General features: G+C 37.9%; 1 protein-coding gene and 1 pseudogene across 1 annotated transcript; one reads left to right on the top strand and one right to left on the bottom strand.

The window, feature by feature from the left end:
• Positions 1 to 11,427: 11,427 nt before the first annotated feature.
• Positions 11,428 to 15,033, bottom strand: LOC124775709 (annotated as a pseudogene).
• A 22,614-nt stretch (positions 15,034 to 37,647) lies between these two features.
• LOC124777217 (tubulin beta-1 chain-like) lies at positions 37,648 to 56,485 on the top strand. The gene is made up of 3 exons (XM_047252536.1): positions 37,648 to 37,817; positions 38,046 to 38,510; positions 55,436 to 56,485. Exons 1-3 carry the CDS (start codon positions 37,761 to 37,763, stop codon positions 56,258 to 56,260), a joined length of 1,347 nt encoding a protein of 448 aa, XP_047108492.1. The 5' UTR covers positions 37,648 to 37,760; the 3' UTR covers positions 56,261 to 56,485.
• Positions 56,486 to 58,645: the final 2,160 nt, after the last annotated feature.

Genomic DNA, 58,645 nt, shown 5'->3' on the forward strand with positions numbered 1-58,645 from the left:
TATTATAGTAGTTGTATTACATGTTTATTAACTTATAAATAAATAATAAAACCTTTTATTGTACATTCATTTCATTAGTATTTGTAAAATGACTCTTTCATATAGTGTTCATTAAAAAATGACGATCATTCCACTTGGGTCCTGTGGAATGGTTCATTAGCTTATTTGTTTTAGTTGTAAATATTTGTCATGTATTGTTGTTTTCTGACATGTTCTACATCCTGGAGGACCTCCTCACTACGGATCAGTTGGAATGAAAGTAAATCTAATCTAATCTAATCTCTAAACATCACAGAGTCACGTGTGACAATCACAAAAGAAATTTTTTGTTACAGTTTCCAAATTAAACAAGAGGCAGGTCTGGCCACCATGGCCACATGCCACTGTAGAATCAGATTTACATTGGCAAATTAAGTACCAGCAAGTTAATTCCAGAACACATGCCGCTCAACACCTAGTTGACAGATTTCTCGTTGGTCATCACCACAGTAGACTTGATGTAGCAACATCAGATCAGACAGTAATTAAAACTGGGCACAGATGTAAATTCCAACATAGGGTAAGGCGTAGGGTAAAGTACTAGTGGTTAAATATGAATGGATTAATATTAGGTGTAAACTAGTTACTTCAGCCACTCTAAAGTTACGATATATATATATATATATATATATATATATATATATATATATATATATATATATATATAAAATTCCAGAGTGAGATTTTCACTCTGCAGTGGAGTGTGCGCTGATATGAAACTTCCTGGCAGATTAAAACTGTGTGCCAGACCGAGACTCAAACTCGGGACCTTTGCCTTTCACGGGCAAGTGCTCTACCAACTGAGCTACCCAAGCACGACTTACGCCCTGTCCTCACAGCTTCACTTCTCCCAGTAACTCGACTCCTACCTTCCAAACTTTACAGAAGGTCCCGAGTTCGAGTCTCAGTCCGGCACACAGTTTTAATCTGCCAGGAAGTTTCATATATATATATATATATATATATATATATATATATATATATATCATCAGTTACATATTAATGAATCAACTAGTCTTCAATTGAAAGTAGATGTCTTTAAGAACCATAACTATATAATGAATACAAATCCTTAATCTTTATCTTTTCCTTTGCTACTAATTACACATGAGTTATTAGTGGTCAACAGAGTATGTTCAATAAGACATTGGAGAAAATTAACCAGTTTTCATCAGTTGCGTAGCGTGGTTGTATATGTTGGGGAGATTCTACAGTTATTATAGGGAGACTAAATAGTACAATAAACAATACTTTAAACAAACGAAACAAAATATATCAAATAAAACAACAACAACTACTACTACTACTACTAACACTACCACTACCAGTATCACCGCTACTAATAATTATAATATTAATAATAATAATAATAATAATAACTAACTTGTTCAAGAAACGATGACAAATTTGTAGAAATCCAGCAGCAACAGAAGAAGCACTTATATTTGCTTGTACACAACTGCAATGCACCTGTCTTTTCTTTACACGAATAGGTCCATAACTCGGTCTACAAAGATCTGATCATTGGTTAGCTCTCCAAGTAGTGTCTTTTCTATTGCTAACGTTCTCAAACACGACAGCTGGGTGTTGGACATTGAATTCCTTAAATAATTCTTCACTTGTTTAAGAGTACTCATGCTTCATTCTATGCTTGCTATAATTGTGTGTAGGTTCAAAACCAAGCACAGCATCTTCTTTTATTTCTTCATAAACAGAGTTTAAATCATTGTTGACAATGTACTTTAAGATGATTCTTGGAGATAAGTGTCTTTTCCCATCAGTGTATATGTTACACAGTTTATTCTCAAGTTGTTCTTATTTGTAAAAAGGTTACTGTTCTAATAACTGAAGCAGTTTCAACTTTGGGAATTCTTTTTGATAGTTTGGGAAACACTTTTCGTTCAGAAGTTCAACAAACTGAATTTGGGATAAAGTCTTTAAATCTTCTTTCCATCTGAATATTTTGCAAATCCAGTATCTCGTAAGTTAGTGCCCTGAGAGATGCCTTTTGACTGTCAGAGAATGATAAGTTGCCATTCAAACACAAGCTGCATTTAATGCATTCATTAACGAATGTTTCTGTACTTAATTGTCATAAGTTTCTCAAAACAGTTCTCATTTCGTCGTGGCAAGCAGTTATACCGACCGATTTTGACTGAAGTACATTAAAGAGATGATTAAAATAAACAAAGCACCTTCGGTAGTAGACAAACGCAGGATCATCCATTCGTCATTTCATTCCCACAGGACAGCTCAAAGATTCTGGGTCCCATTGAGAGTCCATATCATCAATTATATAATTAAAAACACTATATAACTCTGAGAAACGGCTAGATATTGTTGAAACTGCCCTGGAGTGAACGTTTCAGCGAGTGTTGCTTGCATGTGGCAGCTTAAATCCTTTCTCAGTTAGAAATACAGTGCGTTTTGATGGTTTGCTGAAAAACGAATGGAATGTAGTACGATCACTTACAAACATGCGTACTTGTCATATGATTTTGGAGGCATGTAACAGTTCCAAATGAACAATGAATAAACAGCGCATAGAGACAGAACTGCTTCACCAATTGTTGTAGTCCTCTTTCTCTGCCCGCCATTACTGAAGCGCCATCATATGTTTGACTAACCCCTTTTCCTTCCACATTCCATTCTTTCAATACTGCACAAATAATGTTTGACAAACCTTCAGCAGTTTTGTCTCCAGAAAGATCGTAAAATCCAACGAAGCTTTCCTCAATTTTGTCTGCAGTACAGAATCTTAATATTATAATCATTTGACTCTTGCACGACACGTCTAATGTTTCATCAACCTGAATCGAAATGAAATTTCAGCTCTGAATTTCAGAGTTTATGTACTCATTAACTGCCAGAGTTACCATTTCTATTACATCATTCTGTATATCTGGAGAAGTTCCTTTAAAGGTTGCAGATGATGACAGATGGTCTCTTATTAACTGCTCTCCTTGAACTAGTAAATCCAACAATTCCAGATAGTTACCGTTGTTGCTAGAGGATTCATCTTCTCGATGGTTGCAAAAGGCTAGTTCTTGTTTACAAATAAATACAACTGCCTGAATAAGACGAGCCAATACTCTTCTGTTGGATGCGACTTATTCTTTGTATTTTTTTGTTGTTAGACAAGCGGCTTCAGAAAGGGCGCGCTCAGTTCTACTTTTGCCCAATAACTGAAATGATTCTTTGTTCTGCAGGTGACGTTTTGATATCTGATGCTTTTGTGCTTTGCTGTCAAAGTTCTTTATTGTACAAATGCCCTCATTGCACTACTCCTTTTCACGACCAAACAGACGACATACATAACATTATAATCTGTTATTAACTGCATTTGCAGTCAGCCAAGTATACTTTTCGTACCACATTGTCTGAAAAGTTTGGCTTCACTTAAAACTAAACTGTGTATAGGAATAGCTCGTTTGTCCTTCTATTCACACTTTTTTCGTTCATTAATGAAAAAAAGGCGTTTTCAATAAAAATTCTGTAAGATGTTCAGTTGCTGGCTCACCTTTAGATTAGATTAGATTAGTTTACGTTGCATAGATCCGTGCTGAGGAGATCCTCGTGGATGTGGAACATGTCAATTTTTTTTAGCTGAAATAACAATACTAATAGCATGAATATATACAATAAATCATTTGTTTCTATTAAAAAATTAATCAATGGAGTAGAAGGAGTTGGCCACTGGTAAGTCTTTCAGGCTCCTTTTAAACTGATCTTTATTTGTAACTAAATTTTTTATGTTTACTGGCAAATTATTGAAGATGAGTGTTCCTGCGTAGTGGACCCCTTTTTGAACTAAAGTAAGTGCTTTTAAGTCCTTGTGCAGATCATTTTTGTTCCTGGTATTGTATGTATGAACTGAGCTGTTTGTTGGAAAAAGAGACATATTATTTAGGACAAATTTCATTAATGAGTAAATATACTGAGAGGAAGTGGTTAGTATACCCAGTTCTTTGAAGAGGTTTCTAGAGGACGTCTGTGAATTTACTCCACAAATAATACGTATTACACGCTTATGGACTCTGAAAACTTTTGTTTGACTTGAAGAGTTACCCCAAAATATTATACCATATGACATTATGGAATGAAAGTAGGCAAAGTATGCAAGCTTTTTCATTTTTATGTCGCCTATGTCTGCTAACACTCGAATTTGTTAAGGCGTTTCTGCAGTTCTGTGGTGTGCTCTTCCCAACTGAATTTATTATCAAGTTGTAATCCCAGGAATTTAAGACTGTCAACCTCTTCTATCAGCTCTTCTTCGTATTTTATGCATATGCTGGGTGGGAACCTCTTACAGGTTCTAAATTGCATATAGTGAGTCTTTTCAAAGTTTAATGTCAGTGAGTTGGCTTTAAACCATTTATTAATACCATTAGCAGATCTTTTTAGAACTACACTTGACATACTATTTATTGCAATACTTGTGTCATCTGCAAACAAAACGAACTCTGCTTCTGGCAGTGTAACTGATGAGAGATCATTAATGTATACAAGAAAAAGCAATGGCCCTAAGATGGATCCTTGTGGGACACCACATGTAATTTCTTCCCATTCTGATGATGACTGATGACTTAATTCACTAGTCCCTTGCACTGACACCCTTTGTTTCCTGTTAGTGAGGTATGACTTGAACCATTTTGCAGCACTGCCCGTGACACCATAGAATTCTAATTTACTTAAAAGGATGGTGTGGTTCACACAATCAAATGCCTTTGACAAATCACTGAAAATACCTGCTGCTTGTAATTTGTTATTTAATGAATTAAGTACATTTTCACTGTAGGTGTAAATAGCCTTCTCGATATCAGAACCCTTCAGAAATCCAAACTGTGTTCTTGATAATATGTTATTTGTGGTCAGATGGTTGAGCAGCTGCCTGTACATTACTCTTTCTAAAATTTTTGAGAATGCTGGCAAAAGTGAAATCGGTCTGTAGTTTGATGGTATCTCTTTATCCCCTTTCTTGAATAGAGGCTTAACATCTGCATATTTTAGCCAGTCAGGAAATGTCCCAGTTATAATTGACTGGTTTCACAAGTAACTTAGAATTGTACTAAACTCACAAGAACATGCCTCAATTAACTCTGATGATATTTCATTGTACCCACTAGAATGCTTTGTTTTTAACGATTTTATTATGGACGTTATTTCTTTTGGTGAAGTTAGTGATATATTCATGTACTTGAAGCTATTTGTGAAGGCTAGTTTCAGATATTCAAGGGCATTATTTACTCATCCTGAAAGTCCCATTCTATCAGTAGCGGATTAAAGTACTTGTTAAATAGATTTGCCACACTATGCCCATCAGTTACTAATGTGTCATCTACACTTAGTGCTATTTGCTCCTGTTCCTTTCTGGTTCTACCAGTCTGCTCTTTCACTATATCCCATATTGTTTTTATATTGTTCCCTGACATTGCTATCTTCTTCTCATAGTGCATTTTGTTTAGACGTCTGAATTACTTTTTTTAATGTCTTACAGTATTCCTTGTATTTAGCTAAATCATCAGCATTGGAGCTATTCTTGGTCAACAGATACATTTTCCTTTTTGTCTTACAGGAAATCTTTATTCCTTGTGTAATCCATGGTTTTATTATAGACTTCTGTTTAATTTGAGTAACTTTTAGAGGAAAACAGTTTTCAAACATGGTACTGACATTGTTCATGAATGTGTTATATTTTTCATTCATGTTATGAGCACTATAAACATCTTTCCAGTTCATATCTTTGAGCAGTTTTCTAAAACACTCAATTTTTGGTTGACTGACTACTCTCCTGTACTCAAATTTAGCAGTCTTGATAATCTGCTTAGAATTTACATCTAAGACAAGGAGCTGCATGTCATGATCTGATAGTCCATTTATAACAGGTTTTATGATATGATTTTGTTCCTTTGACTTGTCTATCAAAATGTTATCAAAGGCTGTCCTTAAGGATTTAGTGATCCTAGTTGGAAAGTTTACAGTGTGAGTTAGATTGAAAGACATTACTAACTGCAGTGAATGTTTACTGGAAGACTGCATTAGAAAATCTGTATTAAAGTCACCAGCAATCAAAATTTCTTTGTTTCTTCCTGTTCAATAATCCAAAAGAGCTTCTAGATGATCTAAGAATAGATTATAAGTTCCTGCAGGTGCTTGGTAAATAGTTATTATTATATAAGATCTGTTATGGAACTCTACTTCAGTTGCACATGCTTCTAGATGCTGCTCTAAACAGAATTTATTAATGTCAATGTTCTTGAATTTATGGCAGTTTTTGATAAATGTGGCAACTCCTCCTCCATCCATATCTACTCTGCAGAAGTAGGAAGCTAGCTCAAATCCTGAAATGTCTAACATATCTATATCAGTGGTCACTTGATGTTCAGAGAGGCAGATTATGTCAATTTGGTTAGATGAATTCAATTCATCGATACAAATGAGTAGTTCATCAACTTTATTTCTGAGTCCCGGAATGTTCTGGTGTAATAAAGATAACTGATACTGCATACTAATGGGATTGTAACTGCTTTGGCGAAGATGAACTGGCAGTTTCTGATTACTTTCTGTTAAACACTGTTTAAATGGAGGCTGTATGATAAAATCTGACTCCTGTTCATCTGTTTTCTCAAACTGAGTGTGTCTGCCAATCTCTCTTAAAACTCGTTTTCTTTCCCCCTTCCCTATCCTAAAAAGGGCATCCCTCTGACACCTGTGACCACTGGTATTTTACCACTTTTGCCAGTGTCCCCCCTTAAGTTTTCTGCAATCAACCCGGACAGTTTTCCCTTCCCTTTCCTATTGAGGTGAAGGCCATGCCTAGTGTAGTCCCACCTATCGATAGCATCCACAGGAGTCAAACCAATATGGGACCCTATATCCGTCCTAAGCAGCCACTCCAACTCCAAGTTCACCCTCCCTATGGAAGAGTTCAAATGAGGCCGATCATGGCATCTCAACACAGACACAAATCCCACACTCGTATGCTTCGTTGCTGATGCTATCTTCACCAGGTCACTCTCTATGGAATATTCAGAGTCTCTGCCAATGCTATTTCCCGGACCACCCACTATAACCACGGCATCCTCCTTTGTGAAATCCTTGCATAAAGCACCTACATCCTCTGTTACCTGACTCAGATCTGCACTAGGGTTGAAAAAGTTTGTGACCTGGTACTCTGGACCTAGATTTTCCTGCAGTAGTTGGCCAACACCTCTACCATGGGAACTACCTAACAACAGAACTTTCTTTCTCTTTACAAATTTCCCTACCTTTTTCAAGTCCTTGAAAGCTTGTTGTGCCCTTTCTACAGCTTCTGCTACATGAGGCTCATCCGATTCTGACTGAGGTAACAGGTCAAATCTATTTTCAAGATTTATGACAAAGCTGTCTGATGCTCTCTTTTGCCTGTTCCCCCTATTACCTGTTGCCACTTCCCACCTCTGTTCACCATTCTCCCTCTTTAACCTGTACAGATCCTCCCTTGCCTTTTCTAGGTCAGCTTGAAGAGCTGCAGTTTTCCCTTCCTGTTCCAGTATTTTCCTATCTCTACTGCAGATCCTACAATACCACTGGTGAGCCTCATTTATGTCCCCATTTCCCACGCCACTACATTCGCCTCAATGAAAGAAACTACAGCACCCATCACACCATACCCCGGAACTAACGATCCTACGGCATGTCAGACACTTCTCACTCATGGTAAAAACAGAAATCGTATAAGCTGATTTAAGTAGTAACTAAAACGTAAACAAAGGACCCTAGAAACTATTCAGGCAGATATAAATAAACTGAAAGAGTACTGAATAAAAAAAATGGTGATTACATATAACTCACTGTTACTTACGATACGCGCGCGTGAAATTAAGCCTAAAATCCGTGCTATAGGCGCGAGAAGGAAAATAAACTTCTTACCCCGTTTAATCTTCTGTAACACTTCACTAACACTTCCACTAATGTAACAACACTTATATTATATTTATACCAACTGGAAATGTTTATCTATAAGTTTAATTCACTGCCTAGGATTCGTGCTTGATGTTGGCGACACAAATATGCACTAAAATCACTCTAGAATGACTATGAACACAAATCGCACGACTGTTAAAAGCCAGCATAGAAGTGGCAGAGACTAGTCTCGATACCTGCTAGCAGGCGCAGCTCACCAGCCTTCGCGGAAGAGGGGAGGTGGAGGGGAGCCGAGAATGCCACTTAAGTGCAGATGCACACAGCCAGGTAAGGGAAGGGAGGCAGAGACTGAGAGCAGTCGAGTGTCAAATAAGCAAATACACGAATACTCAGGGTGCGGCATGGGCTACAAAACTGATATCTTCGTACATTTAGAGCTCTTAGTAGAAAGTTGTTTATATTTTTGTTATGAATTACCATTGCATCATTTTTAAGCATGAATACAGAGCAGACTAAGACTCTAACATATTTTTGAACATCATCTGTCACATATTTAATATCCATACCACATAAGTAGTCAGTCACATCATCTGCTTTTACATTAAAAGTTTCATGTAATAAATCCTGGTTTTCATTAATAATCAGATAATAAGCTAACATTTGTATATATTGAAAAGCATGGACTCAAACCAGATGAGAACACATATATAAGGCCACAAACATCTAACCTAATTGTAATCACATCTCAGCTGTAAAGTAATAGTACAGATATCTTAAGTAAACTTCACACCAGTTCTAAACATTTTCTCAACTTTTCACAAAATCAAATGAGGTTATAACTTTATCAGCATAATGAGAATAACTGTACAGGCATCATGAGTAAATATTACACCAACTCTCCTCAAAATTCATACTCTGGTTATATTATTAAACTACAAATTATTAAATCTGCCCAAAGTTTGTACTTGTATCCAGATAATCAGAAAAAAACAGCTTGTCCAGTATAAAATACATGCACCAGTTCCTTTTGGCATCCAGTCTCTAACTACTTGTCCAAATAAGAAAGTGGAAGAGGATGAGTTTATACAGATAAGTAAGATAGGATGTGACTTAGAAAAGGAAAGAGTCACACCAGCTCTGAGCCTTGTGTTCGCCACCCCAAAATTGCAAAAAGAGCTTGCAACCTCCTGAGGAATTTTTTGTTAGAATGGTTCAAATGGTTCAAATGGTTCTGAGCACTATGGGACTTAACATCTGTGGTCACCAGTCCCCTAAAACTTAGAACTACTTATACCTAACTAACCTAAGGACATCACACACATCCATGCCCGAGGCAGGATTCGAACCTGCGACCATAGCATTCACGCAGTCCCGGACTGCACGCCTAGAACAGCTAGACCACCGCGGCCGGCTTTGTTAGAATGATTTAAGGTTGTCATCATTTGAAATAGTATCTGTTCTTACTGTCCTCACACAGTTGTTACGCTTGTCACTACATGTTTCATCAGAGTTCATAGCTTTAATAGAGTCACACGATATTTTTGAACGTCATCTGTCACATATTTAATATCCATACCACACAAGCAGTCAGTCACATCATCTGCTTTTACATTAGAAGCTTCATGTAATAAATCCTGTTCCTTCACATTGAATGACCATGTACTAAATTACTCTGTTCATAATTTACTGGTATACAGTAGCAAGTCACTACACAATGAATCTTAATAAGGAAAACGAATATCATTCATTTTTCAAAATATTGGTTTCTAAAAAAATTGAAATTGGTGTTGTTTTGTTCTTCCACACTCTAAGTCAGGTGCCTGGTCAAGTTATAGACTTGTGTCTTACAAATTGCACACTGTATACTCTAGGATAGTAGAAGGATTCTAACTACTCTAACTAGATAGGATAGTGAAAAGGGGAGTGATTCCAGAAAATAAATATGGAGTCAATGGCTGGGACAAAGCACTACTTGCCACATGTTGTATCCATGACAGTACCACAGATCCCCTACCTGTTAAATTTCACCACAAAACTACTGAAAAAATGAATCTCAGAGGATGTTCACCCCCATATTTTGCCTTGACTATACAGTGCACAGGATGTATTCTCAACTATTTCAATTCCTCAAATCACTATTTAATTAATAATTTATGATGGACATAAGGATTTTTTAAAGAAATGTTCAAATGTTCAGTAATGACAAAAATAAAAATATAAATTTCCTCTTATTGGTTATTTCACTTTCACTGGGTTAAGGTACTCACTGTAGAGTTTGCTAAAGTATACAATATGACCTTGACTGTGTAAAGTAAGAAGCATATCAAATAAATTTCCAATGGTGTGTCAAATATCAAAGAACAAATATCATGATGCTAAACAGGTGATTTAAGGTCATCTGCACAATATCAACTGTGTCACACTCCTCCAAATAACAACAAATTCAAATGGTCCTACATAAAATCAAACAAACCCCAATCTATGCCAGGTAAAAGCATACACTAGTGTTCAAATATACCCTTTTCAACCCCGAATCTATGAATAGACAAAATATAGGTAAAATAAGCAAATATTCACACATAAAAGAAATATGAATAAAAAAACTACAGAAAAATATTTTACAGTATTAGGTTCAAATGTGTTAAGTTATCCGATTTCTCACTTGTCAGTGTTTACATTTGCAATAAGCAGTGGACATTAATTGAGCTTTTTATTAGTTGTAATTTTCTTTCAATTAGTATCTTTTTTATTATTGAGTCAGAATATTCAGAACGTGTCTTAACAAGTTGTACATCATGGGTTTGTCTGTGTGGCATAGAGTATACATTCTTCAACACAAGTTTACTGTTTGCTGGTTTTTTATTCACTTTTGTGGTACTTTCATCAACTAGGTAATTCTTTTTGCAAAGCTCACTCAAATCTGTCTGCAAGCTACTGATTTCAGCACACAAACTCCCTTCACTACTTGTACACATTCACTAATTGAGTTACTATTAGATGCCTGTTCCAAATTGACGAAACATTTTCCTTTCCTTAATGCACATTTTGACAAATTTCATTTATGGTTTCGCACTTTTGGCCACTATTGTTACGTCTGTCACCATAGTCACTAACTATTTTCACCACTTTATCACAATCACTACCTTTTACTACAATACTACACATTTACTAATCATACTACCACCAGGAGTCTGTTCCACATTTTTCATGGCAATTTTATCATCTGAGTGCACACTTTGACAAATTTCAGTTAAGACCTTACACTGTTGATCACCATACTGACATTTGGTACCATAGTCATTGACTATATTTAGTACTCTATCACTAATTAGGTCTTCCTTTCCATTTTAACAAACAGATTCAGACACATCACTGAAATCAACTGCTAACAGTAATCTATCAGGCACTGCTCTACTGGTTTCTAACTCAGTACTCAAACACTCACCAGAAATTCCAGAATCATTCAGCATCAAACCATCAACTTTAACTTCTACATTTACTATCATCTAATTCTGTAAGTAACATATCATCACCAACATCATCATCATCATCATCATCTGAAATATTCTTATTATAAATATCACCATCATACTTGATATTATTTTCAATGACAAACTCATTTCTCTCTCCACACACTTCAACAACCTCAACACTGTGAGTACTCTGTTCTACAACATCCCCATTTTCCTGTTTATTATCTACTGTAAATTCTTTGGAATTACACTGCCACTCTCAGTTCCATTGCCTAGCACATGAACATCAGCTTCCACACATACAGCATCAGTGTCAGCATTTTCACCCATTTCACAGCCACTCAACGTTCTCACTAAACCATACTCATCAGATGAGTTCTCATCACTATCAACAGCTACTACCGAATTACAACTGTTAAAGAAATTTGTCAAAGTGCTTTCTCCTAATTCCAATTCAGATTTTTACTTTTTTGTTCATCTTTGTTTTCAGATAAAAAAATATCACAAAATTCCCTATCAAACTTCTTTCTCCTCACTTCAGGTTGTATTCTGGGTACAAAATTTTGGTGTGTTCTATTTGTTCTGCCCCTTCCCCTTCTGCAATTACTCCAATGTGCCGGACTGTAATTCTGTTGCCTATCTGCCCCATTTCACTAGGCTCCAAAAGAGGCAGGTCTTAGTTTAACGGACCATTTCTTCTGTTTTCAAAATTGTTAGTATTATTTCACTCATTTTGCCCCCACGGCCAATTTCTTGTTTCAAAATTCCTATTCTCATGTCTCTGCCTATATTTCCTCTCCCCATTTCTTCTCTCATCATTACTAAATCTACTATTGAAATGATCATTGAAAGCTCTGTTATTGTTATTCGTGCTATCATCAGGTCTGTCATAACATCTGTCATTTCTCTCCCATGATAAATCCAATTTACCTATATATCTAAGGAATTGTTCAACTGTATCATCAGGTCCGTTGACGAGACTACACTGAACCCTATTCGGTAACCTACGTTTCAAGGCGTCTATTTGGATCATTTGATCAAGTAGTTTATCAGGATGTACAAAAATTCTTAACTTTTGTTCACAAACAGTTTTCATATGTCCACTACCCATTTGAAATTTGGCCCATTCAAAAATTTTGACTTAATTCTAGCTTGTTTAGTTTCTGACCAGAATTTGTTCATGAAAGCTCTTTCTACCTCATTAAACGACATTTCAGGTTTGATTGCTTGGTTCGCCCATGACAAATCCTCCCCATCTAAGAACTTATTATAAAACTTAATTTTCAAATTATCACGCATTTTGTCATTCAAATTGTCTTTAATCTGGAACATGAAATCAACTGGCTGTATAATGCCCTCCCCTGAAAATGTTTTGATGTTTACATTACTCCACAATGGACTGTAACTACAGTAAGATTTCACAGCAACAGAATCTTCGATTTCTTGAAATTTAGATCTGAAGTTCGAAATTTCGCCTAAGCAAGTGCCTGCATCATCTTTTAACTCCGCAAAATTATCAATTTTGGTGAAATTGTGTATATTTTGGTCCGTTGCTTCGAATTTCTTTATGAAATCTTTGTTGAGCTTTATTAATTGTAATACTTCAACAGTAGCAACTTTTTCGAAATTTTCCACGGAATCAAGCCTCTCTTCGAATTTTTTGTTTTCCTGTTTTAATGTCACTATTTCCCCTTCTATAGTCGAAACGTTTTTGGTAATCTCGTCTACCTTTTCCCAACACCTCTCTAAACTGTCTTTTGTCTCGCAAATTTGGGTTCCATGGGTGTATAATTTTTTATCGATTGAATCAAGAAAAATTTTCTGGTCATCAATTGATCTTTTTTGTTCATCCATTGATCTTTTTTGCTCTTCCACTAACTGTACTAACCTATCTAAGGCAGATACATTTGATTCAAATCCACAAAAGGGTGTACATACACTACTGTGATAACTATCCTGTCCAATTTCATTGTCACAATTAACTACATTATTAGCAGTAATATCTACGCTTTTTTCCAAGTTTCCATTAACGTCCCCATTATCATCAACTTGCCTATTGTTGTTAACCTCTCTATTATCCTCCTTAATGACAAAACAGACAAAAACAGTTTCCAAAAGTAAAATTCAAATAAATTTTGTACTTACAAACAGTAGGTTTTCCGAGATGAATTTTCACATAAGTATACTTTGTAGTGTTACTCACTTTCTTCTTTGTCCAGTTCTCATAAATATGGAATATTATTTCATCAGGCAGGTTATCTCTGAAACAAAATACAAGATTAGTTTACAGATTTACACTGTATCCCAGCTCCATACACCAATTATAACGTTCTTAGGGGTTAGTTTTACTCATTGTATCTGGTAATCTGTCGCAGCATAACTCCTGGAGACAGTTATGGTAAAAAAATAACTACAAAGTTAGTTTTTAAATAATTAGTCCTGTTTTTTGTTTCCACTGAAGATTGATTGTAATCTCAAATTATTTAAAAACATCTTTACAGATCTGAAATAAGTTGTAACATACTTGCAATAAATTATCACAATAAGCTACATGCTTTTTGTCTAAAAACACACAATGTACTGACTCCTCTATAACAATATGGCTACTCCTATATATATGTTCTAAACCATCCCGAACAATCCTCGGCATTGTTTAAAATGAATATATGATTAATTAACAATTAAAATTTATACAAAAACTGAAAATACATATATAAACGCATGTCTGCTCAGTACAGTAACAACACTATGATATTAGTACATGTCTGTTATTTCTTTCGAGAATAAACTCTCAAATAATAAATTACAATAATACATTTACATTTTTTAATTAATTACTAGAGACTCTCTTTGTGGGAATTATTTCCCTTCATTTACAGAGCTTCTACACTTTGAACTGAAATAGATTAAACAGTTAATCTTTACAGTTATAAGTTTTTCTAGGCGAGTTACATATTTTGTTTACATGTGCGATCGTGAATTAGACTGGGAAATGTTCGTTTTAAATGGTCTTAATGGGCTGTTACGTTTCAGGCACCAAGTAATTCATATTTGACCCAGCCTCAGTAAACTTCATTTCATCCATCCCCACTCCAGTGAACCAATGAAGGAAATCTTTATGGCGGAACATAGCAGTAACCTGCTCAGATATGCGCTTGAAGAGCTTCTGAATAGCTGTAGAATTTCCAGTGAATGCAACAGCCATTTTCAGCCCACGGGGTGGAATGTCACACCTAGCAGTTTTAACATTATTTGGGATCCATTCTACAAAGTAGCTGGTTTTCTTATTTTGAATGTTGAGCATCTGCTCATCCACTCCCTACATGGACATTTTACCTCTGAAGATAGCAGCAAGAGACAAGTATCGACCATGGCGAGGATCACAAGCTACCATCATGTTTTTAGCATCAAGCATCTGTTGCATAAGCTCTGGAACAGTGAGGGCTCTATAGTGCTGATTGCCATGAGCCATCAGTGGGGCAAACCCAGGCATGAAAAAATGCAGGTGTGGGAAAGGAACCATATTAACTGCTAATTTGCGCAAGTCTGCAGTCAACTGTCCTGGAAACCTGAGACACGTCGTTACACCATACATCGTTAGGAAGACAAGGTGATTCAGATCAGATCGTCTGCTTTTCACACTACTTTCTACATTCGTGACGTCTCTAGTTGGCTTTCGACTATCGAGTTTTGCAAGTGCATGTGAACTGTGGGGACTTCAATTATGTTTTTCGTGTGTAGCGCTAGCCGGCTAAATAATAAATAGTGTGGGACAATGTGTGCCGAACTAGTAGATGATTATAAAATGCTATTTCAGACAATTCTTAGGGGATTGTAATGTTACTAGAGAGGACTAGCTGACCAGCTGATTCAGCTAGTGGGCTAGATAGACTTTTCGAAAAACTGAAGTGTCTTGGCTACTAATATATGGTGAAAACGTTTTCAGATGCAACCAAAAGTAAGTGAATAACTAAGTTTGTATCAGTATTTTATCTGTTTGCTGCTAGGACGGTCTTTGTTTCGTAGCATTACGTCACTTATGTTGAATAATCAGTGTGTAACTTCGGGTTACCAATCATTAAATTACCTTTGTTTATGCCTATCTGAGATTCGTTTTGAACTGATTGTGGCGATTAAATTCGCTAATTTGCAAGAAGTTTTGCCTTAAATTGTTTAATAACTACTGCGGGTTTTAAAGCAACACATTATCAGTCAAGATGATGGAAGAAGGATTGTTTTATGTCGAAAGTGCGGTGTCAAAGGACAAACATTTTCTGGAGAATTTCTCAGTTCCTAGCAGTAGTTTTGAAGATTTCCAGAAATCAAGGTACTTGTGCAAACATTTTTGTGCTATATTCATTCATTATCCTGGGTGGGGATTTGAGAAAGTTGAGGAAAGGTATAGAACCAACCCATTAATATGCATCGACGAGACTTATGGACTTGGATTGAACAGCAGTTGCACAGCCCATATTAGTGCTGTGGTACATTCACAAGACACCAATATGAGTAGTGATGAGGAGTCAGGTGAAATTAACATTACAGTAAGTTCTCACCCTTCACGGAAGCGGGAGGTGACTTAGATTTGTAAATATATTACAAATATCACCTATAATTGCAGCGACGACACTGCATTAGACGAAATTCTGGAAATGATGAGGATATGTTCTGTGAGGCTAGAAAAATCAAATGCTCTAAGTGATGGACTTCCCTTAATGGTAAGGTCGCCTGCTAAGTAACATAATTAGGGCAATGTTGAGAGAGAAAGAGTGAGAGAGAGAGAGGGGGGGGGAGAGAGAGAGAGAGATTCAATCAGTGGACTGTGTGTGTTTGGATGGGGGCAGGAGTGATGTTATGCTTTATTCATTTTTTCTTTGCAAGTTTTGCTTGTATTATGGTTGTTGACTTGGTTCTTTGATGTATGTCATGTGCTAGTTTTAAGTAGAATATGTTTTATCATATAATAATTCCAATCCCAAAGAAAGCAGGTGTTGACAGATGTGAAAATTACCGAACTATCAGTTTAATAAGTCACGACTGCAAAATACTAACACGAATTCTTTACAGATGATTGGAAAAACTAGTAGAAGCCGATTTCAGGGAAGATCAGTTTGGATTTTGTAGAAATATTGGAACACGTGAGGCAATACTGACCCTACGACTTATTTTAGAAGCTAGATTAAGGAAAGGCAAACCTACCTTTCTGGCGTTTGTAGACTTAGAGAAAGCTTTTGACAATGTTAACTGGAATGCTCTCTTTCAAATTCTGAAGGTGGCAGGGTTAAAACACAGGGAGTGAAAGGCTATTTACAATCTGTACGGGAACCAGATGGCAGTTATAAGAGTCGAGGGGCTTGAAAGGGCAGCAGTGGTTGGGAAGAGAGTGAGACAGGGTTGTAGCCTCTCCCCGATGTTATTCAATCTGTATATTGAGCAAGCAGTGAAGGAAACAAAAGAAAAATTCGGAGTAGGTATTAAAATCCATGGAGAAGAAATAAAAATTTTGAGGTTCGCCGATGACATTGTAATGTTGTCAGAGACAGCAAAGGACTTGGAAGAACAGTTGAACAGAATGGATAGTGTCTTGAAAGGAGGATATAAGATGAACATCAACAAAAGCAAAACGAGGATAATGGAATGTAGTCAAATTAAGTCGGGTGATGCTGATGGAATTAGATTAGGAAATGAGACATTTAAAATAGTAGAGGAGTTTTGCTATTTGGGGAGCAAAATAACTGATGATGGTCGAAGTAGAGAGGATATAAAATGTAGACTGGCAATGGCAAGAAAAGCATTTCTGAAGAAGAGTAATTTGTTAACATCGAGTATAGATTTAAGTGTCAGGAAGCCGTTTCTGAAAGTATTTGTATGGAGTGTAGCTATGTACGAAAGTGAAATATGGACGATAAATCATTTAGACAAGAAGAGAATAGAAGCTTCCGAAATGTGGTGCTACAGAAGAATGCTGAAGATTAGATGTGTAGATCACATAACTAATGAGGAGGTATTGAATAGTATTGGGGAGAAGAGAAATTTGTGGCTCAGCTTGACTGGAAGACGGGATCGTTTGGTAGGACATGTTCTGAGGGATCAAGGGGTCACCAATTTAGTATTGGAGGGCAGCGTGGAGGGCACAAATCGTGGAGGGAGACCAAGAGATGAATACACCAAGCAGATTCAGAGATATGTGTGTTACAATAGCTACTGGGAGATGAAGAAGCTTTTACAGGATAGAGTAGCATGGAGAGCTGCATCAAACCAGTCTCAGGACTGAAAACCACAACAACAAACATGTTTATCATGATCTGTGTTCTTCTTGTATTGTGCTTGACAGCAATTTAAGGATTTCCTCGATATTTTGTCCAGGGCTACGTTGAACAATGGTTGGAATACTTTGAAATTAGTGAATGGTCTTTAACAAATCGTTGTCCTGTTTTAGAGAAGTTTATTGGATACCATGTCTGGTTCATTGCAAATGCTCATCTTCAGTGGACTTCTCTTACTGCAATGAATTTGTTGGACATTTGAAAATTGCTAGATCTGGGCCTAATTTTTTTTAATCACCTTTGTTTTACATGGACAAGTTTTTGTGTGATCATGGTATCAGTTGAGCTGTCAGCCGTAAATAACAGTGCATCATCTGGAAACAAAAATGCTTGTTTGTAATTGTGTTTGCAAAGTACATAAGCACTGTCAACATTGGGAATTGTTAATAATTTGTTATTTTTACCTCGCTGTACACATTTTAAACTGTTTCGTTGTTGTATTCCTTGAAATCTTGTTTGTGTCTCGCTAATGCATTTTCCCATTTCTGTGGTATTTCTATAACTTTTCTCATGTATGTATCTGCCCCATTCCTAGGTTGTTGGAGTCAGATTTCCGTGTTATTACTTTTATCAGTGTAAATAGGATTCTGATTGGTCTTTAGTAGTGGTCTATGTTATGATTTCCACCTCTGAAGACTAGATTGGATTTTCTTTTGTAATGAGTTGGACATTGCTCAAGATGTATTTAAATTTCCACGACCTTTTGCACAGGCGATCATAGTTTCTGTTTCCTGAGGGACATTGACATAATCTACAGGTTGTTTTGCTGGTAAATTTCGATTAGTCCCATGTCATTTTTGACTGTAAATTCATGTAGGAAACTTTCTCAAATATTTATAGGACACACACACTTAATTACTTTATGGAGATCTTATGTTGCCAATGTTTGTTACCACTTCCTTTGAGATTTTCTATGACTATAACCTGTAGTATTTGCTACAGAAACTGCAGTAGTGATGGGAACATCTGAAGCAACAAGAGAAATGGAAAGAAAGTAACTTAATTGCTGTGCACATGAAGTATCCAGTAGTAGTAGCAGTGTGAAAATGTAAGTACAAAGCATTATATGCAAAATCATAATAAATGTTACAGTGTATATGAAATAATACGTTTGTTCCCCTAATTGGTTAATGATTAAACATTGCTTGCAAGGAATAGCCAGAAATTATGTATCTGCATTCTAATTTTTTTAATTGTTTAAGTAGAGGGTTAATCACGAAAACACAAGTCTCAGTTAAATCATTAATCGGGAATGAAATGTGTAACAGGGTCTTTGTATTGAGACAACAGTTTGAGCTAGTAGATGCATAAATATATGTTAAACAACAGTAACTGATTTTGTGAAATTAATTATTTTGCAGTTTGTAAATTTTGGCAGAAAGAGGAAAATTTTGTGCCAAATTGGGACTTGAGACCCAGAGCTCTTGACAGATGTGCTTCCACTTTGCTACCCAGCTGACTCAGGAGTTTCCAAAATGTATTTTACTAAAGCACTGTGGCAAATAGCTCATTGTATAAAACCTAGCTTGAGTTGGCAATTCCTGAAGGTACCTTAAGAACTTCTGCGGAGTGCAGATGCATTTAGAGAGACACATGAAAATGTTGAAGTTATAGGGTAGACTGTGAGTCAGCCAGGTAATGTGGTGGTAGTGCACTGGTTGTGAAAACCAGGGTTGTACATCCATGCTCCACAGACTAATGTTAAGTGCGTGGCAGTGTGTACGTCCCATTGTACCACTTAGTGTTAATTTTCCCATTCCTTTCCTGTGATTCAAGGGTAGAACATCTGTTAAAATGCCTGTGTGTGTGACTCATTGATATTGTAGTCATATGACATTAAGATTTTTTCATTTTGGGACATGCACAACTTGAATTTCAGAACATTTAATAAAAAATCTTGATACTGCTTTATAACTTTTTTAAGAACTGATTGAATATTTATACTGTTTCTTTCAGACTATATTTCATTCTAGATAACTGCAACATCTGTGATAAGTTTGAGGTTACTATTAATACTGTCTGCAAGATCATTACTATAAAACATAAATAGCAAGTGACCCAACACACTTCCCTGAGGTGCACCAGAAGTTACTTTTCTACTGTCAATGACTCTTTATGCAGGATAACTTGCTGTGTCCTCCCTATCAAGAAATCCTCAACTCGGCCACAATTTTCACTTCATACCCCATACGATTTTAGGTAGTAAGCGTAGGTATGGAACTAATCCTACAGCTATTTCGACATTGAGAAATACTGCATCTGTCTGACTACATTGATACGTTCTGTTCCCGGTTGAGCCCAAAATTGTAACCTCTTTCTAGTGTTCCAATGCAACAAAGTCTCTGCGTGGAAACATTTTAGGCCTTCTAATGACAAACAGGCCTGAACTTATTGATAGTGTCGATGTAGAGACAGGGATTCATATGATATCGTAACAAATGTAGTTACTAAGGTTAACAAGTGTGTCAAAAAGGCTTGGAGCAGATAAGCAGTTGTTAACATCCCACTTACACTATGAAAGGATGTCATTTAGTTCTGGCACTATGCGCATAGAATTATGAGAAAAGTTCATACGGATTGTAAATCATGTTTTGGAGAAGTACCTGCCGATTAAGTGGGTTAAGGAAGGAAAAGACCCACTGCAGTTTAATAACAAAATTTGGAAAATGCTGAGAAAACAAACCTGTTCTAAAATAATTTAAATGGTATCCAGCAAAACCTCTTAAGTGGTTCATGTGTTCATAAATTTCGACCATCATACCTTCATGAAAGATCTTGCCAGGCACAAGGGAAAATTCTGGCCCTATGTAAAATTGCAAAGTGGCTCAAAGGCTTATATTTGGTCACTCATAGACCAGTCTGCTGTGTCAATAGAACGCAGCAAAAGGAAAACCGAAGTTTTAAATTTTGTGTTTGAAAAATCATTCATGAAGGAGGATTGTACAAACATACCATAGTTTGACCATTGCAGATTCGGTATCTGGGTTAGAGTTTGACATGATCCGTGACTGCAGACTGTTCAGAAAGGTACGAGCATGTGGTATAGGTTCCCAGATATGTAAGTGACTGGAAGACTTCTTAAGTAACAGAATCCAGTATGTTGTCCTCAGTGGCGAATATTCATCAGAGATAATGGCATTGTCTGGAATTCCCCAGGGAAGTGTGATTGGGTGGCTATTCCATATATACATAAATGATATGACAGATATGGTAGACAGCAGTCTGCAGCTGTTTGCTGATGATGCTGTGGTATACGGGAAGGTGTCATTGTTGTTTGACTGTTGGAGGTTACAAGATGATTTTTGACATAATTTGCAGTTGGTGTGATGAGTGGCAGCAAGCTCTAAATGTAGAAACGTAAGTTATTGCAGATGAGCAGGAAAAACTGTTGTATAACATAAGAGTACAGCATTAATAAGTGTGCTGCTTGAGGCAGTCATGTCGATTAAATATCTAAGTATAACATCACAAAGCAATATGAAACGGAATGAGCCTTTAAAGATTGTAGTAGGGAAGGTGAATGGTACACTTTGATTTATTGGGAGAGTTGTAGGAATATGTGATTTGTCTGTCAAGGAGACTGCATATAAAGCACTACATAGACCCATTTGTGAGTGTATGGGATCCCCACCAGGATATAAGGAAGATATTGAGGCAATTCAGATCTGAGCTGCTAGATTTGTTACTGGTAGGTTTGATTATAATGCGAATGTGACAGCTATTCTTTGTGAACTTAGATGGGAAATGCTGGAGCAAAGTCTGTGCTCTTTTCATGGAACACCATTGAGAAAATTTAGAGAACTGGCGTTTGAAGCTCCGACGTACATTTTATGTAAGAGCCACAAATATAAATTAAGGCTTCCACAGAGGCATACAGTAGTTTTTCTCTCGCTCAACTTGTGAATGCAACAGGAAAGGAAATGGCTAGCAGTGGTACAGTGTAACCTCTACCAAGCACTGTACAGTGCCGTGCAGAGTATGTTTATAGATGTAGAACATTTCATGAGGATTTTCTCAGTATGGGTGAAAGTAATTTTCTCCTTATACCTTTATTCTTATGTTGTACTTGGCTATGAACTTATGCTAACAAAAATGTGTACAAACAAATTTGGTATTTTGTTCAAGCATATTGTATATGAAAAGCAAGTAAGAGGATTTCAGTACAAACCTGGTGGATCAAGGTGATATTAAAATCAGTTTCTTAATGTCTAAAGTCTTTCAATGCTTTCCACATTATGTGGAATCTGGAGATTTGGGAGATCTGATATGTTAATTCATCCATTATTACAAATGTGAGAGTACTAATTATAGAATCCTATACAGAAACTGTGACAAGTAAAGACTGATGGTACTGCAGTTAATGTTTTCCCATACAGCTGGATTGTTGATTACTAAAGCTTCTGCCAGAGAGCATACTACTTGTCTTCATCAAACCTCTTTAAGTGTGTCGCCTAGCATAGAATTTAAGTTTTGAAACAGTGTAAATTTTCACATGTATGCCCAAAAAATAATTTGTGTTCAGCCCAGGTTAATATATTTTACACATGTTCACAGTTTATTGTGTTAAAATTACCATATTGTAAGAATTTTGTTCGAATCCTATCGCAGTCCATGTATTATGTGACAGTTCCCTATACATGTATTTTACATCTGCTCAGCATGAAAGGGAAATAGAATAAACTTGAAACATTGTGCTGGGTTGCCGTAAGCCATGAAATGGATGGTATATATGCAGCTATGCAGTTGATGTCAGAACAATTTGCCTTTCCTCATAATTTCATTCAACTATTGGAGCATCTGTGATGTCTGTTCCTTAAAGCATGCATATCTGAAGGATTGGACATTGCAGAATGAAATAAGTTATTTTTTTCTCTGTGTAAGTGTCATGGCTACGAAAGTTTATCTTCTACAACTGAGCACACACTGTAAATATTCCCACACTTTACATCTTTTAACATAATTTAATGTCTAACTCGTAAAACTGATTTTTATCATTTTAAGGTAACACTGATGTGTATCCAGTACGTGAAGGGCAGATTTCAGATTTTTGTTTGTGAAAATTGGACACCACTGCCACCAGCAAGTAAAAAGAATCTCTGACCCTGATGAACCAGTAATGTAGAATGAATTTCAATCTGTTCTGATGTTTGAAAATTTGTAGTGTTTCATGGGTTGACTTCGTAATTCCTCTCTGAACAAATGCGCTAGTAAAACATTCAGCTAAAGTACAGGAATATCCCAAGAAAAGTGATTCTTCTTGAACCTTCACAACTGTAGTTTATTACGGTAGTTCTGACATTTCCTTTGTTTGTGGTTAATATTTATTGGTCTTTTGGATAAAACACTATATCGATTCTTGTGTCTGAATACTTGTCAGCTTTAACATTTAATTCTCATTTGTTTAGACTTTATGCTACCTAAAAGAAATGTGATATATAATGAATATTGAAGGTACATTTAATATTTTGCCTTGATCATTGTATGTATGGGAAAACATAGTATAGGGTTTATGGAACAAAATTCCTCTTTAGTCTGTGGTGTTTAGTGGCAGTGTTAGGACAGAGCAATAAAATTTTGTGAACATTGCAATAAATGTGATTTTTAAACACTACTGGCCATTAAAATTGCTACACCACGAAGATGACGTGCTACAGACGCGAAATTTAACCGACAGGAAGAAGATGCTGTGATATGCAAATGATTAGTTTTCAGAGCACTCACACGCAGTTGGCGCCGCTGGCGACACCTACTATGTGCTGACATGAGGAAAGTTTCCAGCCGATTTCTCATACACAAACAGCAGTTGACGGGCGTTGCCTGGTGAAACGTGGTTGTGATGCCCCGTGTAAGGAGGAGAAATGTGTACCATCACATTTCCGACATTGATAAAAGTCGGATTGTAACCTATCGCAGTTGCGGTTTATCGTATCGCGACATTGCTGCTTGCATTGGTCGAGATCCAGTGACTGTATGGAATCGGTGGGTTCAGGAGGATAATACGGAACGCTGTGCTGGATCCCAACGGCCTCGTATCACTAGCAGTCGAGATGACACGCATCTTACCCGCATGGCGATAACACATCGTGCAGCCACGTCTCGATCCCTGAGTCAACAGTTGGGGATGTTTGCAAGACAACAACCATCTGCACGAACAGTTCGACAATGTCTGCAGCAGCATGGACTATCAGCTTGGAGACCACAGCTGTGGTTACCCTTGATGCTGCATCACAGACAGGAGCGCCTGTGATGGTATACTCAACAACGAACCTGGGTGCACGAATGGCGTCGGCCAGAGTGGACGAGCGGTTCTAGGCGCTATAGTCTGGAACCGTGCGACCGCTATGGTCGCAGGTTCGAATCCTGCCTCAGGTATGGATGTGTGTGATGTCCTTAGGTTAGTTAGGTTTCATTAGTTCTAAATTCTAGGGGACTGATGACCTCAGAAGTTAAGTCCCATAACGCTCAGAGCCATTTGAGCCATTTTGCACGAATGGCAAAACGTCAATTTTTCGGTTGAATCCAGGTTCTGTTTACGGCATCATGATGGTCGCATCAGTGTTTGGCAACATCGCGGTGATCGCCCATTGGAAGCATGTATTCGTCATTGCCATACTGGCGTATCACACGGCGTGATGGAATGGAATGCCATCGGTTACATGTCTCGGTTACCTCTTGTTCGCATTGACGGCACTTTGAACAGTGGACGTTACATTTCAGATGTGTTAGACCCGTGGATCTACCCTTCATTCGATCTCTGCAAAACCCTACATTTCAGCAGGATAATGTACGACTGCATGTTGTAGGTCCTGTACGAGCCTTTCTGGATACAGAAAATGTTCGACTGCTGCCCTGGCCAGCACATTCTCCAGATCTCTCAGCAATTGAAAAACGTCTGGTCAATGGTGGTCGAGCAACTGGCTCATCACAATATGCCAGTCATTACTCTTGATGAACTATGGTATCGTGTTGAAGTTGCATAGGCAGCTGTACCTGTACATGCCATCCAAGCTCTGTTTGACTCAATGCCCAGGCGTATAAAGTCCGTTATTACGACCAGAGGTGGTTGTTCTGGGTACTGATTTCTCAGGATCTATGCACCCAAATTGCGTGAAAATGTAATCTTATGTCAGTCAGAGTATAATATATTTGTCCAACGAATTTTTTCTTGGTGTAGCAATTTTAATGTCCAGTAGTGTATTTGGATGTAAATTTTATTGCCTGAAGTGCTGTTTATGTATATTGGCAACTGTAAGTGTATGCTTTATGGAATTAAAGTAGTTGAATTTTATAAAGTTTCCTCAATACTGTGATGTTTACTGACTGAATCATGTTAGCACAAGAAAATATAACCTCTCTTACTAACATATTTACTGGTATGAAAAGAAATCAGATAGTTAAAAAGATTCCTAAACACTTTTGATATCCTGTGTAACTGTCCTCTGAGCAAGATAAAACTACTGTCTACCTTGCAGTTGAGCTTTTTGACTGGCATATTTCATATAGCTGTGCTGGTACAGGTGAGTCCATAATCTTTGTGCAGATGCTATGTAAAGAGTTTCGTTAACTTCATTAAATCTTCCTACTTGACTTCAGCATTTAGTTAAAGGACCATGTGGAAACATACATGTACCAAGCTGGAAATAATTCACAGAAAGCTGTATTTGCCTTGTGGGAATAGTTGTGTAGCCAATCGTGGTACATAGGTGGTAATATCAGTTTAATTTTATTTACGGCTTGTGCGATGTGGTGTGGTGATTTTGGCAAGGACCAACGAATGCTGGGGATTATTCTCTATTTTGTTACTTGTAATTACTTTTTCTAAATGTTCGCTTTACAAGGATAATTAATTTGCTTAGTGGACAAGGACCTGTAAACCATTGAGCAGGAACAGCACTAATTATTTGATTCACAGTTGGTCATTTCCAACATCAACAGACCATGCCACTTGAACCATAAGGAAAATGTCACCGTGTTTGCGTATTCTGTATGTCAAGGACCCACCGCTTACAAATCCTGACTAAATATTCGTGTAATCATCATCTGGGGCGACAACACAGACTAACCCCCTGGTAGAAGTGGTGTCAGCATGGGGATAATTGTGGACAATCTACAGTCCTGAAGAGGCGCAGTACAACATGAACTACGAGCAGCAGCAGCGTGAACATCTTCCGACTACGCGGGGTATCCATCCCTGGAATTCAGGTTGGTCTACTCCAGTTTGGTTAGAACACGAAAGGCAGTGATGAATTTTTATTTTAGATTTGAGTGACTCATTGGCGTTAAATTAGACGAAATATTGCAATCCAGTCAGAATAACATTGTCTATCTACAAACTGTTATTAATGAACTGCAAGAAGAGATTCGGCTGCTAAAGGCAGAAAGAAGCGAGCGTAACGTTCCGAGAGACTTGTCAAACGATAGTTAATGCAGTACAACTACAATAAAGAATTTTTCATTATGGCCATCAGTACCAGTGTTTAGCGGGAAACCCGAAGATGATGTGAGAGTGTTTTTTCGTAAACTTGAAGGTGCCGCCCTGTTAGGATCATGGACAGATTCCGATAAGATAGTGGTTGCCAAATTAAGAATTCAGGGAGCAGCACAAGATTTCATTAGCGCGGAGCCTACTTGCATGAAAACAGAAGATTACAATGAGTTTAGAACTATTGTTGTTCAGAGATTTAAACATAAAAACGCGATCAGATTTTATAGAGAGCAGCTTCACAGTTTGCGAATGCGACGAGACGAATCCATCGAGCAGTTTGCAGACAGAATTTGAAACATCAACGCTCAAACGTACAAGTTAGTAGAAAATGAAAATGAAAATCGAATTCAGTTGTTCGAAGCCGACCAGAGACTCTTGGACACATTGATTCATGGGTTGTACGGAGAAGAAGTAAGCAAAGTTGTTAGATTTGCGTGATGTAAAACGTTTCAGGAAGCAGTAGAATCGGCTGTTGGTTTCGTTGAAGCACTAAGACGACCGAATGAGATACAGAAACAAGAGCATAGAGTTTTCAACACAACAGTACAGTGCTACAGATGCAGTAAGCTGGGTCACAAGTGTAAGTATTATAAAGAGAATCGAATCTGCTTTCATTGCGGGATGCAGTGTCATGTTTCGAGAGAGAGTCGCAACAAGAAGAAAGGTAATGCGAACAACAGAGAATTTTCCAGATCTTTAAACGGGGTAGGACGTCAAACAGGCCGACTTGGAGCAGGAAAGGCATCTCAGGACATTTTAATTTCCAGTGTCTATACTTTTACAAATAAATTCATAAGACTTTGTCAGCATCACCAGGAAGGATTCAGAATTCACACTCATTGCAGTGGAAGTTCGAAAACATAGCGAAATAATTTTTTTTACGTGTCAAACTTCATCATCTTTTTCACTTGCTAATGGCAGCATTTGTTGCTATAGGTACATTTTTCTTCGTAAATTAGAGAGATTCTTCGATGAATTTTGCACAGCATACATACCATACTTACAGGTGTATGAAACTCTAGAATTTATTTAATTTATGAAAAAACGAATGAGCTGTTAAATTTTAAACTTCATGTTTAGAAAAAACACAAATTATATAGTTAATTACCTCACTTTTTACCACAGTTTTTAATAGATCTGGAAAATTCTAGAGTTTCATAAACCTTTAGTATGTTTGTATGCTGTGCAAAATTCATCGAAGAATCTCTCTTACTTATGAAGAAAAGTGTACCTATAGCAACAAATGCAGCCATTAGTAAGTGAAAAAAATGATGAAATTTCACATGTAAAAAAAATATTTCGTTATGTTTTCGAACTCCACTGCTATGAGTGTGAACTCTAATTCCTTCCTGGTCATGCTGACAAAGTTTTATGAATTTATTTGTGAAAGTATGGACAGTGGAAATTAAAATGTTCTGTGGTGCCTCTCCTGCTCCAAGTCGGCCCGTTTGACGTCCTACCCCACTTAAACGAGTATAGGGACGTACAGGCCACCACTCCGTCCGCTCCTTGCCAGAGACAGTGATTTCTGTTACTTCCAGCGAAAATCAGACCGAAAATGACTTCGTGATAGGTGCTGTATATCATGGGAAAAACATCAAGCTACTTGTTGACACCGGAGCACAGATCTCATTAATGAAGTGTTGCATTGATAAACCGGATAAATTAAAACCGCCGCTATTAAATGTGCTAGGGTTAAACGGAGGAAAGCTAAGTTACTATGGAGAAGTTGATGTATAATTAATTCTTGGCCAAGGCCAAGATAAAGGTGAAAATAAAGATAAATACACAGCAAGGGTGCAAGTAGTTTAAAATACCGAAACGCGTTCGACAGTGTACTTGGATTTGATTTCTTGGCCGCTAACGAGGCAGAGATATTTGTCGCAGAAAGAAAGATCAGACTAGGCTGTAGTAACTAAAACCTAGGAAATCGTTCTTCAGATCGTACTCAAAGGAGCAGCAGTACTGACGTCGTGGGAATGGACCGCCCAAACGATGCATCAGTTCAAACCGTCAGAGTCGATGTTCAAATTGATCAGCCTCAGCAAATTCCCAAGAGAGCAGGAAAGACAATCTACGTTGAAGTTAAGTCATCCTGATGCAAGGAATGAACATTGTTATTAATTGAGCGATCCGAGAAAAGTGGGTTATTGGATACAATGCATTGTTATGTTGCTAGAAGTGTAGGTGTCACTACAATGGTGAGACAGAATGTCGCAAAAGTCCCGGTTGCGATAACTAATATGAGCAATTAGGATGTTGTTTTTCCACAAGGAACGAAAGTTGCTGAAGTGTCGAGTGTAAGTAAAAATGATGTATGGCAGATTCCAGATGAGGTAACAAATGCTGCAGTTATAAACACAGAGTTTTGTAACAGTACTGCAAAACTGCAACGAGGAGATGATGTTAATAATGAACTGAAGCGCAAGATTTGGGAAAAGATTGAATATTTGACAGCAGATGAACAGAAGATTTTAGCTCCTGTTTGTTGGAGTACGCAGATTTTTCCGAGAACGTGCAAATTTACCTGTCACTCATTTAGTTCAGCATCGTATTCATATAGGGAATGCTGCCACAATCACACAGATACCTTACTGAATATCATTTAGTCAAAGGGAGTTGGTAGGAGACATGGTTAAAGAATAATTAGAAGCTGGAATTATAAAACCAAGAGATCCTTCAGACTCACTGTGGTGTTCGCCTGTTGTAATTGTAAAGAAGAAATTTTCAGGAGAACCACAGTTCCGTTTTTGTGTTGATTACTGTGACCATACCCAACATTTACTCCTTACCAAATTTAATGGAAACCTTGGATTACTTGGCAGATGACGGATTTTTTCATTATGTGATTTAACAAGAGGTTATCACCAGTTAACAGTGCATCCAGATGATAAATCAAAAACTTCATTTGTAACAGCAACAGGAGTATACAAGTATCTTCGTGTGCCATTTGGACTTCACAATGCTCCAGCTACATTTCAACACCTGATGGATTCAGTTTTACGAGGGCTCACCCCAACACAAGCACTCGTTTACCTTGATGATGTAACAATTTTTGGTGAAAACATGAAGCAGCATACTGAGCGACTACAAGCTGTTTTCAAGCGTATAAGAAGTGCAAACCTGTCTTTATCAATAGATAAATATCATTTTGCACAAAGTTAAGTTAACTACTTTGGTCATGTTATAACCAGTGAAGGTGCTCCACCTGATCCAAAATTAATTGAAGATGTAAAGAATTTTCATAAACCACAGAATTTGAAAGAACTACAATCATTCTTGGGATTGTCAAATATCTACAGACGATTCATAGCCAGTTATGCGAATATAGCACATACAATGACACAGCTACTGAAGAAAAGAGCCACATTTAATTGGTCAACAGAATGCAAAAATCCAATGGAAAACTTAAAACTGCTCTAACTGCAGCCCCAGTGTTGGCCTGTCTGGATTTCAGTAAACCTTTTATTCTTTCAACCAATGCATGCAGTTTTGCCATAGGTGCAATCTTGTCTCAAGAAGTTGATGGTCATAAGCATCCAATCTCATTTGCTTCCAGACAATTAAGCAAAGCAGAATCTAATGATACTACTACTGAGAAGGAGCTTTGTGCTTTGGATTCTGGTATAACACATTCAGATGTTTCTTAACAGGAAGAGAATTTACAGTTATTACAGATCATGCCGCACTTAAATGGTTATTGAACTTAAAGGATCCAAGATTCTTATTATCAAGATGGCCATTAAGACTGAGTGAGTACCAGTTTAAGATTGTCCACTGACCTGGTAAACAACATGTGAATGCTGATGCAATGAGACGAAAACTCAATGTTTGTGTTACAATAAGTCGAAAAGAAGAGTTAAAGGCAGCTCAAGAAGAAGATCCACAATGCAAATTATGGAAAAATGATCCACGTTTTGTCGAGATGGATGGATTACTGTACAAAATCACTAGTGAAGGAAACTGCCTAGTTATTCCAGAAAGCATGAAAGAGCAAATCATGAGAGAGCAACACGATTCTTTATTGTCAGGACATTGCGGTAAAAAAGCAACAAACATAAAAATAGCTCAAATGTTTTGAAGGCCGAGTTGCAAAGCTTAGATTAGATTAGATTAGTACTTGTTCCATAGATCATGAATACAACACTTCATAATGATGTGGAATGTGTCAGGTTAATAAAAGGTGTCTATACAAGATAGTACATTAGACAAAATATTACATGACACTCAATATTTTTGTGGGGGTTGGGAAATTACCCACTTACTATCTCCAAAAATTCATCTAATAAGTAGAAGGAGTTGCCATTAAGAAATTCTATTAATTTCCTTTTAAATGCTATATGGATATCTGTCAGAATTTTGATGCTATTAGGTAAGTGACCAAAGACTTTTGTGGCAGCATAATGAGTCAAAGTTAGAGTTAACCTTGAGTAGTGAAGATCATCCTCTCTCCTAGTGTTGTAGCCATGTAAACTGCTATTACCTTTGAATTCGTTTGGATTGTTAATAACAAATTTCATAAGTGAATATATAAATTGTGAGGCTACCGTGAACATTTCTAGCTCTTTAAATAAGTGTCTGCAGGATGATCTTGGATGAGCGCCAGCAATTATTCCGATTACACGCTTTTGTGCAATGAACACTCTTTTACTCAATGTTGAGTTACCCCAGAATATGATGCCATACGAAAGCAGAGAATGAAAATAGGCATGCTAAGCTAATTTACCCAAATGTATATCGCCAAAATTGCAATGACCCTAATAGCATAAGTAGCTGAACTCAAACGTTTTAGCAGATCCTCAGTGTGTTTTTTTCTGTTCAACCCCTCATCAATGCACACACCTAGAAATTTTGAATATTCTACCTTAGCTACCGATTTCTGATCGAAGCTATATTTATTAATGGGGTCATTCCATTTACTGTGTGGAACTGTATATACTGCGTTTTGTCAAACTTTAATGAGAGCTCTTTTGCAGAGAACCGCTTAATGATTTTCTGAAAAATGTCATTTACAATTTCATCAGTTAATTCTTGTCTGTCGGGTGTGATAGCTATACTTGTATCATCGGCAAAAAGTACCAGCTTTGCATCTTCGTGAATATAGAATAGCAAGTCATTAATATATATTAAGAACAGCAGAGGACCGAAGACAGAACCTTGCGGCACCCCATGTTTTCGAGTTTGTTTCACAGTGTGATTCCTGTAACAGACGGAACAAAGTAGTAGTGCACCATTGCAAGAATTGCCAGAAACAAGTGAACCATTTGAACGAGTAGGACTGGATGTCAGAGTACCGTTGCCTAAGGCTAAAGGTGGAAACAAATACATATTGACAGTGTTAAATCATTTCTCTAGACACCTTCTCATGATACCAATACCTGATCAGAGAGCTGAGACTATAGTTAAAGTTTTTGTAAAAGAATGGATTCTTAAGTTCAGATCACCATTAAGTATAATTAGTGATCAAGGAACAAATTTTATGAGTGAATTACTTAAACAGACTTCTAAGCTCATGCAAACAACTCGGTTAAGGACTACACCAGCACACCCTGAAGGAAGTGGAAGAGTCGAACGAGTCAACAGAACAATTAAATGGTTAGCCATTATGTGAGCAGCAAACACGACAATTGGGATGTCTGTTTACCGCACTTCGTAAGTTGTTACAATGTCAAAATGCACAGCTCAACTGGCCTAAGTCCATATGAGATCGTCTATGGAAGAAGAATGCATTCAGCCTTGGACTTCGCACGATCGACTCTCGGAATCAGCAATGAACACGTAAGGGATCTAGCACACAAGCTAAAGGAAGCACGGAGAGGAGAGAAACAGCGGAATCATCAATCCTTTCTTCAGAAAGCAAGACAACTCGACCGCCAAGCAGCAATGTCACAGTATTGAGTTGGAGATCTTGTGTATCTGAGCAACGTGGTGTTAAGGAAGAGTCAAGTCAAAAAGCTTAAGAAGTTGTGGAAAGGACCATATCCAATCTTGGAGGTATTGTCGCCAGTCGCTCTTAAGCTCCAACTGCCGTTTCGTTCGATTGTCGTTCATGTCAATCGTGTAAAGCCATTTCTGGGTAGATTTCCTGTAGTATCACAAGACGACGAGGACCGACCGAGGGGCAGGCCTGCTGTTCTCAAACCCAGGTCGCAGTACAGACTTCGATGCCGAGGCATCGTCACGTTCCAAGTGATCCTGTTCCAGCCACCCCTACAATCTGCGTAAACGTGTGTAGTGTGTGAGAGAGCAATGTGTGTGTTTATTTCAGCCATGTCCTTATGTGAGTATGTTGTGAAAATTTAGTATTGAAGCTATTGTACGAGCGCACAAGTGAAACTAAACCTTTTATTCCACAGGTTACCCCAAGAAACTCATTTATTTTATGTTCATTGTTAAATCAAGTATTTAGAACTAATTAACCATGTTCATTTTTATTCTAATGCTTGCTATGATAGCATATTCTACTAGTGCTGTAGTAACAGTACCATAGAGTACAGGTGTTTTATTTGAACCTCGATCAGACACGGTAGTTTCAACAAGTAATACAAAACTTGTCCTCAAGTACAATCTGAGTGAAATCCATCAACAGTTCAATTCTGTAAAGAAGCAAATTCACTTAATTCGGTCTGTTAAGGGCAATGATACGATTTTGGAAATGGATACATCTTGGTATAATAACTGGATCACAGCCAAAATGCAGTTAGAGTCTACATTTGCTAATTATGAACAAGAGATTTACTGTTTTTTTAAAGCTTTTGCCACATAAAACTTTAATTAGGGATAAACGAGCCTGTTTGATTTTGGAGGGAGTATCCTTCGTACTGTATTTGGTACTTTAACTAGTCGAGATCTACTGGAAGATAAAGGCGAAATATTAGCTCTTGAACAACAGTCCAGTACAGATTCAACTAACCTCTATAATGAAATAATCGTATTAAAGAATATGCAAAGAACCATTACTAACCACGCAGTTTTCATTGAACAGATTGTAAAGCAATTTATCTCACATTTCCACGTACTTCATAATGAAACGAACACAAATATCCAAGAACTATTCCAAGGATGTGCACACTTAGGTTTAAACATTCCTTTGTAAAGGATTACTCATAGTTTATAAAATGGTAGAATTGATGCCCTTAATTTAAGAACAGCCTTAGAAATTAGTTTAAATGATTGTCTGAGCAGCGTACTACTACATCCAGAACAATTTTTACAGATCCTACTATCAATTGACGAAAGCTAGATGCAACATATACCATGATTTACCCTGTTAACTCTTACAATTTACATGCTTACTATAAGTTAACCACCACACACTCTTTAATGATTGAAATGCATTAACTGTTATTGTTTCTATTCCCATTGCTAGATAGAAGCATAATTTTGAAATGTATAAGATTTATACTTACCCTGTGAAATGGAGACAGGCAGGTATTCATGTAAAGTATGTACTGAGTGATTATCTACTGATAAGCAAGGATTGAAGGCATATCGTGTCCCTAAATGAAAATGATTTTCATATGTGTAAAGGTAGTCATACGTTAATTTGAATCTGCAGTGCTCTTAGACAGTAGAGTGTACAGCTGTGAGAAAGAATTGTTTATGAATCATCCATTTCTTAAACGATGTTCTGAAGGTATAACTCCACCCTTGATGTCACATTGTGATATTCGCTATTTTTGACTTCATTAAAACAGCAAATACGAGTAGTTAATACTTTCAGCCAGAAGGCAAATACTTGTTTGTAAATAATGATTAATGTATAATGAGGCGTCGCATGGCGACGGTGGAATTTTCTAAATAATGTAATTCGTCGTCTTTGGGCGGCAATATAAACAGAAAAATACAGATAGATATGCGATCCTTCACTATTTTGTTCGCTGGAGAACAAATGAACCCTTGAGCGCTAAAAAGACTTGTACTGTTTTTCTCAAGTAAGACGGACGCAGATTTGTGGCAGTCTGATCTAATTTTTTACTAAATGTATAAAAACGTGTTATGTCTAAGTTTGAGTGAAGTGTAAAGAACTGTTATAACTTACTGTGACGACGCACGAGCGACTCAAAGAAGACAATGGCCATATAAAAGAGCGCTCAATGGACATGATACGGCCATAAAAATCTACCATCATTGTAGTACTAAGCTTAAGGTACGATATATGTTTTAGTTTATAATAAATATTTGTTCTGGGAATACTGAATCATTTAGCAGTGCTCATTACTATCATCTCCTCAGTATTATTTTCATTTTAATTATGCATTTTGCTAAGATTACAGACACGGAGATCAGCAGTCCAATGTGCATGTTACATTGATAAAAAGAAAACTGTTTTATCGTCTTCTTGCATCAGCTTTAATATTTAATTTCCCTTTTGTGTGATGTTACAGTTGTTTTTGCGCCCTTAAGAACTTTCTGGTCCCTTAGGAAATTGTTTTGTCATAACAATAACTTCACAACCGGGTGTGATCGTATCTACGATCATGAAGTAATTAGAAAGACGATAATGCGATTTCTTAATCAATAGCACATTAGTTGTGACTGCCTCAAGCCATGCGAAACTGCAAGTAAAAACTAATCACATCTCATAATGCAATATTTTATGACAATGATCAATCCATGATTCTTACGCCAATTGTGATTGATAAAACAGTAAGCTAAATCTCAATTTCCAACTTTCCATTGAATAACAACATCACTTTTATTTTGTAACATCACAACATTTACATGTGAAAACTATGATACACCTTAGCAACAGGCAGATTCCATATTCCCAGATTTCCAGAAAGTGTTTCACATGGTGCCCCACTGCAGACTGTTACTAAGGGTCTGAGCATACAGAATGCATTCCTAGATGTGTGAATGGCTCGATGATTTTTCAAGTATTACAACCCAGTACATTGTCCTGATTGGCGAGTGTTCATCAGAGACAAAAGCATCGCCAGGAGTGCCCCAGTGGAGTGTTATACGACTGCTCTTATTTTCTCTACTCGTAAATGATCTGATGGATGTAGTGAGCACCAATTTTTTACTGTTTACTGCTGATGCAGTAGTACATGGGAAAGTATGGTCGATGAGTGAATGTATAAGAATTCAGGATAGCTTAGACAGAGTTTCTATTTGGTTTGAGGAACGACAGCTTGCTCTAGACATATAAAGATAGAAGTAAATGCAAATCAGTAGAAAAACAATTATGTGGTGTTTGAATAAAGTATTAGTGGTGTGCCACTTGACACAGACACATAAGTTAAATATCTAGGCATAACACTGCAAAGTTTTCTATTAAATTGAGCATTTATGTAGCTGCTTAAAGATAGGAACTGGAGATATGCCAACAATGCTTGTGACATTAATAAAAATGAAACATATTCGTTGATAAAGTCATTACCTAGTTTGAAAACTGTTTTTCTCTTAAATTAACGCAGATTAAATAGAAGTCTGTAACCAGACCATGGATTGCTCAAGGATTACAGCTATCTTGTAGGACAAAGAAGGAATCTGTATGTTCTATGCCGGATCAGCTCCAATGGTGGAGACAAACCATCACACGGGAAGATACAGAATATCAAAAAAATAACATAGACATTTAAGCAAACACACTAAGAGAAGTAGATAGCAAGATCCTAATCATACTAGACCCTTAACTGTATAAACGTATGTATATGTGAATCACTTTATTTCTGTTGTCCTTAAATTGTAATACCAAGTGTCTTGTTACATTAGTTTTTGATGGTGGCTGTGACCTGAAAGAACAGTAAAAGAAGACTTCTGAGTTCGCTATGGTTTCACCCTTTAAATCAGTGGTCATGGAACTACTGCTTGCAGGTCACATGCAGTCTCAATCAAGTATTCATGAAGCGCACAGTCCTCAGTCATTTATTATAATAACACGTATTTAACAATTAAATACTGAAACCGAAAACATCAACTAACTTGAAAAGGTTCTTAAGAGTATAGTTTTTCTGCTTCGTAGCCAAAAAAACAAAAATACTTACAGGAACAGTAATATTTTGACAGGTGTTAATTTAAATTGACATTGGTGAATTCGCCAGTGAGATAAGTAAAGCTGACCACTTACTTCAAGGACGGGTGAGTAAGTAGCGTAGTCACTGCGAAATTAGAGGATGTAATAAGGGTAATGTTTCTTCGTTTACCATCCACTACTCACAACTGATGAGCATGCCCAACTCGAACTGATCAGCTACATTGGTATACATTTCAAGCGGAAGTAACATGGATTCATGTATGTGCATTGTTGAGAGGGTCATCCTCAAATGTGTTACAAATTTGTAACAAGGAATATGAAATTAAATTAACACTTTTGTAATAAAACACAATAAGTAGAAGAAACATGTTATTAAAACCATTTGTGATTGTGTCTCATATTGTATAATGCATTTAAATATAACTACAATTTCTGTGACTCTTTAAGCTTCCCCAGCAGATATGATGTAAATAGTCTTTACGAGTTTGCCGCCGGATGATGTTGTGCAAATTCGACAATATAAACCTCAGAACAACAGTTTGACATCTTCAGGAGGTTCAACCTTGCTGGTGGCTGGGTATGACTGATGGTATCCGCACATCGACGCCGCTGTGTATAGAACACGCGTGCGAAGAATGTGCAGCCAAATGTTATTCACTAAAAGATCATACTAGACCAAAGTTATGACTAGTCAGTTCTCGAAAAATCTTGATTATCTCGTAATGATTTAATAGCAAATAATGCAGGGTTCCAGGCTGTCCTCAGTTGAAATCCCTGTTGATGAGATTATCAGCTGTACAGATATGTTTTGCTTCCTTAAAGATGCAATCCAAGAAAGATAATGCTGTGGATAAAACTTTCCTCTTTTCATCAATCGTGCATTGTCCTGTATTCAGACAGTGTTCTGGAACTGTCGACTTCTCTGATTGACACGTGTATGATGCTGATGTGCATCACATCTATCTTGTACTGTGTGACATGTGTGGCCTTGATATGGTGCCCCACATTGACAAGGAATGACATTGACCATGGAATGTCAGCACAGCAGCACCACCCTTAGCATAGTACTGAATGCAGAAGTGAGGTAGTAACATATCGTTTGTGATTAATATAGTTTTAAGATTTTATCAGAGTTTCAGGAACAAGTAATAAAAAGTTTAGTTAATGCGAAAGTTAATAGCGCAGAATCCACTACTATAAATTGTGTGAGCGCAGAAGCAACAGTTTCAGTTCTGGTACTAGCAGACTAGACACCATTCCCCCAATAACATCAGTGACAAAACTATCTGTCCGTGAAACTGTGACTTCAACGTCGTTTTTCGTTGTCGGTCTGCGCGACGCGTGCCATTTGAAATGCGTTGTGATTGTTCCGCCGTGTTTTCCGTGACAATCGACTTCCATCAAGCGGGCAAGATTTGTTTCGCTGTTGGCAACGCTGCACCACTTTGAACCATGTTGACGGTTGACCCTTATCCCGCATTCGAAATCTGTGTTTGCCAGGTGTTACTGGTGAGATAAAACGTGTGATTTTGAGTTGCAAATTATTCAATATGAGGGAAATTGTTCATATTCAGGCCGGGCAATGCGGCAACCAAATTGGAGCTAAGGTATCGTATAGTTTCCGTGCAAATTTGTTTCCAGTGAACAGTTAATTAGTTCATAGATGATTCCTACAATTAGAAGTTGGAACCAACGTGTGACATAACTTTAGTTAATCAAAAATATAGATTTTGTCATTGTTAAGAGCATAATTGCTTTCACATGCTTACTTTTTTATTTAAAACAATTACAAACTAGTCCATCGGTTTCATGTGGTAATGTTCAGAATTTTTCAGTTCTGGGAGATCATATCGGATGAACATGGTATTGACCCAACGGGTTCATACCATGGGGATTCAGATTTACAACTGGAACGAGCTGATGTATACTACAACCTTGCATCTGGTGGGAAATATGTCCCACGTGCGATTTTGGTTGACTTGGAGCCAGGGACAATGGATTCTGTACGTTCAGGACCCTTTGGCCAGCTTTTTCGACCAGACAACTTTGTTTTCGGACAAAGTGGAGCTGGAAATAACTGGGCGAAAGGCCATTACACAGAAGGTGCCGAACTTGTAGATTCAGTACTTGACGTGGTACGGAAAGAAGCCGAAAGCTGTGACTGTCTGCAAGGCTTTCAGCTTACACATTCGTTGGGTGGTGGCACCGGTTCAGGCATGGGCACATTGCTTATTTCAAAAATTCGTGAAGAATACCCCGATAGAATTATGAATACTTACTCAGTTGTGCCTTCACCGAAGGTGAGTTTATTAAAAATTTGAATTTGTTTGTATTTTAATACTAATTATTAGGTCTTGTTACAGTGAATGATTGCTAAGATATAGCTGGCATTGTGGTGTAATTGCGCTGTTATGTAAGCATTGTATTAATATGCAGGAAACAGGTGTGCAAGCAAATTTTTATTGAGTTTCAAATTGTGGAAGTATAAACAATGGCTCTTACCCTTTGTTGTGAATGGCTATCACGTGGGTAGAAGAGATTCAAATATGCTAATTACATGTGAAATACAATATTAGTTGACTTGTTTCTAATTAAATAATTCTTATTTACGAAATGTGTAAATACTTCTCGTAATCGTAAATGAGTGTCGAATGCAATATATGCGGTCTGTAGAAATGCTTTTCGGCTGAGGTAATATAGAGAGTTGGATGTTAGCTTGGGCACCATAGAATGGTTTCTCGCAGCATATTGGGCATTGCAGGTACACTAATACTTTTCGCCTTGAATGCTGAGCACTTTTTAAAATTGCCCCTTTTTAAATTTACTTCTCGTGAAGACATTTAGTATTTAATTATCTTTGTAAGTTTTACTATATGCTAGTCTTCATGTGCTCATGCTAAATATTTTTATGACTTTAGGACTGTGTCGAGCTTTATATCAGATTCTGTAATGTTTAAATAAACCACTCCTTTGTTACATGTTGAACCCCCAAGAAAAAAGTGTATTACTAATCACACTTTCAATGAGTGTTGGGTGCTGGGAGTGGATGTTTTCAGTAGCACATGGGCTTGAGACAAGCCCCACAACATCCTCTCAGTGTATCCAACTTACAGCTTATAAACTGAATCAATGTGTACCTGGCACTGCTTTGCAGAAGTGACAAGATAATTATTTGCTTCCAGGACCAGGTACCATAGTCCATAACAATTCAGGCAGTCCAGGAAAAAATGTTACTGTCACAGACGTGGATGTTACTAGATTTAGCGTATTTTAAAGTGAACTAAGTAAGGAACATATATTTTTTTTCCTCCAAAAAAACATCTGCTCCGAGATACAGCCCTGAAAAGTTCACACTGCACATACCATTTGGGAGATTTGAATTTTGGAAAAATTTTAAAATGCTGTATATCTGGAACAATTCTAGATATTTTGGTTTTTTAGTTGAAAGATAATTTTCTTTATGATTCCAAAGAGTCAGTTTTTACTGTCGCCTTTCGATTTTTTTATAATTTAGAGAATAAATTTTTCAAAAATGCCAGTCCAGAAAAATTTGACACTATTTCTGTTGATTAGTACATTGTAGTACTAAATTCTCAGTTAATGAGAGCTTCCACTATTAAGTTGAACAGGTTTTTATGAAAAATTGAAATTTTTGCCATGTGTAAAATCTGCTTTATTACTACATTATTACAAGTCTCATACTAATCATAGCCTAGCCATATTCAACACAATTTTAATTTTGAAAGATGAGTAAGAGACCCATTTTTTCAAGCACTTTAAATTGTTCCAAAATGTACGTGAAATGTCAAGAGTTAAGGGTTTCCATTTGTACAACTTCTGTGCAATCTGTTTTGTACTGAAGTTAGCCAGTCAACGTACTAAAAATATGTTCCACTGCTTCAGTATCCTTTAATATAGAGTGATGACTTCCCAAACCAATAGGGACTGGAACACTTAGTGTTCAAGACATTGTAAACAGGAAGTGAGCTCTGATGGCATTGTTGCTGTCCTTCAGCTAGAAACCTATATCCAGCAGTTGGTCCATGTGGTAGCATAAGGTTCGCTACAATTTCATTTAACTCATAACTGGTGCCTATAATCTCTGCAATCCACTTGTCACACTCATACTCGCATGTGTGTGTGTAAGATTTCACGACTCTCGTAAAATCCTCAGCAATCTGAATCACATCTTTATTTGGTCTGCAAAGATTGTTTTGGAGCATGGTGCTTCAGCAGGCCGCCTACATCACAAGGCCCATTTAGTAGCATTGTATACCCAGTCAGTAGGCACAAGCAACTACTCAATTCAAACAGCTGGTAACGATTTTTAAAATGACTAAGAGCATCAGAAATAATGACTTTCTATGCCTCTGTTTTCAGTTGAAGAATTTTATGCATTGATAACAGAGCATGTGCTGAGTCATGTCCTGTGTCATCACTTATAACTGTACCAATTGCAGTTTTGTTTTGAAAATATTTCATTCCTGGAAAAATTGAAAGCTGGTCATTACTCCGATGATACCCTTGTACTTGTTGTGGGAGAATTACAGACCAGTTCTCAGCAAGATTAACTAAACATTATTCTTCAGCCTGTACACACTTTCATGTGTGTAATGTGTTGTTGCAATTTCTTCAGATGCTGGTATGTTACTGCTTTCATGACCAGTCACGAAGTTCATCAATGAAACTGTCAAAGCCAACAGTTATCTTAATTACTTTATTTTCCTCCCATTCTGCATATGTAATTTCTGCAGAGATATCTGCTACGTATTCCAGGCAAAGTGTCTTTACAGACAGTGTTCCTTTTCCAGGGCAGTCTGAAACAAACAAGTATCTCGCTTTGTCACCACACAAATTTCAAAATTTGTGCAGTACACACATAAAGACATCTCTAGGTGGGTGTGGAACTACCCACTTAGGTCGTAGTGCATAAAATTTTGATTTTTCCAATATGTGAAGTTGTATATTTGCTCTTATAAATTGTAAAAGTTTCTTTAATACTGCAAGTCACATACGTCTTAACTTACACAACTTTTTGACCTTCAACTATTATAGTGTCTTTTTGTTGGCGCTCTGGCAAAAACAATCCCTATTTCAATTCCAGATAAATTGACTGCACTATTTGAACTTGAGCTGCTTCTACATGATCATAATAGGGATCTGGTCTTCCAAAGACTCTCCTTACAGACCTCGCATTTCTAAATTTATCTACCATGTACTTCAATACTCGGGTAATGTGGTTCAAAATGGTTTTATTTGAAAAGTCTCTGGAATAATAATTAAAACTTGCACCTTTTTACTGTATGATGCACAATATTAAACAGTCCTAGCTAGAGGTGCAAGAGTGCTTTGGTTCATTTTCTTCTGAAGATGGAATTTCTACTTTGAAAAGTGTTGTTAGTTTTCATGCATGTTCATCCATAGCTTTAGTAATTTCTCTGCGCCTTCTTGATGCATAGAGCTTAGGACTCGACTTCACTGACCACGGTTTCTTAACAGGCCTAACACTTAGCTCTGTAGTTGACTGATTCGGGGTATTTAATTCACCCTTTATTGATGCAAAATCTGCTTCATCTGCACCATGGGTGGCTTCATCTTGTTCAGATACTATCATTGTTGTTATTCTGTCAAAACTTTTAGAACACAAAAAATCGTCACTGGAACCATCTTCAGTTTGAAAAAGTCTTCAAATGAGAACACTTATTCCCAACCTGAACAAAGTGTTTTTTCCTTATATATCATTTTTTATGGATAAGGAAATATTCAGCACACTTAACTCTCCTGTGGCCCCAGTCAGAAGACTTTTCAGTCCTTTTCACAAAACACACTGCAATTGTCAGCTTGCAAATCCTCACGAAAACACAGAACTCACTGGAGTGTCTGATTTCTTAGAAGCCTCTCCAGTAAACAAATTAGTACTAAACAATAATACAGAAACCTGTAGTGAACAACCACAACAAAGAAACTGACAACAAAACTACAGCAAAGTGTGTCCACAGCTCGCAGTTGCGTTTTCTCTTCTCAAGCCCAGGGTTCTGGGTTGTTTCCCAGTGGGGTCAGGGATTTTTACCTGCCTCGAGGTGCCTGAGTGAGTGTTTGTGTTGTCCTCATCATTTCAACATCATTCATGAATGCGACGAGATTGTGATGAGCAAAGGTTGGGAATTTGTTCGGTTGCTGATAACCGTGCAGTTGAGCGCCCCACAAAGCAATCATCACAACAAAGTGTAAGAAATATCTGCATCGATGAAGGTGAAAAGAAATAACTGCAACAAAGACAATAGAAATAAACATTGTAACAAGGAAATTAGTTAGAAACAACTACAGTGAAGACATACAGTACCCTTGAAAGTTAAAGACAAATTTTGTAAAATAAAACCTGTCCAACTTAGAGGTGGAAGCTGTCCTTTACAGAGAAAATAGTACTACATGGTACTAATCAACAGATAGAAAACTTAAGCAGGAAAGAGCATTAAAATTAAAGAACAAGAATGTAATTTATATTGTGACTCATGTTACAAATTTGGGACATCCTGTTGCTAATGTTCATTTTAGATCAAAAGTGTCCTCAAACTATTAAGTCTGGATCTAGTTTTCATCACAGAAAATGCATATGAGGTTGGCACTCAAATGACAGTTGCAGATTTTAAAAAATATTTATACCATGTGAAACACTGTAATATATTGAAAAGAGCATGTGACTAAATGTTATGTGACTTGTTACTTGCTACTTATTGTCAGAAAAACTTCATGCAAGCAGAGAAATAAAAATGTTATTTGCCAAATAAGATAAACGTAACATTTCACTTTTTAACCATTATAAGAGCATGACATCTGGGAAAATAGTGTTAATTCAATGAGGACTGAAAATCACTTGCATTGACATCAGGTGGATCAATTTCCTTTATAATTTTGTCCTGTGTGAACAGATTTTCATCACATTTTGCACACCATTTCCAATAGTGACCAGCATGCTCCATTTCACTGATTAGTAAGAATTTCCAAAAATTGCATGTACTTCTCCAGCATAGAATTTACCATCCTGTTCTACTTTCTACCTGTCTCCAATTTTCACCCTTTCTCTAGTTCCTTCAGTGTGATCTGCAGCAGGGAAATTCTTTGAAGACTGCAGATATGTTTGTAGTACTCATTTCTTCTAACAAAAGCAGTGAATGATTTTTATGTTTCGTGCTGATGCTAAAGAAAATATTTGTGCCAGATTAAGTTTGTGATTTCTTGAATTTCATTAGTGGACATACGACAAACCTGCATAGTTGTGGTACTTGCAGCTGCCTGAGCAAAAGTTAATGCATCATCAACTATGAATTTTCACTTCGGCGAGAAACTGAATGCCACAGTAACACTGTGAAATTACTAACTTGTGCTTGTGCTCAATATGCAGTTTGCACCTCATCTTGATAAACAGAAATGTAATTTTCAGCAGTCAATATGCAGCAATGCAAACTCCTTATAATCTTGGCTGAGAACCATTTCCTTTTGCTGATAATAAGATGCAAGCTGAGATCTTTTGTATAGCGATGAACAAGAAACTGTGGAATTATGTAAATTTTGTATTTCACTATGAGCTGTAGAGTCTTCTTCTTTGACTTCAATAATGTTAGAATTGTTTTGTTCCATCTTCCAAATATACCATGATAAATTCACAATTTCCAGCTCATCAGTTTCATAAGCTTCTTTGAAATCTCTACCATTTTGACAATTTACTTTCATTCAGTCAACAAAGCTCACTGGATAGGTTGCTTATGATGGCTGATAACAATGTTGCTGTAAGCTGGAATATTATCATGTTTTCTATGAAGGCTGCTGATAGTATTTATGAAATTTTTGTGATATTACACAAACATACATTATGAGATAGTTTGCTGCTTACTTGAACATGTGGCCGTACCTCTGCAATCTGATTTCCCAATTTGAACTTCAGGGTGTTCCTGTTTGAATACCTCACGTGTTTCCTTCATGGACATAACTAAGTGATGAATGTGAACTGTCTTTTTTTCATTATTTTCTCTAATCACTATTATGTCCTTCCTGCTTGGTGATTCGCAACTGACGTCACGACTGTAGAAACTAGTTACCAAGTATCTACTTTCAGAACTGAGGTCTCAATTTTGTGTGCTACTGCCATGACTGGGTCTTTCAGACTTTCCATCTGATGAATTTCCACAAAAGTCCTGAACAGATCAAGAACAACTACAATTTTACATCGTGACGATGGCAAGCAACGATCAGCTATAGCCGTGGCTTTACCTAGAGCACTATGTGAAAAACTATCTTTACGATGTTGCTGATTTTTCATCTTACATTACGCTATGTTTTCTCTCTCCCCAGTTTCAGCTCTTCTTTCTTCTAATATGTCATAGTTTTAAGTTGACTCAATTGCAGAAACTTTTTTAATGCTTCTTTTGACTTTTTCTAGCTGCTTGCAGATGCTCCAACTTTCTGTTCTTTTAACATTAAGAAAAAGTCCAATTACGTGGCTGATGTTACATGTTTAATTTTCTATTTTCACAATATTGGTTCAAATTGGAAAATTTTTCGAAGTGATATTAGTTACGCTTACACACAAACAAGTAAAATACTGAACAAGATGAAGTTAGCTCTAACATTCCTCTTAATTTAATGAAAGTTCATGCTGTTGTATTATGTCATTTATCCTGACCTGTAATTTAACTACTTCAATTTTATACTATTTATGCAATACATTAGGGTATGTAACAGTAATAATGATATGCTAATTCTTACTTGCCAATTAGTTGAAATCAAGGTTCAAAAGCTCCAATAATTCCACTGCCATCACATGAAAAATGTATGGCCATATATAAATGGCTACAAATTATGGGGGGAACGCAATAATGAGCAACAAACATTGTTGCCATACAGGAAAAGGTCCAGCCTTTTCAAGCAACGTATGAGAAGTACTAAATTTTAAACTTTTTAAATTGTGTGTCCTACTTTACATGGCATATCCCTTAACATCAGAGACTGATGGTGACCCCACCCTGCCTGAAGTGATACGGATTATTCCAGGTACAGCCTCTTAAATCACTTCTGTGAATAATGGTTTGGTGCACAAGTTCATAGCATTTTTCCATAGGTTAAATACACACAACAGATACATGTGACAAACTTTGGTCATCAATAGTGTATTCTCCTTCACTATTTACAGGAGTCTACCAATGCTGGGGTAATGTGTCGATTCAGTGACTAGAAATCACAGTTTTGTGGCAGCTTGTCAAACTGTCCAGAGCATTTTCATTTGGAAAGGAACTTCCTTGAATGTTGTTTGATAGTGTGGAGAGGGTGAAATTTTCATTTGGAAAGGAACTTCCGTGATTGTTGGTTGATAGTGTGGACAGGGTGAAAATCTGAAGGCACAAGATCGGGTTAATAAGGTGCATGCAGAATGAATTCAGACTCTTCTCCTGTACAGTGTTTTTTGTCAGCCTGGCAGGAAGCAGGTAGCCATTGTCATGGAATTGCATAACTTCACACAGTCTTCCTGGCTGTTACTTTTGGATTGTGTGTGAAAGAAGTCTCAGTGGTAAATGATACAGGTCAGCAACAATGGTTCCACCTCAGGGAAGAAATTCTTAGTAAACAAAACTGTCGCTGTTCCACCAGGAACCCATTTCTCATCACCAGTAACAGTACAGGGTAGGAATCATAGGTGTTAACAAGCTGATTGATGACAAGCAAGCAGCGATGCCACTTACTGAATTTTGGGATTTCGGCGTAGATTATGAGAAACGCATACACCCAATTTTTGAATGCGTTGCATGCAACTGTTACATCCCCCTGTGGGCCTGGGGGTTAGAATAGGGTCAGTCTCCCCTTCTTTGTATGCGAATGACTTCTGCAGTTCATATTGCTCCTCCAGTACTAGTGTTCCTGAGCGGCACCTACAAGGAACCATTCACAAGACAGTCGTGGGCTCTAGCCCATGGCTTCCAGTTTCCAGCTGCAAAGTTGTGTGTCGCAGACGTCTGTTGGCGTTGTACCGTTCGTCTGGAACCGGAACTTTATCTTAATGACGATCCAGTCACTGTAGTGGAGACATATTGATTCTTTGGACTGCTTTTTGACACCCGATTGACGTACCTCACCTTCGTAAGCTTAAGTGGAAGTGCTGGCGGTACCTCAGTGCCCACCGCTGCCTGAGCAACACCAACTGGGGTGCAGATCGCTCTACACTGCTGCAGCTCTACAGAGCCCTTGTTCAATCCCGCATTGACTATGGGAGTTGGTTTACAGTTCGGCGGTGCCCTCAGCATTGCGTTTACTCTACCCAATGCACCACTGTGAAGGTAGCCTAGTGATGGGAGCTTTTAGAAAGAGTCCAGTGTCCTGGTGGATACTGGAGTCCCTCCATTGCGGATACGACATGCACAACTGCTTGCCAGTTAAGTTGAAAACATTTGTAGTTCTGAGCATCCAAATTACTCTCTCTCTTTCCCCACCCGCTGCAGTTCATCTCCCGCATCAGTGGCTCAGGTCAGGGCTCGCAATTGCAGTTCGCGTGCAACCCCTTCTCTCCGAACTGGGGTCCTTCCCTTTACCACCTGTACTTGAGGTCCATTCAAGTACACCTCGATGGTGTACACCTTGGCCAAAGCTTCGTCTGGACCTTTTGCGTGGCTCTAAGGACTCTGTTAATCCCGCTGCTCTCGGATGTCACTTCCTCTCGATTACTGATGTGTTCCGGGGCTCTGAAGTTGCTTACACAGACGGCTCGATGGCTGATGGTAATGTTGGCTTCACCTATGTCCACAGAGGCCGTATTGAACAGCATTCCTTGCACGCTGGCTGCAGTCTATTCACGGCTGAGCTTGTGACCATATCTCGTGCACTTCAGTGCATATGTCCCTGTTCTGATGAGTCGTTTCTTCTCTGTTCTGACTCCCTGAGCGGCTTACAAGCTATCGACCAGTGCCACCCTTGCTGTCAGTTTGGTAGTAAACATACAGGAGTTTATTGGAACGGTCCTGTCATTCAGTAGTGTTTGTGTTGCCCCCAGGACACGTTGGAATCCCAGGCAATGAACTGCTGACAGGCAGGCCAAACAGGCTATGTGTAAACTGCTCCTGGAGATAGGAATCTCTGAAACTGACCTGCCTTCTGTCTTACGCTGCAAGGTTTTGGGCTTTGGGAGATAGTGGCATAACAGTATGCACAACAAACTTCGTGTCATTAAGGAGACTGCGAATGTGTGGCAGTCTTCCCTGCGGGCTTCTTGCAGGGAATCAGTTGTCACATTAGCCATACGTGGCTCGCACATGGTTACCTCCTCCATCGTGAGGACCCACCTTTGTGTCGCTGTGGCTCCCAAATAACAGTTGTCCACCTCTTGCTGGACTGCCCACTTCTAGCCACTCTGCAGCGGCGTTTTAACTTTCCCAGCACCCTACCTTCGGTGTTGGGTGGCAGTGCATCAACAGCAACTTTAGTTTTGTTTTATTTGTTAGGGTGAGTTTTATCATTGGATAGGAGTTTTAGTGCATGTCCTTTGTCCATGTGTGTCCTCCACGCTAGGATTTTTAGAGTGGAGGTTTTAATGTGTTGCAGAGTGGTGGGCTGCTCCTTTTTTTATTCTCATGGTCAGCCAGCCATGGTAATCTGCCTTCTTGTTTTTAATCTCTTCTTCCTGTTTCTGTGGTTTTCTTATTCTGTTTTGTTCATTGTAGTGTTTGTTTTTCTGTCGTTATAGTTTTTCCTTTCTCCTGTTATTGTGCCATACCTTTTTGTTTTCTTCTTTCCCTTGGTAATGGTTCTGCTGGGAACAAGGGACCAATGACCTCACAGTTTGGTCCCCCCCTCCCCTTTTGAATCAACCAATCAGCTATTGCATGGAGGTAGAATGATCAGTTTTTTGCATATGCCAGTTATCAGGTGCACTGATGTGGATCATTGTGGATTAATGCATTTAAATTATCTACATCAAACCTTGAAGGTCTTCCTGAATTTGGAAGTTACTGATGCCAAAATCATTCTCCTCAGAATGAGAAAATTGTTTCCTTGCTGTGCTGTCCAGTGGCATCCCCATACACAGCACAAATGTTTGTCTGTCTCCACTGCTGTCATTGTTAGATTGATGTCAAACAGATGAATGTCGGAGATGTTCAGATTTCTCCACGTGACACACCATTTTCCAGGGCCTGCAGCTCCAATACTATCTCCAAATGGCAATATGTGAACTCAAAGAGCAACGGTGAACTACAAATAAAAAATGATAATGGATAAATAAACTGATAGCAATAGGTGTACCAACTTAAAAGGCAAAAATATTAGAAACTTGTGCACAACCTTATTACATTAAGTCACTACACACACCACCACATGTGGATCAACAATACATTCACAGAAGCTGCTTATTGTTATGGTGCACAATACTTATGTAGCTACTTCTAGTAAGGTTAGTTGTGAGTAAATGTTCCGGAGCAGCACAAAGTTGGCTGATGCGGACGATCATAGGGGCCAAGTAAAAATGCACTGTCAGTACTTTTTTGCATAATGACTTTGGTTTTGTTGTTGCATAAGTTTAAATTCATTATTATACATTGTGATTTGTAAATCCCATTATGAAGAAAATTGATGTCAAAACTGTTGCACAGGAATGGGTCTTTGAAATTAATTACCCTCTGATTAGTTAATATGTGAATTTAATATTTTACCATCTGCATGTGAGTTTCTTTGTGTCTTCACTGTTTCTGTGTAGTTGCATTTTTTAGTCTTGTTATGTGCATAAATGCCAACTTAAGATTGTGTAACAACTTCTTCCACTGACTCCTCCATCTCCATCCCTTTACATCAGAGATCCATATTAATCACCGTTGATGCCACTTCTCTATACACACGTCCCTCATGCCCTTAGCTTTGCTAGCAGCAATCATTCTCTTCCTACAACCTTCGGACCCTAAACCCACAATCTCATCCCTCACACTTCTTCCCAACTACATTGTTTGAGAGGGAGGTTTATAAACAAATGTGGCACAGCCATTGGCATCTGAATGGCATCTTGGGCCTCTAGAAGAAATCTCGCTAGCCTCCCCAAACCTCTTGTCTGATTCAGACTACTGGATATCTTCATGATCTGGACTTAGAGCTGAGACAGTCTATCCTTATCTCTCCACAGCCTCAGGACCTCCCTTGTTTGATTGTGCCACTTTCCTGGACATTGACCTCCACCTCTGAGGGTTACATCCACACCCCTGTCCATATTGTACCCATGTACCACCAACAGTACCTGGATGCCCAGTATGCTCAACAGGGCCTTCAGACAGGCACTACTACCCAAACCTAGTCTGCAAACAATTTCCTTTGTGGTATCTTCACACACACACACACACACACACACACACACACACACACACACACACACACACACACACACACACACACACACACACCCCTGTTATCCTCCCACCACTCCCAAGAATTGACTACTGTCATACTTCAGAATGACATACATTCTATCCATGATCCTTACAATTTCTAAAGTGGTATTTAGTTGCAACCTAGGGTATATATCATCCGGGTCCATCCCTACGCCTCTCTAAAGCCGTCGGCACACGGACTGTGCTGTCGAGCGTTGAGTGTGCCAAGTTCAACGTGCTGCTGAACGCCCAGGAACGATGAGACTTGGGCATACGGTACGTGGACCCCAACGTGGTATACGCGATAGCAACGCACTCCAGCGACAGTTCAGTGATGTTTCTAGTTAATAAATCACACTGTTTACTCAACAAGCGCGCGTAAAATTCCCACGTTAGCTCTATTAAAATGCACATTTCTTCCATCGTCCATGAAAAGGTAAGTACCATGTTCCATCAGTAAGGACACAGGCTTATAAAAGTTCCATTACAAACAGTAAAGTACAAATTTGGAATACTTCTCCGCATAAGATAAACATTATTTAATCATTCCTGCATTTTAGTGAAACATAAAGGTCAGTCTTACTTGATCACTGTTCCTACCCAGTAGCAGAATCTTTGCAACATGTGAATTACGAAGTGTAAAAGGAGCAAAATATCTTCATACAAGTAGTGCAAGCTGTCTTTTAGATTAAGCCAATTGAACAGTCACCCCTCAAAGAAAGGTGAACTTATATTTACATAACATCAAACATTATAGTCTGTACTTATATTAAACTAATAATAAAATATGAGAACCTAATAACAATGCGAATGTTAGGAGAAAAAAATTGGTTGTCAGGACGCGAACCACTGCCCCCAACAAAAATACTTATTATTGGATAGTGATGCTATTCATTACGCTAAACCAACATCACGCCTTTCGTAACTAATTATGGAATCTTAATGCTTGCTAAAAACCTTAATCGTAGATATGTTACTAACTGAAATTTAATTATAACAAACTGTACCAAGAACAATGCGTTTTGGGTGGATCTTCAGTGTGTCGCTGCCTTCAAGGCCTTCAAATAGCCTACTCTCATTATACGCAAGTTATAATAATTCTTTTGCCACAAATGATGTTTCTCATTATTTTATTGGAACAAATCACACAGTTAACGGGTTTTGCGGTGATTCTCAATTTGCTGGTGCTCGGAACAGCATATATACATACAGGCTTGAAATGAATGCCAATATGGTGCCTCACAACTCTGTACTGAAAGGAGATGGCGTGCTTGTGACGTAGGTGGCGTTGTGCCATCTCATTAGTCAACGCTCAGGCGCATGCTCAGAATGACATGCCAGATATTGCACTGCACGTTCGGAAAGACTCCCGAGCGTGCTGTTCCACACTGACGTCTGAAACTCTGCACACTCAACGTTCGGATGCATGGTCTGTGTGCCGACGGCTTAAGCCCCTTGTCAGAGGGAACATATCCATGTGGAAGATGCAGATGCATGACCTGCCTGGCTCACACAGTTAGCATTACTTCAGTCTTGTCACAGACTTATCCTAGCCCATTAGAGACATGGAAATGGCTGGGTCATTTATTGACTTTTCTGAAATCACTGCACAGCTTTTATGTTAGTATAACAACCAACCACCTGTCAACCAGAATGAATGACAACTGCCAAACTGTGGCTAATAAGAGTTGACCAGCCAGTGGCACAAGTTGTAGCAGAGCATAACAGGCTTGACTTCAGTGGCTGCTCCATAAACTTGGCTATCTGTATCCCCCTCCACCACTAATGCCTGTGAACTAAACAGAGGGGAGTTGCTTAAACCACTGTTCTCCCATACCCTTCACACAACAATTTTCCTTTCTTCTGCCCTGTCAGAGCCTCTTGGTCCACATTCATGTCACCACTGTGCTCCTTACACCAATGGCTCTAGTACCTGTCACATGCCTAGCCTGTGCACCCTCCAGCCTTCTGTCCCCACACTCTTAGCTAGCAACTCTCTCTCTCTCTCTCTCTCTCTCTCTCTCTCTCTCTCTCTCTCTCTCTCTACCCCCTCCCTCCCCTTATCCCTCCCCAACCTAGCTCATCAGCTGTATCATGTAATACAATTTTCTTTACTCCTGAATTGTTTACATTCTACCACAACTTTCCTACAACATTTATACCTCTTTTCCTGGTCCAGTTGCACGGTTGCCACAAGTTCTGGAAATCAGGAAATATTAAAGGGAGTTAGAACGGATTTTTTTTCACATTTTGAGATTATCTCATTATATAATTTGCAATTTTCTGAATAAAATGTTTTGTATCCATTACTGCAGGATTTAATAAAATTGGTAATTTTTTATACAAAGGCTGTGCATAGCTGTGTTATCAAGGTCATGTCCATAATAGGATGGGTACCATGTTGAAGTTGAAACAAAGTTTGAGAGACAAGAAATTTTCTTGTGGTGTAACCATAAGAGGCAGGCTGACAGACAAAATGATTGATGAACTACAGCAGTTTTATGGGATGGCCATTAGAAATAATACTGTGCATTTGTTGAAAATAAAGCAGGCAGTATGGGCTACCTTCTTCCACATGCTGTCAACTGATGAAAAACCAGTACATCACCTTTGCCCTCCTGGACCTGTTTCGTGGTGCAATTACCACAATGCCCAGTACTCAAAAGTTCATACAGCCATAAACATTCCATCCAAGCAGCAGTCATGGATATCACAAAGCTATTTACAGAGAGCTGGCAAATCCTGAATTACTGAAGTGTGTGCATGGACAGACTACAAATTCCAATGAGTTGTTCAATAATCTTTGGTGGACTAGCTTACCAAAAAATCTTTTTGTTTGAAAGAAGACACTAAAGTGGGGCTCAGTGATGCTGTTATTGCTTTCATTGATGGCAACACTGGTAGGGTGAAAGTGCTGCAGCATATGGGAATTAATCCTGGATCAAACTTCAGAACAGATGGACAAGCTTTGCATTGATAAAGCTGAGTATGCAGCACAGTTGGCCACTAAGAAGTCCATAAAGAAGAAACTTCTAAAAAGATAGAGGATGACATACAGTATGGTGCAGGGTGACCAAAAATAAAAAAAAATTAAGCATATATTGAGTTAAGTCTTTTGAAACTTTAGGAGCCATTCCTAAAAATTTATATTTTCTGTTCCATTTTTCCTTAAATCTCATAAATCACTTTGAGTATTCACATTTTCAGGGAGTAATAACATACATATCCTGAGTCTACTGAACATAAAAGAACATAATGTTATGAATAATTAAAATTATTTAGGATACTGTACAAAAAAGTACACAAAATATTAACTGTGTAATTAAAAAATTGTATTTCCAAAAGCAGTGGCTAAAGTGCAATTATTGTAGTTCAGTGGACTCACAACATACAGTTTAATGTCCTGTAAAAGTTTCATGTCGATGGCTACAGTGGTTCCTGAAATACTGGGAAGCCAAGTCAATAAATTTAACATTGTTGGGCAAGGGCTTTCAAACTCCCCTTAAATGTATCGGGGTAATTTGAAGAAAAAATACTGGAAAATCTCGTTTTTGTCTCAAAAGCATGAAATTGTTTTGAGATGTCTAGCTTTGTTGCTGGTTGGGTGCAGCAGAGTATGTGCACCACTTCCCTACTCACTCATTCTTACTGCTTCTCCCCTTTCCACCCCTCCCTTCAGCATGCAGGCAGTGCTGCCACCAGTACTTACTGTTAGCTTAGCAGCTGCCAATGAGAGGCAGGGAGGTGTGAGGAGTGATTAGTTTCGATCTGATTCTCGGAGCTTGTTGAGGCAGCTGCCAGAGACAATGGCAAAGTGTGCATGATTGAGTAATTGTGTGAATGTGTGCGTGCTCTCATTTTCTTACAAAGCCCATGGCCGAGGATTTAGTTGAGTGTGATTGTCTGTGGCTCAGCGATCATCTTTATGGTGAGTTGCTACCTATCCTCATTGATTCTTAGAGTATTTGCACAAGTTATCTGTTGCATGGGTGATCACTGCAGTCTAATTTCAACATGGTGTCTGTGACATGAGTGGACTTCCATGACAGGCCAAAACTGCAGGCCATTTCTGTGGGTGTGTGTAATGGATCGGGCCTGCCTGTCTGAAGGCCGTAGTTCCCCACTAATGTGCAGGCCCATTCTGTCGGATCTAGTGTCAGTGATCTGCCTGCAGGCTGGGTCTGTCTGTGTGGTGTAATTTGTCAGATTTTCATGGTTTATCCATGGGCCCAGAACTGCGGTGCTTCTGAGCAGGCCAGAGGCCACGGTTGATGAATTTAAGGAATTGTAACTGTCTCATCACAAGTATGTTGTACAGTGCGGCATTTTATGTATTCTAGGATTTTTTGGCACTTCGAAAGTAGTTTATGTATTACCAAGTATAGATAAGAAGAAAATTGTGGCAGTCACTGTCAGTTTGTATACTGTGTACTCGTCTATTTCTTGAAAGAAAAATCACACAATACTTGTAGAATAATAAACATAATACAGTGGGTAATAAGACAAACATACTTGAACATTCATCTCACACAATTTTCAATAAATGATTAATAAATTGTCCAGTATGGAGGTCCACAGCAAAATTTTGCTTGCCAGCAACCACTCATTTTTAACTTTATATATTAATGTACTAGACAATGTGTTTCTGACTTTCCACCTAAGTGTTTTTCTTGTGAACCTCTGGAGGTGGCCACAAATGACTGCAGTTTCTGGCTGCTGCTGTCACATGTAAATAGATTTGATATAAATTGATCCTACCCTAAAAATCCACTGAAAGTGGTGTTAAACAACCAGTGGCACAAGCTGCCCCTTGTACAAGCAAGCCAAGAAGTCATCACATGTGATACTAAAAAGTAACCTTTATTTCAATTTTTAGTAACTTGTCAGCATTATGGAAATCAAGCAGTGCGAATTTTTGGGACAATGAAAAGTGTTAAAGCAAGAATACCAATTTTTACAGTTATCTGTATCTTTTTACTACTTTGCAAGTGTGGCTTTGATTTGATGGCTTGCTTCAACATATCGACCACCAGTAGATGAGTGGTGATGAAAAAATCATTTCAAGATACTGTGTAAAGTCTTGTCCTTTTATATACACATTTATACTAATCACTTGGTGATATTAAAGGCCTTAAACTATCAGTAATTGTGACCTTTTAACCCTCCTACTTGCAGGATTTTTTTTCTCACTGAGTACCACTGGGTTACATTAAACAACTACAATGTATATATTATGTTCATTCATTAAAATGCAGCTAGTATATCTGGTGTAAATTATTTGATGTCTGTAGGCAGATATACTAGCTGCATTTTAATGAACGAACATAAGACAGGCAGACACCAAGTAATTTACACCAGATATACGAATTGCATTTTAATGAAGAAACATAAAACATACATTGTAGTGCAATGTAACAATGATTTTATTTCCATAAGTATTACTTTCAAGAAACAAATGAATGTAAGTTGGGGTCGTATTGGCCCCAGTGGTACATAGTACAAAATATCATGAATAAATTTTAATGTGTTGTAAATATAAAATTCTAATAAACATTGGATACATATTTTGAAGAAAAATTGCCTTTGATAACAAGGTAGGAACTCTTTCATTGTACTTACAGGGTCACATTGGCCCCAGTTGTAATGAGGGTTAAGAACTGTGCTTCATTGGGTGACACGACACATAGTTGATGTACTTTCTACTTGTAGCTTATTGTGAACCTTTTTGTGTAGAAATACCTTTAGCATTACACTGAGGTGGTTTGTTTTGCATTGATGTAGATGTATTAATTGGCATTTAATATAGTTATATCTATTGTTGGTAAATGTTTCAGGTTTCTGATACAGTTGTGGAACCATACAATGCCACGTTGTCAGTACATCAGTTAGTGGAAAATACTGATGAAACATACTGTATTGACAACGAAGCCCTGTATGACATCTGCTTTCGAACACTGAAGCTGGCAGAACCAACTTATGGTGATCTGAATCACCTTGTCTCCTTAACGATGTCTGGTGTTACGACGTGTCTCAGGTTTCCAGGACAGTTGAATGCGGACTTGCGCAAATTAGCAGTTAATATGGTTCCTTTCCCACGCCTGCATTTCTTCATGCCTGGGTTTGCCCCACTGACGGCTCGTGGCAGTCAGCAGTATAGAGCCCTCACTGTTCCAGAGCTTACGCAACAGATGTTCGATGCTAAGAACATGATGGCAGCTTGTGATCCTCGCCATGGTCGATACTTGACTGTTGCAGCTATCTTCAGAGGTAGAATGTCCATGAAAGAAGTGGATGAGCAGATGCTAAACATCCAAAACAAAAACAGCAGCTACTTTGTAGAATGGATCCCAAATAATGTTAAAACTGCAGTGTGTGACATTCCACCCCGTGGGCTCAAAATGTCTGCTACGTTCATTGGAAATTCTACTGCTATTCAGGAGCTCTTCAAGCGCATATCTGAGCAGTTTACTGCTATGTTCCGCCGTAAAGCTTTCCTTCATTGGTATACTGGAGAGGGGATGGATGAAATGGAGTTTACTGAAGCAGAGTCGAATATGAATGACTTGGTGTCGGAGTACCAACAATATCAGGAAGCTACTGCAGATGAAGATGTTGAATTTGATGATGAACAAGAGGAAGAAATTGAAGATGAAAAGTAGTGGGACATTGTTCTATTTTTGGCTGTACATAATGTAATTAAAGCAGCTGGTGAATTTGACATTCCAGCTTTTTGTAAAGATTTCTACAGAACCTTTTTATAATCTGCAGTTATTTTATGACTTTTGTATCAATTTATACACTCGTCTTGTAATACAAATAAATATTTCTGTAAGAAGCTATCTTTCACGTGGGCCTTGTGGTTTAATAAAGGTTATTTCAATCTACCTGTGAAATGTTTAATACAGTTTAATTAAACATTCTCTATTAACAGATGAAAGTGTTTTAAGGCCATTAGTGGAAATGAAATAATTATGCAGTAGGTTGAAAGAATAGAAAGTAAGTTCCTGTTACAATGTGCTGTCTGATAGAGGAGGAGATGAAGAACTGCAATTTTAGCATGTGACCTACAGGTGTATATAGTCCAGTGAATTGTTGGAGTGATACAGCTTATGTTTTGTATAGATACTCTTTAACTTCAGGAAATAGTTTAATATATGTTCTCCAAAGTTCAGGCAAAAAATATAATTTGAGAAAGATGGACCTAGGGAAATGGAGATACGTATAGCAGTTTGTTGTTTGGACCTCGATTTTTGTCTCTGTTTCCTGACTTTATGCAAAAGATTAAGAGATTCATTATCCTTTCTGCTACTGCAGTTATGGTTCTTAGGTTTGAATTCACAGAACTTGCTTCAGAAACTGACTGAACATGTTACTTCTACGAAGAGTGCCACTGTGGTACTTAAATTTCTTTTGGTTGCAGAAGCTGTAGCACTTCAAATAATCAAACTTCACCTTGTATGCTGATTACATAATCATACTTAAAGGTTTTGGACCCTGAGCTTCCCATAAAAATGTGCAAATAATCACAACATTGGAACAGCTGGAAGAATAGGGCCTAGTAAGACAATGCCACACTTGTGTTCAATATTAGAAATTTTGCCTCTTATTCATATAATTATGCAGTGTATTAGTTACTATTGTTCTTTCTTAAGGAAGTGTGAAAGTTCGGCGTTTACTCTCTTCAAATTTTCTGGAAAAGCTTCATACATAACATTTATTTTTATGGGTAAAAGTAATGAACGTTGTTAAGGAACTGTTCCCGTATGTTTGAGATTTGCGAATGAAATTATAGTTGTCAGACAGAAAGATTTGGAAGATGCATAGAGTTTAAGAAGTCTTGAAAAGCAGGTCTAAGTGAACATAAAAAAGCATGAGTGTATACTTAGACTAAATTACTCTGTGATAGATTGCAGTGGCAGCAGCAGGGGATGGGGTGAACATTGTTGCCATTGTGCAGGCAGCCATGTATCACAAGAAATGCATCTAATAAACAAAACATAGCAATTACCTCCAGAGGTGTAAAAGGAAATATCTGTGAGTGGGGAGGGGAGAGAGAACAGAAAGGGTTCATTCAGGATTGTCATGAAAGCAAATTGTTTTAAAAAGTCAACTTCCTTACACTAATAATTTTTGGGAAGGTTACTTAATAATTCTAAAATTGTCAACTATGGGCTTTCATGTGTGAAGTGGCAGAGAACATTATTATATGAAATGTGCCTGCAGTCAGCAATGACAACTAGCTGCAATGAGGCACTTGTTTTGTGGGGTGCGTCATTGACTCAGCTACTCTTCGTTCTTCCTTTGGTAGCCAGCAGTTACTTTGCCAACCAAGTCGACAGACATAGGAAGTGAATACATTGTTGCTGCCTAAGATTTCAATGCCTTGTCAACTTACGCAGGATTGAGAGACAAGAAACATAGCAGGTGAGTGAAATTTTGGTGTTAAAGTGCCATCTATTGGGTAAGATGTCACTAATTTACAGCCTAGCCTTTCATTTAGTATTGCACATAAGTGGAATTAATAAGTTCTAAGTGGGTAAGATTATTTTTTCCACTGAGCAGTAATCATAAAACAGTCATCTGACAGTCACACAGTAAAGATAGAACTGTGTTTAGCATGTGCTTTATCCGGCTTTTTCATTGCAGAATAAAAGTTGGACACAAAGGTCTAAGTTTTCAAATAGGGCCATTATCGTAGTTGTAGTCTTGAGAGGTAGTGGTGGTACAATGAAGAAAAGCCTGTAAAAATCTGAACTTTTGTACAGTATGGTCATTAACATAAAAAGAAAGATATTGAGAATCATCACAGTGCAGTGAGTGACTTTGCTTGCGATTGAATGTACAACAAATATAAATCTTGTCATGCTTCAAAAGGTGGTGCACATTTTGCACCAAATAGCACTGCCATCTCCTTTATCATGGTAGATGGTCTCGTCAAGTTACCTCCTGGACACACCTGATCTAGATTTATAGCTTGTGACAGCACTTCTCTTGTAAAGCTTAACATGCCCTACTCATTATTCATATTTATTGCCACAATTCTT

Source organism: Schistocerca piceifrons, chromosome 2 (assembly GCF_021461385.2).
Source record: "Schistocerca piceifrons isolate TAMUIC-IGC-003096 chromosome 2, iqSchPice1.1, whole genome shotgun sequence".
Taxonomy (NCBI): domain Eukaryota; kingdom Metazoa; phylum Arthropoda; class Insecta; order Orthoptera; family Acrididae; genus Schistocerca; species Schistocerca piceifrons.

Coding starts and splice junctions, on each gene's coding strand:
- LOC124777217 (XM_047252536.1), top strand. CDS start 37,761: ATGAGGGAAATTGTTCATATTCAGGCCGGGCAATGCGGCAACCAAATT. Junction 37,818..38,045: donor GCAACCAAATTGGAGCTAAG/GTATCGTATAGT, acceptor AGAATTTTTCAG/TTCTGGGAGATCATATCGGA. Junction 38,511..55,435: donor CAGTTGTGCCTTCACCGAAG/GTGAGTTTATTA, acceptor TAAATGTTTCAG/GTTTCTGATACAGTTGTGGA.